Raw genomic sequence first — 72,089 nt, 5'->3', positions numbered from 1 at the left:
TGGTTGATTTCATTTTCATCATATATGTACAAAAAATATCGCGTAACTTTTTATTGCGTATAAATCACAAATATTGATATTGATAATACTACGAAATGGAATAACAAAATGCATCTTTCTTTGAACATATGTTTTCATGCAAATAGAAATAAGAACCAAATTTTTCTAAAAGATCACACCAGACAATGAATCAAGAACGAAGGGTTGAACCAAAACATAGCAAGAGAGTTATGACATAAAAATATTTTGGTCTAGATTTTATTATTTTTATTTTAGAAAATGAACCTCAAAGTTGTAAAGAGGACATGAATTCATCCGAGGAATCTCAATAGAAAGAGACAACTAATTCTGAAATTGAATCTATTTTGTAAAATCATACATGAGAATTAGTAGATCTTCCTTCGAGAAGCAGACCATTAAGTTATAAATGTATTTTCAAGCAGAAAATGAAATCAGATAGAACAATTGATAAAGCAAAACTGATAATCAAAGGTTACCGTAAATGCAAAGGGTTTTATTATTTTGACATACATTTTTATGTGACAATAATAACATCAATTCGAGTTATACTTGTGATTGTCTCTTTGCGGAATCTTAAAGTACAACACATGTATGTAGAAAAAACTTTTCTAAATCGAAATTTAGGAGAGGAAATTAAATGGAACTACCAAAGAGATGTTTTATGTCTGGACTAAAAAACAATGTTTGTAAATTGGTGAAGTCACTCTGTATGGCTTATAGCAAGCACCAAAACAGTGGCACGAAAGATTCGATAAAGCCATGATTAAGTGGATTCAAAGTCAATGAGTGTGATAAATGCATATACCATAAAGACAATAAAAATGACTATGTTATTTTACGTATTTACGTATATGACATGCTTATCATTGGGAGCAATGATAAAATGGTTAAGTCCACAAAAAGGTTATTGAATTCAAAATTTGACATGAATGACATATGCTTAACTGATGTTAGAATTAAAATCAATAGAACATTATAAGGGCTTGTTCTGAGTCAGAAACATTATCTTGACAAGATTCTTGAAAAATTCAACAAAGATGATTCTTCACTGGCTAAACCTTTAATACACTCAAATCAAAATCTATCGAAGAAGCGAGGTGATAGTGTGCCTAAATTGGAATATTATTAGATCATTAGAAGTCTGATATACTTAATGGTTTGTATAATACTACATAGCCTATGCAGTAAGCAAATTGAGTAGATAAATGAATAATCTCCGAGCTGATCACTAGAAAGCAATTGTGAAATTTATGAGGTATTTAAGATATACTCATGACTCTAGAGTGCACTATACCATATATCTCGTTGTTCTTAAGGATACAATGATACGAACTAGATATCTGATATGAAAGACTCAAAGTCTATTAGTGGTTTATATTCACATTAGGAGGTGCATCAATTGCATGAAATCTTTTAAACGGACTGTAATAGCCAAATCTCTGATGAAATTTGATTTTTTAGCCTTTGAAAAAATGTGGGCAAAAGGCTGAGTGACTGAGTTTATTTCTAAAAAATATTTCAGACCAAAACATGTGTTGGCTATTTGTATTCATTGGGACATATAGTATGTGAATTGAAGGGCAAAAAAAATTATAATTATAAGTCTAGACATATATGTCATAGACACAATACTATTAGAAAGTTGCTCTCAATTGGAGTTATCTGAGTTGACTATGTAAAGTTAAAGAATAATCTAGTGGATCGGTTAAACAAATAGATAAATAGAAAGTTAGTTTCAAAATCATCGAAATCACTAATGTGATAGAGAAGTGTGACCGTTTCCAAAAAAATGCACAACTCAATTCTAGATCCTCTTTGTAGAATTAGACACTTGTTTCTGACCAAAACGAACACATCTTGAGAATAGAAGTGTATCAAGAAGAATATTTTGTGAAGTATATTATAATTTACACAAATAATACAACAGTTCAAGAACATCTTGTCTACTAGTGAGAAAATAAAGTAATATACTTTCACAAGAAAAGGTTCGTATGTTGACTTCTTCTACCTATCCTATGTATGATTCAACAATTGGACGTAATCGCCTAGTTTTCTTATCTTGATCGATTTCATTCTCGTGGGGATTGTCGGAGTATATGACCATCGTGAATTGAAATTGATGTAATTGTGTAGATGAATTAATGAAGTTAATTCATGTAAATACTTCGTGAATTAAACTAAATACATTTAATTATTTAAATCTTGAAACCATATAAATAGGATGAAACATAAAAAGACATGAATGATCTCAAGTCCATTTATATTAATTCTATTTTCTCAAAAAATACACATTCTTCTTTATATAATCAAAATGCTTTTTTTCTTGAGCTTTGGTTTTCGTTTTGTTGTTTGTTCCAAGACAGATTATGATCAATAATATTTTTTGTTCGTCATAGTAGTATTTTGTGCTTATTTGCTATTGATATTTTCGTTATATCCCGAGAGTTTTTACACGATTTAAAAAATTTAAATTATAACGTTGTCATTTAATAAAAAAAAAATCCTTATATCTTAAGGAATTATACAAAAAAGGTAAATAAAATTCTTTTTACATTGGACATAGAGAAGTTGGTGGACATTAAATTCTTCAGCTTTAAAATTTCAAAACCTACCCCACACCTCCAAGAAGCAACACGTAATACGTGACCGTTTCGTCGTGGCTTGTTATTCTCGAAAGAGTTGGTCTCATGTGAGACCGTCTCACGGATACTAATCTGTGAGACGGGTCAACCCTACCCATATTCACAATAAAAACTAATACTCTAAGCAAAAAAAAATATATTTTTTCATGAATGACCCAAATAAGGGATCCGTCTCACAAATTCGACCCGTGAGACCGTCTCACACAAATTTTTACCTTTTCCGAAATACACTTGTGTGTTTCCTTACGCAAGCTGACTTTTCTCGTGATGCCTTTTCGTCTGGTGGGCCAAAAGGCCATCTTATAGGCCAGAATATATAATACTAATTATGTAGAGTTTTCTATACCAAACAACTTAATGTATAAATTTTATATTCAATTTTATTTTAAAATTTCAAATATTTAAAATAAAATTATCAAACAAAAAATCTATCATCACACATACCATAGTGTATGAAGTTGAAGTGATCATAAACCTATATTTTATGTTATAATAGATGATGATCACGGTAAATTTAGGACTTGATTCCAATAAGTGTCAATAGTCCAGACGCAGGTTCGAAATTATCCCGAGCCTGAAATCACGAATAAGACCGTTAGAAGGGGGTCATGAGAGTGTTCTGACGTAGCCTCAGTCTTTGTTGCTCTCTACTTATATCCTTAGTCTCTGACTTGAACGTCGGACAGGATACGTCAGAACATCCTCATGTCCCCCTTCTAATGGTCTTATTCGTTATTTCAGACTCGAAATAATTTCGAAAACTACGTCTGGACTAGTGACACTTGCTGGAATTAGACCCTAAATTTCTCGTGCATCAATAAATAAAAAAAATAAAATAATTACTTTTTTCTATTATAAAACAATCATATCACTTTTAGTCGAAAAAACACCATCAATTTCAAAATTTTAAAATTGTCGTACTTTAAATAATTGTTTTAATGATTTACAAAAACGGTAATACAATTCTTAGTTTTAATATAAATTTATATAAAAATAAATAAATGAAATGGAAAAACATTATATATAAAAACTAGTATTTTATTTTTGTGTGAATAAAAATTACTTTTTATGCACAAAATAAACGACGTGGTTTAATGTCGACGATTATATTCATCTGACACAAAAATTTTAAATTATTTTAAAATAAACGACGTGGTTTAATGTCGATGATTATATTCATCTGACACAAAAATTTTAAATTTAAAATAAAATATTAGATTCAAGACTCGATAATAAGCACGTAAAGTGCCGCACTAGTTATTAGCGCACAAACTTTTGCACAACATTAATAGCAGCATGTGTAATTGATTACGTAGGTATAATTTCTACCATACAAACCAAAGTTTGCCCTGAAATATAAAATTAATGGCGTAATCCACTTTTTATTTTTATATTATTACAATTTAGCAAAAAGTCGCAGCTCTAGTGGTAGTGGATGCTCTTTTTCTGAATTATTTTATCAATTCTTTTTAAAAATAATAATGCTTAATTAATGTACATGTTCAAGATATAATCAATCTAATCAAGATTATTATTCAAGAGCCATTTTTTTTTAAAAAAAATCTTATTTTCTACTTGTTTTTAACGATGAGTTAATTTCTAGGAGTGAAGATGTCTAAATCAATAAAATATACTGTTGCATTTAGATTGAATGATTTGTATTTGAAAAAAGAACTTGAAAAAATTATTTCAAATAAATTCGTTTTGTGGAAGTTTGAAATTCGTTAGATCAGAAAGGAACAAGTTAAAGTTGCAAAGGAACGTATCGAAACAAGTGAGATGAAATTAAATATTGAACTTGAGGTCTTTCGGGATTAGTCTATGTTATATCGAAAGTGCTTTTCTCCCTATTTCAATATCGTTAGATCATATGAGTCATTCACAAATATATACCGAGAACATTCTATGATACATCCGGGTGAAGTGAGCCCACACAAATATCATCCACAATGTGTAACATACCTGGTGGATGTTTGAATATCCCATATATGCTGATAATTTCAGGCTAATATTTGAACACTTGATCGGGAGGAAAATACTCTGGATGTTGTATAGAATAATCCAATCTTTCGACAGATAGAAAACATAAGGACTAAAATTGTTTAGGCACTTATCTATCTTGTAACAAAATTTTAATAAACAACCATGAAATTATTAAAGTAGATGCCCAACAAGCCAACGGTTGACAATGAAATTTATTAACTCAGATATAATAAACAATCTTTATTTTAATATAATTTAACTTTTTATGTTTTAATTTTGCTTTATATGTATACTCATGCAATCAGCATAGATAAAGTCATTGATTATACTTTAATACGAATGAATGGTAATTCGATCTTGAAACTCATTTGTAAACACTGTATATTCTAAATTCGTTCATAGTCGATTCAGCCGTCTAAAAATAAGGATAAAGGCCGCTTGAGGTTGAGACTAATATCTGTGATGTTGTGTACCATTTCATGGTAAGAGCATAGAGATGCTCAATCATGCAGATGGGTAATCATACGATGATTGTACCGAACACCCCTCACTCGGACTTTCCAAGTGGTTATCGTTCATCGAGAAGAAAAATGTGGTTGTGATTATACGTGATTAGTCCTTACGATCCGGGACAACACAGAAGCGGTACATACTAGGATTGTGCTTTGACTCGTTGATCGACTCCATGAGGATCACAAGATAGCGAGGTTGGGTGCAATTGTGAAATGTGTAGGAGCCGATTCATTGTAATCTGGAATTCACCGCTCACCTACGGGGGTGGATATCCCATGCGATCTAACAAAATAATTGTGCATGAAATATTTGGCCAGAGTATGAGATGTACAATAGAGAAAGAGTTCTCTAGTTGTGTATACGATGACACTATGAATATTTCATGATTGTATCACATAGCTATCGAATCTAATATGCAACCTTCGATAAACCAATGGTTGCATATTCGATCGGGATATATGAAATGAAGGACCGTACTGTACATTAATAATAACCGACTGGTTTTTACAGGCAATATCAGTGATACATAGTGAATCAAGGGGCGAGGTTACCAGACGCTCTTATAATGATTCGATGTGTTTAATCAGAAAAATGATTTTATGACATTCTCATGACCAGATGTTGGTGCATGAGAAGGGCAACTTGGGGTAACCCCAATAAAAGAATATGTTTTGAGTCACAAAGAGTTGTTAACTCACGGCTAGCTGTATCCCTGAACCATTGAGGGTCACACAAGCACTAATATCATTTTATTCCCGTTGAATAAATTTAAGGAGTTGAATTTATATAAAATTATGATATGGTAAATTCAAGGAGTTGAATTTATGATAATTACATTTTGAGTGAATAAATTCAAAGAGTAATTTATGAGATAATTAAATTCAAGAAGTTGAATTTATGATATTGAAAATTTAAAGAGAATAAATTCAAAGAGTTGAATTTATAAAATATGATAATTTAATTTTTTAAATTCAAAATTTGAGTATTAAATATTAAATTAAAATATAGTGGGAGGTATGTTTGATGGACTTGTAGTAGTACAAGTCCAACATATTAAATAATTAAAGTTGTTAATGGATTTGATTAATTAATTTAATTAGTTGGACTAGTCCAATTAATTAATCAAAGCCATTAAATTTAATTATAGAACCTAAATGTTATATTATGAAAATTAGGTCATGAAGGCATGGTTTAAGTAGGAGACTTGAAACCCTAGCCTCCATTCATTTCAAGAATTTCAGAATTCCCTCACCGTTCTCCTCCAAGAGATTTCGACCACTCCTAAAGAAAGTTTAGGGTTTGAGCCGCATCTCGAGTTTTTGATCTCAACGAAAATTTCTTCTAAATATTCTAGTGATATTTAGAAGAGAGACGACTCTTCTAGTCGTGGACTGGATTGGGTGAAGAACGTACGTAGGGATTTACAACAAAAGTTACATCCGTTTATATCGACTTAGTTGGAGTCAAGTGAAAATCACTAAATGTGTATTACTAAATATTCTATATATGTTTATTCTATTTAAATCATACGAGTGTCTAAATATTTTGATTGTAAAAATAAAATTTTAAAACTTCTGCTACGATTTTGACACAAGATAAACGATAACCCAACAGTACATAATATCTGGTAATATATGTGCACGAGAATTTCACTTATTTTAAATTTAAATAGAAAATAAAAGAGACAAGAGCGATGAAGTAGGAAAAAATTGCCAACAACAATGCGTCGTTGCATACGTGTTTGTTAGTGTGAAATTGGCATCGTGCAATTATTATTTCTGCTCCAATAGAGGATTCCAGAAATGGGTGGTGGCATTAATGTGTTTTTATTTTCAAATGGTTATATCTTTTTTGTTTGGAAATTTATTCCAAAATTTTATCTTATATTTTAGGATTTTGGGTGGCTGACCACAAGTTTTCATCATTAAAATGAAAACACTATAATTTATTCCGATCTGTAATTATTTTGTTAAGCGTAGTGCTCAAAAATAACGTTTGAGCTGCTATATGAATTAACATATTTAAGTTGCATAATTCCAAGTATTCGGTTCAATAATCAATATCATAATCAATATTATCTATTTGATTTATATAGGTTTCAAGCCAGTATAATTTTTCAGATGAGATTATGACGACTGATAATTGTTTATATCGAGAGAACGATCGAAAAAACCGAGAAGTACATCGATGTCACAATATTTTGTAATTAGATTTTAAAACTTATATTATTATTATTATTATTATTAAAAATTTTGATGAGGTAGTGTTAGTTAAAAGTCGGGGAAATGTTAGGGAAATGTTAATTTTATTTAGTTGAAATGTCGTCCAGCTGCTATGGATAGTTGAAAGTTAAAAAATGTGACTTCCTAGATTCCGTCACTTGAAGTTTGTGTAGGTGTGAAAACACAAATATTTTTTGAAATTGTAATTATTAATTGATCACTCACATATATAGAATTATTTTCGAATTAGGTCAAATAATAATAAATTTGAAAATATTAAATAGTACATGATATGTTGAAAATTTTCAAGTCAATAAATACATAAAATTCAAATTTCAGCGCAAGATTCACATTAAATTAGAAATTAAAGCTGTATATCAACCTATTTGAAATTAAATGTCGCATACAAAACAGTTTTCTCCACAAGAAAACTAGCAAATTTGCAGTACAATCCATATACATTATGAATATGTATAAGAAATCAGTCTACGCTTAGCCATCTAGTCAACGAGTAAATTCGAAATTAATATATGGTATACACGTTTTTGGCATGATATTATGTATGGAAGAAGCATATCGAATTATAGAATAATTATATCGAATTAGTGAAGAATGATCTCGAAATTAGTGAAGAATGATCTCGAAATTTTGGAAGGAATATCAACCGAATTATGGTAAGATTTTCATCATCTACCGATAAATATCACCATATACCATTCGAAATTTCACACCATTCAATCACTCCACATTTTCGAAATTGTGCTCTCCAAATTCTGTCGAGTAGGGAATCTCTGCTGCAATCCAGATCCAAGAAGAATTCGAAAATCCTAGTACAAGGAACTCCTCTACATTTTTTCATTCAGATCTGAGGTAAGTGAGTTTGTTTTAAAAGTATAATTTTCGTTTATGTATTTTCGTTTTTTTCGAAAATTCGGTTGAGTGGAATTCTCCTTCTACTCCCTTCTTGATACGTTTATCGTATATTTTATATGTTGACACTGTTAGGATTCGACTGGATATGGGTGGAATCCCAATATAAAATATGTTATGTCACTTACACGGTGGGATTGTAACTATTGTATGACATCACCCTTTGAGGAGTAAATATTAGCGATTAATATAAGTAAACCATAGAAAGTAGAAGAATCTCAGTGCTTATGTCAAAAATATGCCGATGATATGAATTGTGCATGGCATGTTGTGTTTAAAACTTATGTATGTTGTTATGTATGTGCTCGAACGACCTACACTTACTGAGTGACGACCATATCACTCACCCCTTACTTGACCATTCCCAGATAATTTCGAAGAACATATCGAAGAAGAGGAGTCAAACCAGTTTTTGGGCTAGTGATGTATACACGAGAACATTAGTTTAAGTTTATGTTTTATTTAAATTGTAAAACGCTTACGCATTATTTATATCGTTTACTTTATTCTGTTGTAAAGACAATGTTATTTCTATGAAATTTATGATATAAACTGGTTTTGGTTTATACTGTACTATGAGGCTTTTTGTTTTAGATTGTGTTACTGCTAAACAACTTCGGTGTCGCCTAACCCCGGTCTCGGGGTGTGAAAGTAAGACCAAATGATTGTCATTTTACCAAAGGCTATAGCTGCTGATAACGGTACAACTCTAATTTTTTAAACCATACAACAGCTCAAACACCACATTTTGAATTCTCTATCCATCAGATACAATTATTGCATCAAACAATCTCATTCCTAATAATTACACTCCTTTCAATCAATGAGAATAAAATCCGTGACATTGTCTCAAATACCAATTATAGGACCGAACGCTTGCCATTCAAAATTAAAGCAATATTTCCAACACCATAATTTGAGGAGCAACGATTTTCTTTTTCACATCTGCCAATTTGACAATATTTCAAAGTATAGAACGCATATCACATAGGTAAATGGTGATAACCTGAGAAATGCCCGAGTCATCTTTGGACTCGGGCGGGGCAAGAAAGACCAGAAACCCAGAACTAGTCCCGAGAAGCTAAGAGGAGACCGAGTGGAAGCCAGTCCGAGTAAAAAAAGAGCACCATGTTTAAACCATCCCAGAAACACTTCAACCCAAAGCTGGTCCTAGGAAGCCAAGAGGAGAGCAGGTAAAAGCCAGCCCGAGTAAAGCAAGAACAGCCTGTTTAAAGATTAAACTACCCTGGACACGCATCAACCTAGAAAACCTGTCAGACCACTATCAACTTGTACGAGCCCAGGCCCATGTCTTCAATCGGACAACACAAGAAGACTAAATCAATGTATCATGGACCAAGTCCATCGATAATGAAGTAGCATGTTCCCATCCACAATCTCAGATCATGCGGAAGCCAAGATGTGGGCCACGTCCTCACATCATGATGTGGTCACTGCATTTGCTACACTATAAATATTTCTAGCAGGACAAAATTTCATTATTACAAGCACTCACTCTATATTATCTTGAAAGCACTTTCTTTCATTTGTGTGGATACTTGACAGATTTGAGCATCAGAGTGGTCACACCGAAAACCCTTCTAGTATCCCACTAACGTTTCTTGTTATCAAGTATGCAAACCATCCAACTCGACTTCATTCTACTCGATCACCAGAACTCACAAGGATGGAATACATCTCTATCCGAAAAATTGTCCACCCAGCTCACCCAATGTTCTTGGGCAGCATCATACACACACACACACATATGGGTTTCACTCGAAAATTATGCAAAGGAATCTATCTGGAAAGGAGACCTCAGACTCAGGGGTCCCCTGGGGCAATCCGCCCCCTAACGGTCCTCAGCAAACCATCAGTGTTGCTCTTGAAGAGATACCCCACGAGCATGAAGAATTTGAGGACAAATCTCATTCTCGGGACAAGTCTAAAAAGAAGGATGATAGTTCTCAGGTGGGTTCAAAGATGACCAAGGAGTTGGAAAAAATAAGGAAGAAGATGAAGAGGCTTGAAAGAATGGTCGAGTCTTCTTGGAATTTCCAAACCCAGTCGAGTGGATGTCCTTTATCTTCCCAAATAGTGATTGGACCCTTACCCATTCGCTACAAGTCAACTAAGATCAGGGATTATGATGAAAATACCGATCCACAGGAACACCTGACCTCGTTCGAGAGTATGATCATGTTACACTTCTATGAAGACATGATCAAGTGCAAAGCTTTTCTAACAATACTAGTGGACTCTGCATAGCGTTGATTTGAGAAGCTCGAACCTCAAAGCGTCCATTCCTTCGAATACTTCAAGCACATCTTCTTGCATCACTTTAGCAGCAACAAGAAGTATAAAAAGATTATCTTTAGCCTATTCGAAGTGAAGCAAAACATGGAGGAATCATTGAGGGCATACATCCATTGGTTTAATAAAACGGCCTGGGAGGTATCATCCTGTGCCCTCGAGACTAAAATTACAGCTTTCACTCAGGGGGCTCGGGGAAGGATATTTATTCCGGTCCCTAGCCACAAAGTTGCACGGGACTTTGAAGATCTTTTTTCTTGGGTAGAAAAGTACATAAAATGGAGGAGATCCAAAGATAGAACAGAGAAACTATGAAAAAGAAAGAAGAGACCGGGTAGGAAGGGAGGAGCATCGAGAACAGAGAGGAAATCCTTCAAGGCGTTTCTCCCAATATATGCTTTGAAGGTTTTGAGAAATCGGGTAGTACACATCTGCGATGATGACAAGACTGCACCAAAGCCCTCACCACAACCCCATGACCAACAGATGACAGTGAAATTTTGTGCGCACCACCAGGAATGTGCTCATGATGCGTAGAAGTCATGAGGCCCCGGCATCTTTTTTAAGCCGGGGAGGCATGAGGCTCAGCATCTTATTTAAGCCCGAGAAATATGAGACCCCGATATATTATTTAAGCTCAGGAGGCATGAGGCCGCGATATATTATTTAAAACAAGAGCCTCATCTTGGTTATAAGTTCGAGTTCCCAGAGATCCCATATGTCCGGGTGAGGCACATTATTTTTGTGATCAATTGACATTAAATGTTCTACAATTTTTAAGATAATTTGGATTCTCAAGGGTGCACGGGTTATACTAGCCCATCTCAGAAGGCCTACAACAATTCGATTTTTTTTTACGATTTTTAAGGTTATTTGAATACTCAGTCATCAATGGGGTCGTAAAGAGGTTGGTGCGTTAGTTATACCATCCCAACCAAGAAGACTCGGTTAATTTGCAACACTTACAATTTTTTTTTTTTTTACAATATTTAAGGTTATTTGGATGCTCAGTCGTCAAAGAGGTTCGAATCAAGTTCAAGAACTGAAAATAAGAAAGTTGATATCCTTCTAAAGGGATTAATTTCACCGTCATTTTGTTCATCCATTAAAGTTTTGAACCCAAAATACTTATATTATAATAAACTACAAATTATAGTTTTCCCACAGAAGTGATTTAATTAACTGGATAAGTTTTTTTCATTCACAAACTCTTTCCCAACTAAATTAATGCCCCTCCTATGAAAAAAGTTTGAACAAGAGGTTCTCCAAGGCAAAATTTGTAAAAAAAAAATAAAAAAGGGGTTCAATATACTAACATCCTTCTCTTGATCAATGTGTAAGTTTCGACAACCGTCTACCTTAGTCCAGACTCCAGGAACGACGTTTAACCTCGTCCTTTTTCCTCAGGAACGAGCCAAAATTTTTTCGAGATTAATTTCCCAATTGAGATCGTGTCATGAAGCTTGAATATAGGGGAGAAATACAGCACTTGAAGTTACAGCACTTGAAGTATCAGAATATTTTGAGTTCTCACAGTTCTGCCCTTGATTCCTGATCTTCCAAAGAAGAAGCTTCATTTATGTTTTGTGTTTGTGTAGAAGGCGTAGACTGCTCTCGGGGTTCTATATTTTCATCTAAAATCTTGGCAGTGAAGCGTCGAGCTTCTAAATCAAGATCAGGCCATTCTGCAACTATTCTTTTAGCTCCCTGTAAGAAAACATAAGAGTTCAGAAAATGTAAGAAAAGGAGTAGAATGCTCATGGACTTGATTGTTACCTGAAGTTTAGGCTCCTTTGTCATGGGATTATTGCATAGATCTATGGTTTTTGCTCGTAATTTTGTTGCATTACCACACCATGACTCGCACCACAGCCATTCTTGAGGAAGGGAAAAGATGGGCACCATATGTTGGGCATAGTTTGGAAGATCCTGGAAAATGGACCAAACTTTTATTAGCGTGTTGAAAGAGAGTGGAGCACATATAATCTATAGTTTCACTTCTCATATTCATCGTTTGATTTTAATCTCAACGCAAAATATTCATCCCCTCGCCCATTCTTCCGCACCACCCCAAAACTCAGGGAAGAGCCATGGGCAAAGTTGGGAGATGCAATTGGTTTTGGGAGGCAAAAAAAGTTCTAAATTTTTTCACCAGATGGGGACAATACCATAAAAGCGATGTGGAAGGCACAGGCTTCAAGAAATAAGAAGAGCAACAAGATTGGCACTTATTTCAGATGCCTATAAAATAAACTAAGAACACCAAGAAAAACTGTCACCTGATCAAGATTAGAAAGACTATTTGGATCTTTGCTCAGGGTTTCGTAGACAACTCTCAGTTGATCTCCTGCTGCTGTTTCCCGGAATTTGACCAAGTCAACGACATACAGAGCGCTAAAAAAACATGTCACACTGTTAGGCAACTATCACTGAGGTAATCAGAAAAATATGAACCATTAAAAAGCTGAATATACCTAATATGATATGGTTTTCCCCTCAAATGATCTTTCCAGAAGCCCTGTTCAATAAGGTAAAATACAAACATATAATTTTAAAATTTATTATAAGAATGAAGAGAAATCGAAAATAGCAAGTAGTCGAGTCAAGTAATATCTACTTGTTTCCAAAATCGGTAGCCATCCATTTCTTTATTGTTGTCACAAAATGGTGTGTAGGCCAAGGGTAGGCCCCTTAAATACATGTCATAAAGTTCTCCCATATCAGCCCTGACAATTTGGTCGGCGTCGACAAATATAACCTGCGGGTAAAAAAAATATCACCTGGGATTTTTAACCGATAGTGGAAATATCTAAGGTGAAACATAAACTAAGAGGTTTATGCAAGGTTTGATTTTCCGAATGGAGTATTGGGGGAAAAGTTGGAGGAAATATTTTGGAGGAATGATTTGGGAAATAAACCTAAAATGTACAGAGTTTTATTCCGTGGCAATGGAGTTGTTATTGAAGATGACAAATCATGTAAAAATTGTAAATAAATTAAAAAACTTAAAACAATACATTTTTGGATTAGAATAAATAATGAAGTACATTTTACTCGGAATGATATGAGGGAATATGACATTTTACTATGATGATAATATTGAAGATGACAAACATTGTGACAAACTTTTACAATGGTAAAAGTCCAAATACCTTCTCTAATGCAAGAGGAAAAATGACATCAAGGAAAAGGATCTTGTACGCCCATATGATTCGCTGTTTTTCTTTTTGTTTATGTAACCATGAAGGCCACTTATAAGTGACCAATTCATACTCAAAACCATATTCACGAGCCATATGTGGGATTAAATCCTGCACAAAACTATCAATCAATGATGATGCCAGAAAATACATGGAGGGGCGGAATGAGGACTCAAAAACTGAAGGGGACGAAATCATGTTTTCGTAAAAGTAAAATATATAAATATCTATAAGCACGTAGAAAAAATTAACCAGAAGGGGGATGCAACCCTTTCCCAGCTAGCCCTCTCCCCCCCTCTGCGATTACTATCAATAATCAAGATGATGCTTATAGAAGGCAGAAACACTTTGGATACAATTGAACGGAAGAACTGAGATCGTTATATGAACAGAAGTAAGTGAATGCAGGATATGACCTTAAATTGAGGAGAGAGATAGTTCTTTATAAACCAAAACTTGACGGGCCGCCGCGTATTTTTCAGCACACTCAAAATCATAATTTTCAGAAATCGTTCGTACCTGCACAGCAGTAGTTTGTGAAGCATTTAAAACTGAGAGAAATGAAAAAAAATAAAGCAATATTACAACAAAAAGTGGGCTACAATATATACTACATCCTATTCCTGCAATAGGAACAGAAAATGATCTCTATAGCCAATCTATTACATTTATACACATAATACTTTCTAACTGTGAAAACAAATACTAAAAGTAAGCAGGAAAATAGTGACAGTAACAAGGATTCAAGAGTTTGACATGAATCACATGATGATGTTATTTATTTCCAGATACACCCTATCGGAGTTCTGATCATATTTTGTACTGGTACATGCAAAACTTGGCAAAGATACTCGTGTGGTTGGGGGATCCTTCAGGAGTCTTTTCAGTGTCATCTTTATATTCTTCGTTTTTTCCTACACAGAGTTTCCGAACTTTTTCACAACACACTAGCATTTGGCATGTACCGATACCACAAAAGGTTAAAGTGTTTTCTTGGATCGTGGCTTTGGGGAAGTTGCAGACTAACGATGAGATACAGAGAAGAAAGCCGGGAATAGTTCTATGTCCACAATGGTGCTGTTTATGCAAGAACAATATGGAGACTCAGGACCACCTACTACTTCATTGTGCTTTCACGAGGGTAACATGGATCAAGGTCATGAAGCATTTGGACTTTCAATGGTGTTTCCCAAGCAGCTCGAAAGACATGTTGCTAATGGATCAGTCATTCCTCAAGGGGAAAGCTCTTATGGATTTTTGGTATGTAGTGATTCATTGCGTTTTCTGGTCAGTATGGTTGGAACGCAACAACATAATTTTCAGTGAGAAAGAGGATTCAGAGGAAGAATTATGGGAGAAGATCAGGTTCAGAGTCGCGACTTGGACAGTCAACTTAAAGAAGTTTCAGCATATGCGAATTTCGGACCTAGTTAGGGATTGGAGATTTATTTGCTCATAGAGTTTGAGATGAACTAATCACTCTTTTGATTGGAGATTTATTTGCTCATCCACTTGTTTTGTAAACTCTAATTCTATTATAATAAATAAATGTTTCTTATCAAAAAAAAAGAAATTGAGGGAACCAATTCTTGGAGTTCATTAATAATGTCAAAGAAGATTTCGAAGGACTATCTGAAGAGTAAAAAAAACTTACTGAAAATGACTGATACACAAATAATTGACTTACAAGTGTCCAGATGCAACTGAAAATATATTTATTGTTTTCCCATGACGACCACCCTTCCCAGGTTCCTACAAGAAAAAGATAAGAACCTTGTCAATAATGCATAACCTCATTTTGACTTTCGGCTAAAATTTATGCATGAGCTAAGAGAACTTTGGCCAAAATAAACCGCTAAGTCCATCGGACTGTACCGCGCTTCTGTAATTATATTCAACAGAGAGAGAGGAAGGGGAAAAAGATTTACCGCGGAACTAATTTCACCCTTCTTTGAATGGTCCTTCCCACCAATAAATCCAGAAGCCCATTTAAGGATATTTGAATTCCAGCTGTTCTGATTTCCCTGGTCGATATGGGAATAAAAAATAACTTGAAAGTCCATAAATGAACTTTGCAGAATAATCAACAAAGAAAATGATGAAATCTAAATGTAATCCTCTTACTTTCTTCCCGGAAATATTACTATCATCATCAGAAGGGATCAACAGCTTCTCTCGTTCCATACCCTTCTTCTTTATCACTTCCATGTGTACTAATTTACCACGCATGTCATTTATTATCAAGCGTTTCAACAAAGTAGTCTCCTGACCTCCTTCACCATCTTCCTTCATTACATAGAGCTCCGAGCTTCGTCCTGGAGCAAGCTGCAAGTACCATACCCCAGGAGATACCTTCATTTGCCAGTAACCAAGATTGGCCATAACAAGGGTGTCCACCAAGTGGGGAGAATTTTTTGTTCCAAGGATCAATTGCAAACCCCGGGGCGGTTCATGATCTTTCTCAGAACAATGGCCTGATTATTATTGCTCTCAAATTAGTATGATTCATAGGTTACAATTTTAATAAAAACTGCGGTAAAAAGGATACCTGTGAGAACAAGAGCTTCGAGTTCAAACACAGCTTGCAGTGTTCTGGTGTCGGCTAAATTTTCAAGTAATATGTTGTCCAGATCATGGCTGCATTATCACACTCGGACATAAGAATTGACATATTGAACATGGAAAAATACATAAAATTTCTCTCCTTGGAATATTTGACAAATTACTATACAAAATTTTGCGCAAACACTTCTAAAATCGGATGCTGTCAGCAGAAACTTACATGGCAACAACCGGCTCAACGAGCCATGGTTCAGGAACATCCAGATTCATGGTGAGTGTCTTAGATAGTGGCATATTTGCAAAAAATGCTCTAGGACCATGGACTGTATGATCTGTACTGCTGAAATCATCCTGTAATAGCTAGAAAGAGTGAACAAAGTACACCAATTATTTTTCAAAAATTCATAAGCTAAAAGACGTTTGATACCGTTGTTGGCAACACATATCTGTAGTAGTTCTTCAGAGGAAGATCCGCCAGAGAACTCTATCAAAAACATCAACAAGATTACTCTTTTAAAACCAGCTATGGAGCTAAACTAGGCAAAAAATTCAGAATATAATGATCCAAAATATGAAAATGTAATAAATAGCAACAAACCAACAAGGTTTCAAAATTAATACTCATGCTGTGAATTAATTATCTCCTAAAAACTCAAGTTGATACCGCAATAAGGATTTCCTGCCGCAATCTGACATTTTACAACATAAATTACTAATCTATCACTCTATTTGACAATCAAAAAGTAACAGAATCAATAGGAATTGGGTCCAAGAAACTGTGCAAGGACAGTTCTCCACGTAAGATAATATCTTAAATTATGTATTGTCCTTGGTTCTTCAAACTATGGAATTATAAAAAGTAGATGAACATAACACGCCTCCGACCACCAATTCATCTCTCCCCGCTCTTCCCCCAAGCAGATCCACGTTCATCATACAATTGTCGGAAATTCAATTCCTACGGCCATTTCACAGATTCTCACGCACATCAGCAATAACATTATCATTCTCCACGTTGATTCCCAAGAATCTAGGGTTATGCTCGGGTAAATATACTGTTTACAAAGTCCCATGTATCATGTTCTGTAGTTTGATATATGAAAAATATATGCTGAAGAAGATGAATTCTTATTCATACCATTAACTGAGACATAAAACTTATACTTACACATAACAAATAAGAAGATAACAATGTAATCAAATCTAATCTAGTCCAAAGTTTAAAATATAAAACATTATATGAATGTTTATCAAACAATTCAAATGCATATCCACCCTCTAGTTGGGTGGTATATGCCGATCATGACCAACTTGGACATCATGTCTTCAAATGTAGGTTGAAATAAGGTCTTTGTTAGGATATCTGCAACTTCCGAATGGCTAGGAATGTAGGTGAGTTTCAAGATTCCGTTCTCAATCTTCACTTGTAAAATGACGGTCTACCTCAACATGTTTGGTACGATCATAATGAACTGGATTCTTGGCAATACTTATCGCATCTTGATTGTCAAATTTGAATTCCTGTTAGTGACCTTCCAATTTCAACTTAGTCAACAATCTTTGAAGCCATATTCACCCGCAAATCCCACTGGCCAAGGGCCGAAATTCTCCTTCTGCCTGCTTCTTGCCACCACAGTTTGCTTCTTCCTACGCCATGATACTAGGTTACCCGTTACCTCGTACAAATGATCCATACCCAGATGTTGATCGTCTATCAGTAGACTATCCTGCTTAGTCAGCATCACCGTATACCTGTACATTTCTTGTGGTGGTTCTTCGAAAACATAGTTCCTTTCCAGGAGACCACTTTAGGTACTTCAATACCCGAAGAACGGCATATTGTTCATTAACGGACTCACAACGCTTACAACAGATCCAATGTCAGGTCTTGTGTGAGACTGAAATATCTGCTTGCCCATTAACCTCTGATATCGGCTATCCTCCTCCCAATTTTGTATTTGGTTCCATAGGAGTATCAACAGGCTTGCATTCCAACATCCTTGTTTCTTTCAAGAGGTCCAAAACATATTTCTTTGATAAATCAGGATCCATGCTTTGATCTGGCCACTCCCGTTTCCAAGAATATTTCAAATGTCCTAAGTTCCTCATCTCGAATTCTTTTGAGAGCAACATCTTAATCAAAGTGAGCTCCTCCTCATGGTTTCCAGTGATAAAAATATCGTCAATGTATATGATGATAAAAGAGATCCTATCTTTGTTGGAGTGTTTGACAAACATTGTGTGATCTGATTGGCACTGTATGTAACCATTACCTTTCAAGACTTTGGTGAAGCTGTGAAACCAAGCTATCGAAGATTGCTTCGGACCATAGAGTGACTTCTTCAATCTAGATACATTGTTGACAGTAGTCTCTGACTCAACTCCTGGAGGTATACTCAAGTAAATTTCTTCTTCGTGATCCCCATTCAATAAAGTATTTTTGAAATCGAGTTGGTACAGAGGCCAGTCTAAATTTGTAGCAATGGATAGGAGTACACGGACCATATTTAGCATGGCTACCGTGTGCGAAGGTTTCTTGACAATCAATCTCATAAACTTGGGTATGCTTTTTTGCTACTAGCCGTGCTTTAAATTGTTCAATACTTCCATCAGCCTTGTGCTTAACTATGAAGATCTACTTGCAACCAACAGTCTATTTCCCGGGTGGAAGTTCTGCCAAGTGTTGTTCTTTTCAAGACCACGGTTTTATCAAAGGCAACCGTTCTCCATTTTGGATTTTGGAGAGCTTTAGTGATGTTTGATGGAACTTGTACTGGTCTAAATTCACAAGAAATGTTCGATACGCAGGAGACAAAAGATCAAGTGAGACAAAGTTACTTATAGGATGTTGGGTGCAAAATCTAACTGCTTATCTCGATGCAATGGGTCTATAAGGAAGTTCATCGATTTTAGTGAGTCAAAGCTCGGCGTACCTTTAGTGTGATTCAAACCATCTAGCGGTGAGGAAGTACCATTGGTTGGCTGATCGTGTGTGTGTTCCTGAAGATTCCCAAGGTGAAGTGGCCTTCTACGAGAATAAAATGGAAAAAAAGTAGAATAGTGTGTCCAGGATTATACTGGGAGTTATCTTGTGGGATTGAATAGATTGGGTCAACTTGGGAGTCATTTGGTATGTCGACGAGCTCTAGATTCTGAGGTTCGTTCATAACAATCTCCCCCTGAACCAAGGAAGGTGAAAAGTAGGGTTGGAGGAGTAGAATTTCACGATGATATGAGAATAACATTTGTATCATTTCTGATTAAGAGAATACCCAAGAAATATACATTTGAGAGAACGAGGACCAAGTATGCCCCTATGTTGGGAATGAACAAGGATGAAAGCTTTGGAAGTTAAGGACACGAGAAGGCATCCAATTTATTAGGTGAGTGGCAGTTAGAACGATGTTAGCCCCAGAAATGATGGACATTCCGAGTGAATAACAAGGAACAAGCAACCTCGAGGAGATGACGATTTTTGCTGAGGGGTGTTAGCGTAGAGTTTGATGATGATCCCCAAGACAGAGTTAAGAAATCTCTTGTCCGATCAGTGCGGAGAATTTGGATATTGGTGGAGCATTGTATTCGAATCATGGCATGGAAGTTTTTAAAAATCCTGGAAGTCTCATTTTTTTCTATCATGAGGATCACCAATGATAGACGAGTATGGTCATCCACACATAATAAGCACCAACGTGTACCCATGATGTTTTTCACATTGAAGGGCCCCAAATATCACTATGAATAAGTCCAATTGTTCTCAGCCTTCTATGCTTTGAACTTTGCATCGCTCGAATCAGGGCGGGACACCGTGCCTTTAAGGAAATCTCCCCCTGGCCACATATGAACAACAAGACAGATTGCGACCAAGGAAGAAAGTTACGGCTATCAAGCTTATGACAGATGATGCATAGTGGAGATGCATTGCCCACGCTTGGGGTCGTCGTCACTATAGGGAAGGGACTGTAGGAAGATGAGACCATGCCGTATTCGTCATAGGCGGAACCCGCCTTCTGATACCATGTAGTTTGATATACGAAAAAAATATGCTGAAGAAGATGAATTCTTATTCATACCATTAACCAAGAAATACAAATTATATACATAAATCATAAGATAACAACATAATATAATTTAATCCAAAGTTTAAATTATAAAACAGTAGATGAATATTTATCTAACAATTCAAATGCCTATCCTAATCTAAATTTTGATATTCAACATGTTCCAATGATGAAGGGACAAGGAGGCACAACCCTGGAACTTTAGGATATTTCAGGTTCAGCCATTCAATGAGGTGATTGCCTAGGCCATAACGCCCTGTGTAGGTGTGCCTTAAAGGTTCCAGGCACACTTTAAGCGAGTCTCAAATGACAGAATTGTTTATCCCAAACGATATTCAAATATCATTCTTAATTGCTTGTGCACTGGTGATGGTTTGTTTTCTGGTTATTCAGTACTTCGTAAAATTCAGATTAGTAAGTGATTATTTCCTGAATACATTTAAATTCTAAAATATAATTCGGTAGTCCGCCTCTTTCAATAAGATGCGAGTCCTGAGTTGCATTGAGTTTTGGACGCATCACACATGACATGTTCCCTTTATTTTGTCAAGTGCTTCCAATAATTATAGATGACTATGTGTCTCCTATATTTTACTCTAACAGAACGTTTGAATTCATGATTGAGCAATGACACCTCACAATTCAAAAGCCAATTTGGTCTCACAAGATTCTATGAAATTTCAGAATTTTAAGAATGCAAACCATACTTCATCAGGTAGTTCTGAGAAAACACAAACACCCCCCCCCCCCCCCCCCCAAAGAACAAGAAAATTAAAAATATGAGTGATTATAAAATTTTAAGAATAAATTTACCACTGGATTGAGCACAAGTCTCATGCTCGGCTGAACAAACTTTGATAGCATCCGTAGAAGAGCAGAGAGCTTTTGACCCGAAGGACTCAATGGATCAATAACGGCATCAATATGAATGCTTGAAATTTCGTTTTGCAGAATAACAGCACTGCATAATGTAAGAGCAACATAATTAAACGATTTGGAATAAAACATCTATAGGCCCTCATATGTTTGATAGGTAAGACTATAATAAGCCATAATTTGATTTCATGACAGCATTGGATTACACAAGAAATTGCATTTTAGGTTTTATAGTAAATGATCTGGAAAAAAGAAAAAACTTGACAATAAAATTCAGAAAGTCTGATATCAATTCTGAGACAAATGAAAAAGTGAAAGAAGCCAAATCAAAGATTGGCTTACATTGACTACAACAAACACTTAAATTGAGTTAGACTCAGGGAGTTCGAATACAGCGATTTCATATCTGGTAATCAATATCCTTTCTAACAACATCCACAGTATCTATAGCTGTTGATTAAAATAAAATGAGACTCGTTGCTCTGAGTAAACCCATGCTAATATGACATGAAAGCCAGTCATGAAGCATTTCAAAACTCAACATAAAACAAGCCCATACTTAAAACCAGTGCATCTGTCAAATCTGACATTTTGCAGGCTGCAGTTCAACGCTACCATAAAGTCAAACCTTTCGCACAATAGTCGTCTACCTGTGTTCTGCATTCAGTATATCAAATCGAGCACTTTCAGAACTTCGATCCCGCGTAGCAATTGAGGATGAGATAGCCATAACAATGTCACTGATAAATTTGCTACAAAGAGAAAAAGAATAAAACATTTTAGCACAGTACCCAAAACTGGTTAGAGTAACAGAGGGCAAAAATAACATAGACAAGCCAAGGACCAAAGCAGAAGTAACAGAACAAACAATTCTTTGAATCTCAATGGCGGCGAAATATCCTTTGAAAATTAATATCATATATAAATATGTATATGAATACAGACACACACACACACAAAACCTAATTAGTTACTTTCACACAAGTTAAGTGGCTGCTGTAAGCAAAACAGGTCGGTATAAGGGGAAATTGATTACTCGAAAATGCAAGTACATTGTCATTATGGAAAGAATTAATCAAAGTAATTGATTTTATAATCCTCAGTGGAAAAGTCAGAAGCATCCAGTGTTTTTCTTCTGTCTTGTTATTTTAATAAGTAATTACCGAGTCAATAAATTTACTCCGACCAGTTTACTACATTGAAACTCGAGTTTCTAAATAAATCGAGTAGATGGTGCAGATATTGCGGCCTTGACTTTGTTATAAGTCAAGCACCATGTTCACAAGTTACCAGTGCAAGCTGAGGTAAATGACCACTCCGTTGCTAGAAAAAATAAAAACACGTTCCAACATCAAGGATAAGATATTATTAGGCAGATGGGTATAGCAAATATTAATGCTACCAACCATGACAATTTCAATGTTACAATCAAACAAAGAGATCTTAAAAGCACCAGCAAAGGACCGGAACCCTGCAGTCCCATGAAAATGGGAGGTTTCATCATGTTGGAGCAAACATACATCAGCGATCTTTGAAAATTGAATTGAGGTAAATATTTCTATTTACCGTTTTATTTTCTTTGACATAAATTTCCTCACTGGCAAGGAAAATATAAATATGTCAATGGTGTAAATATAGTGACAAAGCAGAAGTGAATGAAGGTGCTTTTGTATCTAGCATGTAGTGCGCAGGACAAACAACGAACATAATCGAAATGATGATTAACCAACCAATTTAATAAAATACATTAAAATATGATATACAAATGGTATGTAAAACATCACAATAATGACTCCGTAAAATCTCATGAAAAAAATTCTGTCAGATTGGTGAAAGGGTATTACGACACGATCATACAAATACAGTAGCTAACGGCTAACCCCATTTTGAAATACCTTGTCAGCAAGTCAGGATCTATGTCCTCCCATTTTATGTCTTCAACGATTTCAGCGATGTGTCTTATCCGTTGCTTGAACTCTAAGGATTCAAGAAGTTGTAAATCATGACTCAAGAATGTACTACCATCAAAAAGCCGGATCACCTATTAAATACAATAATGGCATCTTAAAAGCAGTGGTAGGGCAGCATAATCTCCATCAGAACCAAATTCAACATAAGATTTCAGATAGAGAAAATTGAAGTTTTCAATCATTCTCGTCCAGCAACAAAAAAAAAAGATAAAGCCCGGAAACCATATTATAACAGTAATGCCAAAAATCAAATGCTAAATTCAAAGGGTGAACGTACTTACTTTCCCATTGGTAATAACTGCATTCATACCATGGTCAAGACCAATATGCCTATATAAAAACTGGGTCACCTGCACGTGCGTTGAATCATATCATCAATGAATCAGTTGCCATTTTAAGTGTCTCGTACAAATAACAAAAATTGTTATCACAAATGCATAAATCGGATAGGTAATTGTAAATACCAGTCTTCCTAGAATCTTATATATAACAAACCTAGAAAAGAAAATATTTGCTGGTATAGGGATACTGCTTTTATATATTTTTTACAATCTAGAACAAAGATGAAATACTGAGTCCCTAAGGGATTCCGCTAAGGCCTAACCTTAAAAAAATCCTACATCTGCTGCTGAAAACTAACACATGCAAAGCACTGGGAGCGCCAATGTAGATGGTTGAGACAGGAATATAAAAATATGTGAATTATATATGCTGCATTAGTTCAAACAAGAAAAGCATTCATCTGCTTTTATCTAACGACTAAGAATTGATTTCTATACAGTGATGAAAAAGGAAACTCGTGGTGAGTTCATAATGAACAGATATGATATGACATATCAACTAGTGACGTGCATGATCTCGAAAATATCAGAAAAAAACCTTATTCAATCGACTCCTAATTTCCTCAGCACAAAACCCAGTTCGAGCAGATTCATAGCCCTTAGAAGGCAACATATTTTCATCAGCTAGCTCAAAGATCTTATCGACGAGTGGTTGATAGCTTTCAGTAACCCCGGAAACCAAGATGTACTCTTGTTCATAGAACACACAAAGTCGATCTAGAAAGTTTAATACTCCTTTCTTATGACTGCAAAAAATTTAAAAAAACAAATAGATTAAGGAAAAAGAGAATTTAAACAGTATTCAATAAAGCACAGATAGATACCTAAAGAAACTTTGCAAAAAAATTCAAAGAAAGAAACTGCAATTAAGACCCCAACACACCTGTAAGATGATACAGTAACTTCAAAAACTTTGGCGAAAAAGAGGCTAGGTAAATTTGCATCTCCGTTAGAATTAAATAACACACCAACACGAGCTATTTTAGAAGCACCAAGCTGCAAAAAAAGTAAAATAATGACAAAACGAAAAAAAGAACAGTAAGAAAATTACACCCAATAAAACTTTATCATAAGGTGGAAAACTGCAAACTATTCTTGTTCAGCTTGCATTTAATTTAACTAAGCCAAACATCGTTGGGGGAGACAAAGAGAAAACATTAAAGGGTTTTCAAGGAGTCGAACATGCAGATGTCACAGGCCACAGCGTCTACCACCGCTTCATTTAATCTTGGAAACAGCAAAAGTTAAGGAATTTAACAGAACAAAAGTAACGATGCTACACACAAGCTATATACAAAGATAAGAATAGGAAAATCCCAGAGTACTGCCCAATGGCAGTCAGCAAATCAGATAAAAATTTGTGATGGCAGCAAAAGATATCAGACAAAAATTTGAGATGGCAGCAAAACAGAATAAGAGATCTGGTTACAAAAATACTGTCGATATCCACTTGTTCCAAAAGTTTGAGGTTATGGAGGCAGCACAAATAGTTTTAAATTTTTATATGTCACATACGTGTATGCCGGAGAAATGAAGATCGTGGAATATATACCCGAAATCAACATACAAGGCCCACACATGCAAGTAGGTCGAGAATTAGACAACAAAGACAACCCAAAAACAACTTGATAAATATACGCGATTTCGCATCTAGGAGTCTTAAGCCTTTGATACCATATTAAGACCACTTGTCACACAAATTTGAGCTCATGGAGGCTACATAATCAATAGTTTTATACTTAAACAAATAAAAAGAGCAATAAAATACCAGATAACGTATTCCCTCACGAAGTAACTTTATCCCTTTCCTAGATGTGATATCAACAGCAAGAAGATGAGTCACCGGCTTCAAGTCATCCATGGCTGGAAGAAAATGTAAGAAACTTATAAGCTATAAAGCGTTAGTATTCAATTGGATACAATGGACATTAACAATTCAGCATTACAAAAACTCACTTTCTGGTGAATGCAAGTAGCCGAGTTCAGAAAATAGAGACTCCTTTTCAAGAATCAAGGAAGACAGAGATACAAACTTTGGTTTCAACTTCCCATCTGATATGATCTACAAGTTCAAATATTGCAGAAGATTTAGCAAGGAAAAGCATACCATCAGAAGTGATTGTATGATATTTCAAATTAATTTAGCTAAAGAAATTTCACCATTAAACAAGTACCTTTGGATTGTAACGTTGGACACCACTTTCAGATAGGAATTTATCAAGAACATCAGTATGAGAGTTTATCTGCCCATAGTAGACTTGCTCCTGTATCTTCGGAAGCTCTTCGTTCATGGCGTTTAAAAGAGCCTCCTGGAAATAGCAGACGCACTTAATTATTTTCATCGACAACAAAATGAAAATATTCCAAAACCTGAGAAATTCCAAATCCACATTAAAGGGATACTGAAGATGCTAATATCAAATTTTTCCTCTCCAAAAGATTTATGTTTTAGATGTGATGGTCAATTAAAATATCACCAAGCCATGAAATAGACCGAAGCTCAGGCCACATTTTTTTGTGAAGAATACATAAAGCCTGCGGAGAAAAAAATCTGCCACTAGAAGCAGGGGCACTGTTTGGTGGCTGGAGTACTGGAATATACTGACAGGAATAGAAAGACACTCTACCAATCCCAGCTTTAAGCAAAAAACATCTCTGGATAATTGGTACTTCCGAGGTACTTCAGTGGGATAAATAATCTTTTGAGTTCCAGAAGTTAACAGGATTGTGAACTAACACCAGTGTGGAGCTGAAAGTTATACTTTTGGGGTTAAACTGGGAAAGGGAATTTACTAACATCCAGATCGAAGTTCATTCCCAAGCTGGCGATAATGGGATCCACGTGGAGAATGCTACTACAATGGAGCTTAAAGTAGTTTCTTCAATAGATCCACGGTTTACTGGCTCAATTGATGCTATATCACTCTCACTTGGGAGGAAGGAATACGTGGCAGACTTATTAGCTAACACAGCCTTGCAGTGGCCAATTCTCTCATAATATGAAGCAAAAAGGTAAATCAGCTAACAGGTTACTCAAAGGCACAGTTGAAACAAATAGAATATGTCTGCTCTTAATTTTCAGCTATAATGTATGTCCACTACCAAATATTTCACAATTTAAATTTAAAAGTTAATAAACAGGTGGGTCCCACCTCGGTGAGAACAATGTTAAGTAAAAGGTCCTCCAAAAAAAATCCTGTCATCATTAAAAGTTAATAAACATGTGAGTCCCATCTAGGTGAGCACAATGTTAAGTAAAAGGTCATCCAAAAAAATCCCTGTCATCATCATATTATAGCATGGTGATTACGCAGATTAAGCAAACAATATTAGGTATTGGAGACAGTGAATCACCTCCATAAAGAAGTTCAGTCTAAACTAACCAACTAACACGGATTACATCACCATGGGAAATAAGAAAGCGAGATGCAACAATTGTTTAAAATGTACCTCATTTGGTTCGTGGACAAGTCCATTCATTAAGAGACAGCACTCCAACTTAGCCAAACCCAGATTAAATACAAACATGGAACTTTGCTGAGACAGTTCACTCAAAGTTTGTTCCTTTTCCAGTCTTAGTAGAGTGTCTTGTGGGGGAGATTTTGCTTTCGGCCTACAGGTGGAAACTATGTGTCAGATATCTGGAAAAATTATGGGAAAAATTCAGAGATGGATCAATAGAAATTCCTGTAGGACAAGAATCACCAAAAGCGTCATAAAATGAGTAAATAATATGATGCTTCTATAAGAGGGATGCTTACAGTGTTGTTTCCACAAATGCTCCTTCTACATGATGCATTTCAAGATTGTCTTCTGCAGCAGATTCAACTCTCCATTTGTTAACCTACAAAAGTGAAAACAGACACATCAACTTTCTAGCACAAATACTCCATGATAACAGCATATGCATCAATAGTATGTGTCTACAAGGGAACACGTGCATCTTGTTAGACCAAAACACATGGGAATGAAAAGTTGTTAGGATCTCAAGTCTGTTGGACCTAATCATTCGAGAGAAAGGTATTACAATGGCCTAAATATATTGGGCCAAAAAAAAAAAACTCAACGTGCAGATGTAAAGAGAACTTTAGAGAGATTGGCTTGGGGAAGGGGCAAGGAAAGAATATAATAGGATGGAGTTGGTTAGAGATAGGCATTCGGTTATTATTTGTCTTGTGACTAGCTTTGACTAGGGAAATACTAGCATTTCTGCTAGGGTTTTGTAACAGAGTTTATCTCTGGATTTCATTTTTGTTGCAATATAATTTCAGTTTGTAAATTATGTTCCTAACAATAGTCCAGATATCACATCACTGTCACTATACATGGGAAAGATCATCTCACTTCCTACAAGGGGAATGAGCTTTCCACCTAAGAGGGAATGCCTGAGTGTGTGTGTGAGTGACGTTAATTTTGCATATATTAATAACTTTTTGTACGCACAAGAATAACGTGTGCAATAATTAATATAATCTACATGGAAAAGACCATTGCTCCTTCCTTTTAAAGGGTAAACTAAAGAGATCATAGTCTTACATTGCTCAAAAACTGGAAAGCCGTCAGAGTTCCATGATTTTCCTTGATGTAAAAGAAAAGGCGTATAATCTGACAAGAGGAACAAAATCACCAAAATAGTCAAGAGTGGGTTGCACAAAGCTATTGAAAACAGAAATGATTATGTATATCTATTTTGCCTCATCCATGTGATTTGTAGTTTTTCAATTCCATATCATTGCTAGTTCTCAAGTGTCCCTCAATACAACTAGTCTCATCACATATTAAGTGTTTCTTAGATATAGATGAGAGACCACAAGAATCAGATTTTATTCAAACATTAAATCAGAAACGTGATACCAATAGAAAAAGCTAACATGGCTAGATTGCTAAAAATTAATCATCGATCTTTATCCATGGACACAACATTCCTACCATCACCGTCAGTGCCACATAACTTTGCTATTTTTTTAGATGGAAGACCGCATTACTTTGCTAATAGCGTGAAGGCATAAAATTAATCAAGGACTTGGGGCATAAAGAGTCTCGACATCTTTATATAGTCCTTTAAAACGTTAACTCACTGTTACAAAATATAATGACTTGTGTAGCCATCTTTATACTGAAAACATGTGATGTGCATCAAATTAATAAAATGAGAAAAAAGAATAAGAGAAGGTAACCACAAAATCACAAGCAACCAAGATTCCATGAAAGAGAACGCCTCAGAAAATAAGTTGACAAAACCGCAGCTTTCTTTGATCAAGATAAAGAAAATCCTAACAATATGTTCCTCCAATATCAACCACCAGAAGATTGCAACTGCAACTATTTCAGTAAAGTGAAAATTAAATTGCAGAAAAATTGTAAAAAAAATTACCAAGCTAGAAATGTCTTCTCCAGGATTATCCTTCAAGTAACTAACTGGAAGTTCACCATCACCTGCTTCAATTTTCTCCACTAATTTTGCAGAGTATAATATCACGCCAAACCTCACAGGAAGATTGTTTTCAAACAAGGAAATGATTGTGTCAATTGTCTGCAATGCACCAATTTATCAATTAGGTATTAGAATACCAACAGGAAACACATGTTAAAAACTCAAGCAGTTGGAAGACGAGAAAAGCTTGCCTCCAGCCCACAAAAAGATGCTGGATCCAAAACATAAACTGCATGGAACAAGTTTTTCCGGATGTAGCGTAATTGTCCAGGGAAGACTGGCATTAAAATCTATGACAAAAGATTGAAAAATAACATATATGTCCCTTCTAAAAAAATAATGAGAAATCTAATCAAAGAACTATCAGCAATTAAAGGAATGACTATACTTCATTTAGATTGCTTCTCCACCGCTTGTACATGGAATCCTCTTCCAAGTTATTGATATAGTGAACATGGGAAGAACGGAAATCAACACGAAATGCAACCGATTCTGACGGAGGTAAAACTGAAAGGAATTTCCTCACAGAACTTGGAGGAATCTAGCATTTCCAAAACATTAAGAATCAGCATTGGGATTCAAAAAAATATCGAATGAAATCAAATACAGTCTACAGGGAAGAACACAAATGAAAAGGAATACTATTGAAAACAAACAGATATTGGATGTGTACTGTAATGAATTCCACATCCTCGGCCAAATAAAGCAGCTGTTGATTGTCAGAAATAACCTAGATAAAATATATTTACATAGGATGTATGTCCATGCTTTTTTTCATGCATGTAACTAACCCATTTGTCTTTAAGAGGACCATTCTCATTCCAATATGGGTATCAAACACAATCAATTATCTTCCACGAGTAGATCACAAGCTGTTTTTAACCCCGATCAGGTTGGTTGAATTGTGAATTCTTGAAATTCTAAAACCCAGGATTGGCATAATAACAAATGAAGCCTTCAGAACCTAGAGTGGCCATATCCCACTTCCCTACAGTTAAAACCATGTGCGCTTTTTACCTAAGATTAGGCTTTTCAGAGGAAGTTCCGGAATTTTATACCTTTAGTTGTGTATACTGATCAGCCAATGACAAATCCTGATGAACCATGTCAACCAGCCTAGGAAATGTCAAACATATGAATACCGTAAGTTAACAACGAGCTTTGTCAGGTTAAAACCATGATGACAATACACATATCATTTTGAACAATTTGAATTTCAGATAGGTTGCACAAAAACCACAAATGTGAAAATGAACCAGATATTGTAATTAACTAAAGAAGTGCACCATTCTCTCCATATTATGTAAGATTTTGTGCGCCAACTAGTTTGAGAGTAACACTCACACAGTGGTAAAGATGGGGATGAAATGACGTCTTCGACCTACAGGCTAAAACAAAATGTATAGATTCTAGGTAAAAGGAATATATTTTTGCTTCTCTTGCCTTCAACAGATTCTTTATGGTTAGGATGGGTTCATAGATGTAGGAAAAGAGCATATAGAGATGAGATAGAGAAGATTAGAAAAGGAATCTATAGAAGAAGTGAATAATGGTATTGGAAAACAATAGAAAGGGCTATGTCGTGCATACTCATCCAGCAAGAAATTTATGTCTCTACCTAATCATACACAAGGAAATCCAGGATGATGTTTAACGATGAAAACTGAAAACAGCTGTAAATAACAAACAAGAAGGGACCAAGTTAAGATGTATGCTAACTAATACTGCTATTGCACAGTAAACAAGATGGATTAAAATTTGCATGAATTAGAAAGTAAACCAAGCATATAACAATCAACCGATGAGTCATAGAAAACGCAAAATATTAGGAATCTAAACACTAGAGAAAAATTCTTAGGAAGTATTACATACAAACAGGACATCAAGTGTTCCTAGGTCCATGAAGAAGTCCCGATAAGTGATCTCTGTAGATTGGTTATGGAATAAACAACCAGTGCACGCATTTAAGCTATCTTCATCCAAAAGTTGAGAATTGCATGAATATATCAAGTCTACTGGACATGTTATAAGACGCATATTTCCCACAGTATGGAAGTGAAAGTTTTCCACACAAAATAACTGACAACAGGTAATAAATAGAAGGCATGGTTGGAAAGGAAATATTACAGATAAAGGTCGATATCTTCAATATTGATTAAGGCACCATTCAGAGCCATCAAGGACTTGCCAGGGGGAATCATTCGCTGGTTTGCGATAATTTCATCTTTGATGGAATCATTCATCTGCAAAGTGTAATATTAGATCACAACCCAATATCTTATCTACTATGGATTGTGTTTATTAATTAAACAAAAACCATAGACAATACATTTCATGACTACGCACAACAAAATATCTTACATTCATTCGAGATAATGAAGAAACGACACTAGGGAAATTTTGATTAATTTCTTGCATTGCCTGCAAAGGATCAGAGGCATGCACTATTCTCTGAGAAGTTTGATGTCCCAAATCTGCACAATGATGTATTTAGCAATTTATGTACTTTTTTCAATTTAAATGTGAATCCAGAAGCTACAAACAATAACAGTACCTTTCAATTCCCAAATTTCTAAGGTATCAGAAATTGTAGATGACAATAGATAATCCCTGAATGCCATTACCTCAGATGTGAGCTTTGATTTGCGCTCCTGCATTAGTATGTTCACACGTTAACTTTGAATTGTTAGTTTAGCATCTACAATACTCGCATACCACGACCTAATTTGATCATTAAGTTAAGGAAACATAACACCACAGGAAATTTCATCGCCTTCCATTTGTAAGTGCAAAGATATAGGATTATGTTTGAAACTCAAAAAATAGGATCAAAATCGTAAACCCCCTATAACTAACGGGAACATTGCAAAATTGCCATTAAATATTAGCTTTTCTATAAAAACTCGAAACTTTCAAACTTTGCTTCTAGGTTAATGTTACTTATAGGGGTCCTTAGACATAAAAGAGAAATTACAAACCAGAATCTTGGAGAATATGAATCCTCTCACTTCTTGGCTAAGATCTTCAGTATGTGGATCTTCAAGAGTTACACCTGCAAGAAGTATTGAAATCTTCAACTATCAATCTCTCAATAACAGCAGTTTCGAGTGAACACGACTATATTCCTTACAGGGAAGGAGAGAAGAAGAAAGAATGCGAAGAAAAAAAAGCAAGAGACAAGGTCAGGTCAACTAAAATATCAGGATGATTCGACTTGCTATGCACCCAAGTAAACTGTAATTGGAAATACATCTTAAATTGTTACCACAAGAGAATGACATTATATTAGGATTCGACCTTGCAAATTTGCAATTGATTGTTAAGGGTGTTCAGAAGGTGGAATTTAAAGATTTAGATGAGTGTGGATTGATGATGGCAAGGGAAGATGGCAGTTGCAGTAAGAGTAGGAGGGATGCGGCGGTGATTCAATGAAAATTCTTTCATGGAATATACGGGGTAGTGGGTCAGCCACAAAAAGGGGCTTGATTCGAGCAGTAATTGCTAAAGAAAAACCGGATTTAATAATACTGCAGGAGTCAAAAAGGGTGTTGGTGGACAGGACACTAATTTCAACTCTATGGAAGTCCAGATTTGTGGATTGGATAACATTACCTGCTTGTGGTAGGTCTGGGGGGATTATCTTGATGTGGGATCCAAGAATTATAAGCGTTAAGGATAATTTGATAGGTGATTTCTCTGTTTCTGTTCACATTCAAAAGGATGCACTACATGACTGGTGGTTCACAGCTGTTTATGGGCCTTGCCACCCAAGTTTGAGAAATAATTTTTGGGATGAACTCGCAGGTTTGAGGGTATTATGTGGTGATAGATGGTGTTTGGGTGGAGATTTTAATGTAGTAAGATCAATTCACGAGAAATTCAATAGTGTCTCATTGACTTCGAGTATGCAATGTTTTGACAGCTTGATTCAGGAACTTCATTTGTGTGATCCACCTTTACTGAACGGTAAATATACTTGGTCGAATCTAAGGTCATCTCCAATATGTTGTAGACTAGACAGATTTCTGTTCACGGTGGGTTGGTCTGATATTTTCCCATTCTATAGGCAAACGATCTTACCGCGAGTCACATCGGACCATTTCCCATTGATTCTTAACTTGGAAAAAAATAAGTGGGGTCCTAGTCCTTTCATATTCGAGAACGTTTGGTTAGGAGACTCAAACTTCAAGAAAATGACTCAATCATGGTGGAACAACTCGAACCCCCGTGGCTGGGCGGGATATAGGTTGATGATGAAACTAAAGACAATTAAGTGTGACATCAAAAAATGGAATGAAGATGTTTATGGAATGACGGAAATGAAAGCAGCAGAATTGTCTAACAAAATCAGTAGAATAGACAGATTGGAGGGTGTGGGGCTGGTCTCGGAAAGTTTATTGATCGAGAGAAAAGAAGCGAAATTAATGCTAGAGGAAACGATAAGACGAAAGAACCAAATCAACTTTCAAAAAGGCAAGATAAAGTGGCTCAAAGAAGGGGATCAAAATTCAAAATTCTTCCACTCAATACTCAACCATAGAAAGAGCAAGTCAACAATCGACAAAATAGAAAGAATTGATGGTTCCATCACAACTAGTGAGGACGAGATTGTTTCTATAATTTCAGATTATTTCATGGGACTGTACTCGAAGGGGGAGTCAAGAAGTTGGAGGATTGAAGGTGTGGATTGGTGCCCAATTGAATTGGAGATGAGCCGTCAGTTAGAAAAGAGTTTTACCGAAGAGGAGGTAAAGGAAGCAGTCTTCAGTTGCGATGGAGGTAAAAGCCCAGGCCCGGATGGATTTACTATGGGTTTTTTTCAAGAATGTTGGGAAATAGTCAAATCAGATATTATGTTGGTTTTTCATGAGTTTTTTAACAGTGGAATCGTAAATGGAATCACCAACGAGACTTACATATGCTTGATAAGAAAGAAAGTTGATTCTTTCAAAGTAAAGGACTTTAGACCGATTAGTCTAATAACGAGCTTATATAAAATTCTATCAAAAGTCCTAACACATAGGATGAAAAGTGTGATGGCTTCAACAATTTCAGAATCTCAAAATGCATTTGTTGAAGGAAGACAAATTTTGGATTGTGGTCTTATAGCGAATGAGTTGCTCGAAGAGACTAGGATTAAGAAAAAAAAAAGTTGGGTATTCAAAGTGGATTTCGAGAAGGCATATGATAACGTGAGTTGGGAGTTCTTGGATTTCGTTTTATTGAAGAAAGGGTTTGGAAAAAAATGGAGATCGTGGATGAGAGGATGTGTATCTAATGTTGCTTTTTCGGTGATGATCAATGGAAAGCCGAGAGGAAAATTCAAGGCTTACAAAGGGCTTCGTCAAGGAGATCCTTTGTCTCCTTTTCTATTTAACTTGACTGTTGATGCACTCGCAAGATTATTAGACAAAGCTAAGGAAGCGAATCTTATTAAGGGGATCGAGGTTGGAAGACAAAAGATTGATTTTTCACATATCCAATTTGCGGATGACACACTTTTTTTCGCTCAAGATGAGGATCACATTAAATTCATGGTTCAAGTGGTGAGTTCTTTTTGTGATATGTCCGGTTTGAAAATCAATTGGGAAAAGAGTGCGTTGTTGGGTATTAATCGCGAGAATGAAGAAGTCGAAAGGTTAGCAAGAAGAGTGGGTTGTCGTATAGAGTCATGGCCTATTACATATTTGGGAGTACCTTTGGGAGGTAATCCTTTGCGAGCAGATTTTTGGCAGCCGGTGGTAGATAAAATTTCCAGAAAATTGGCTTCATGGAAGAAAGCTTTTTTGTCAAAAGGGGGAAGACTAACTTTGATTCTTTCGGTATTGAATGATATCCCGATTTATTACATGTCATTGTTTAAGGTTCCAAAAAGTGTGGAAGAAAAAATGGATAAGATTTCAAGGAATTTTTTATGGGATGGATTGGATGGAGATAGCCACTTACATTTGGCCGCATGGGACAAAGTTTGTAAACCAAAGGAAAGAGGCGGATTGGGTATTGCGAAAATCAGTTTCAAAAATACGGCCTTGCTTGGGAAGTGGTGGTGGAGATTTATCCAAGAAGAAGGATCATTATGGAAAAAAGTTATTGTTAGTAAATATGAGTTTCAAGAAAATGGGTGGGATGCGGGGTTGGCAAGAAATGTGACATATAGGTGCCCTTGGAAGTTTATTTCCCGGATATACCCAACTTTTAGGAACAAGATTGCAGTGTTGGTGAGAGGAGGGAATATGGTAAGATTCTGGGAGGATATTTGGGTAGGGGACTGTTCTTTCAAGGTTTGTTTTCCAGCTTTATTTCAGCTATCATCTTCCCACAATTTACCTATTTCTTTCTTTGCTCAAATTGATAGTGCAACTCGGGTTCATTCTTGGGATTTCCACTTCAGAAGGGGGGTGAGAGATGTAGAGTTACAGGAGCTGTCAAGGTTATTAGTAGTTTTAGAGCCAGTTAGATTAGTCGAGGGGGTTGATGATTTTGTTCGGTGGAGTGGGGATTCGTCGGGTTTGTTTTCTGTGAGTTCTTTCTACGAGTCTTTTTTCTCAGATAATCTTTATCCAAAATTTATTCTTTATGATTCTGTCTGGAAAGTTCCCGTACCTAGCAAAATTCAGATTTTCTCTTGGACAGCCACTCAGGGTAAGATACCAACCTCGGAGATGATTCAAAGAAGATGCCCAGGGATAGCCATTTGCCCACATTGGTGTGTTTTATGCAGAAATGATTTAGAGACTCAGGATCATCTTCTAATCCATTGTCCGTTCACTTTATCATTGTGGATTAAAGCGTTGAGAGAGATGCGATTGGTTTGGGTCATACCCAAATCAACAAAAGATTTATTCAGCATGGATTTGGGACTACTCACAGGAAAGAGAGGAAGAATCTTTTGGCAAGTTGTTGTTCAATGTATTTGCTGAACGGTTTGGCTTGAAAGAAATCAAAGGATCTTCGAAGGCAAAGATTCAAATATTGACAAATGTTGGGAGAAGATCAAGATAAATGTCGCCACTTGGATAGGAATTCACAAAGATTTCAAGAATGTCTCTGCTTTTGATCTGTTAAGACAGTGGGAATATGTGTACCACTAAGATTTTATTATTTTAGGAGCTAGTTTTAGGACGGTGGTCTTCAAAACTATGACAGTGAACTTCTAGTCCACTGATGTAAACCTTATTACTTTAAATTTTATAATATTGTTTCTTATCAAAAAAAAAAGCCTGTTCATAAAGCATATTCTGGAATATAGGATAAAAAATTAGTAAACAAGGTTACTTTCAAACATGATGCCAAATATACCATCAATTTCTAAACAAAATACTTTTGACACGGTGCAAAGAATTCACGAACAATCAACCAGATTAGCAAGACTAGGAAAATACGACCTTTCTTTATCGTACTATCATCCATGGCTTTGTATTCCATATTTTTCAGAGCTAGCTCAACACCATAGCCACCAAGGTTAGGAGGTTCTCCCGTACCAATGGCTCCACAGGTGCCACTTTTTGATTCACAACCAGAAGGCATCACAGATCTGACAACATATTTGATTTTTCCCTGAAGAGGTGCACATAACTCATCAAAACACAAATAATAGCCTTGCATAATTACATATCATTATAAGTAACAAAGTAAGATTAATGATGAATTACAAATGAACAATAAGAATAAATTTAAAGTTTGTCAAAGTTCGGATGGAGTATATCATGCCCATAATTAAACCAAGGCCCTATTGAACTCATTGGTTCAAGACAGAGGACATATTAAACAATATGTGATTTGCACATCCAAGCATGCTCCAGAAACCAATAATACAACGTGATTGCTTTTGGAGAATAAAGAATCCAAATGACACTTTGGTATAAATTATTATAACACTAAATCATTTCCCTGATAACTGAATCTAGAAGTGCTGAAATAAATTTCCAGGGAAAAAGAAAAGTAAACATCACTCCAGTCCATCACTAGCTAACTAAATAACCATGCACTTAGTTGAACTTAACAATTTCCATTTCCAAACTTCCAAAAACAGTTATCCACTTCGGAGAATCCTCCATAGATGGATTCCATGTAGAGCAAAAACAGATTAGACAAAGAATCATAAATATTGGACCTTTCTGGCAGCTTCCACCAAGGTCAAATGAAATTCTTTAAAGCAATCTGTTCCAAGAGCTCCATAAAGAATTGCCGTAGGACTTCCAATAGTTGAATCCGGGTGGATATGATCAAAGTCAAAAATCTCAGGCTGCTGAAACCTCTCCTCTCTTCTGGAAAGAAGAATAGCATCTTTAGATCAGAAAATCAAGAAACGCCTTTTGCAAGTGTGAAACCCGTTCTATACTTATTGTGCCATAGCAGTTAGCAACCAGCATAGAGGACTTACGCATCAATAGGATTTTGTAGCCACAAAAGCAACTCCTTCGGATAAAAAAATAGTGATCCACCAGTATCAACCCAACAACACATGTTCCCATAACTTCTGAAGTCCGTACCTGAAACAATGGCTTCAGATTTTTTTAATTCCATGGTTTCTTTGGACCCAACAACCGCTTCATGAACGGCATTTAAGCCAATATCATCAGCCAGAGGAAACGAAGAGAGGGATTCCTCCGCTAGCTGGCGATACAGCACCAATCTAGGAGATGCTGACCTAAGAGTGAGAGAGAATTCAAAAATCGATGCCAAGGGTTCGTTTAATAAGGACTTCCCACATGTTGCGATTTTCTTCAAGCAATCGTTTGCCGTATTAAAATCAGAATCTTCTTTGACAGAGTGAAGCCATGATTCTATGAAGTCCCAAAAATAGTCTTTCCATTCCTTTGATAGCAATTCCCTAAAAAGGAGAAACAAAACAAGGAAAATAAGGAAGAAAATTTAGATTATAATCAACTGATATATAGTCACAACAAACAGTTCCAAAACAATGTCAAGAAACAAAATGATGGTATAAGAAGTGAATATAGAAATGTTTGAGACAAGCCAGGATGGTCAAAGATTCTAGTATATCACTTCCTTTATCTCTCCAGATTTCTCCCATGGCATTTTGATCTCAAAATTGTTTGTCTTTGATATTACTTTCTTTTTAATTGATCCTCACAATCTATCTCCCACCTTGAAACGCAACTAAAAGGCCTTATTTCTCTCACAGCTCAGCCCCTCTCATTAGGCCAGCAAGAGGAGGTTTAAAGGAAACTATCAAACACATTCTTCCACCACATCAAAAATTGTTAATCCATGGTGCACACAAAACTACAATTTTCACCCGTGCTGATTTGACTGCCTATTTCTAAGATATAGTATATGCTTGTTATATTAATCATTTATCAGCTATATTTAAATAAAAAACTAGTGACGGAAGTAGGCAATATTATTTAGTCAACAATACATGCAACCAAGGATGGCTAACTAAACAAAAAATACTTGTGAGAATTTGTATGTCACACAATGCGAATTACTTGAATCTAGACAGACTCAGTTATTCATTCCAAGCTGCTGGCATGAATCAAGAAAACTGCAAACAAAGAATTCCATAGCGCCAAAACCACTAATTCTTGCTCTTTACCTATTTTCCAAATATCATCCACTTCAACAAAACCAAAAAGAACTCAACCCAAGATTCAATTAAATAAGTTTATAAGGAAATGGCTTCGCTTTGAGAGCATTTACAATGAAAAAGGGTTATGTTGAACAAATTACAGCAAGCTGCGAAACAAGCACTCCATATCATTAAAAGAAAACCTTATCTAAAGTAATTAACTAATACAAGGATTTCGAATTTCTAAGGAAGGCGGAAATTGCATATCTGAACGTTCTTGGTTTGAAAGCATTCCATGAGGTATTGACATATAGAGTGGAGAAAATTATTGGTAACTAAGTTTAAGTATGAAAAAAGTATATCGAATGCAATCTCAGAAACAGCCACAAATTTAACTTTATTTGAAATTGGCATTTTGGAGATTCATTCTTCAACCAAAAATAAGGCCAACTTTGCATGTAAATCTTGAATCAGAAACAAGTTTTCGTGAAATAGAAATATATCCAATGTCGAAAAGATGACAACTTTGTCAAAGTAACCAAGAGTAACACTTTGAAATTATTCTTATAAAAAGATCAAATGGACCCGACCAAAATGAAACAACGGAATCTGGTTCTAATTTCAATAATGCAACGGAATAAGCAGCCAATTAAATTTGTCAGTAAAATAATTATTGAGAAACTACGACAATGATCTCCTAAAAGCTACAAATTTAACATTTTACACCTCATTTCCTGTACCAAGAAAGTCAATACAGAAATAACCACAATTGCCTATGCATAACCAAAAAACCTGTTCAAGATGTGCACACCAGCAAACTAAGACAGACAACTGCAAATGAACATTCCTATACTACAATAATCCAGGGGCAGACACAGAGTCAAATATCACGATTAATTTTTCTAAAACGGTAACCTCCAACACTTCCCAATACACTAAATCATTGAATTTTCTGAGTCCGCAGCAGCATAAAAATGGCGAGGAAGAAAAAAGAAGAGCATACCCGGCTTCTAAAAGAAGTGGTGTGCCAGACCACTTGGCTCTAAGAGCCACCTGCACATTTTTTGGCCCGCGGCTCTGGGCAGAGACCGAATGCCCAGAAAGTAAAACACCTACTATTACAAGGATCAGAAAGAAAAACCCAGATCTAACAACGCATCCCATTCTTGAAAATGGATCAAGCCCGGCCACCCTTTTCCACATTGAATGTTATCAAAGTGCTTCCATTGAACAAAATCACGATTAAAGACTGAATCTTTATTGGGTTATTTGGGCGTTTCTTGGGGGCCAGTGATTTGCCGAGGACTTTGCAAAGCTGGGTCTTGGTCCCGAGTCAGAGATACCTAAATCGCAGTGCAAGCGCTGAGACTGCGGTATAGTCAATAGTGGCACGGTAGGGGTAAGTTGGTAAAGTCAACGAATTGTTTTGATGGCATTTTTGTATTTTCAAGTTGGAAGTAGTGGTATAAAGGTAAATCCACCAAGTTTCCAACTAAATGACTGAGTATTCTGACATGGCATTTTCTTATTGGTATTTATCAGTCACTTTTCCGACATGGCAGTTTTGTGTCACTTGTTTCGTTATTTTTTCTAATTATATTTATGAACAAAAAATTGTAGTTTTTTTTATATAAATTTGCATAATATTGGTACAAAATATCCAATTTATTTACTATATTATTTTTAATACAACCAAGTATAAAAAATGGATTTTAAAATATACAAATAATAATATTAGTTGATATTGTAAGGATTGAGTTAGAGTTTAGATGATGGTGAATAAACTCTTTTAAAAATTTCTTTAAATGTTTTAGCTACAACAACTTGTTTCTTGAAATATTGAATTGAGAAATTAATTCGAGTTTTGTTCTAAATCAAGAGGAACAAACTCAAAATAATATATCTAAAAATCGATTAAATATTTTGAAAAGCATTTAAAAAGTATGCAAGTTGAAATAATAAGAATGGTTTGGTTCAAACATTTTATCAAACAATTTGTACGTAATATTTTGATATTTAAAAAACACATAAAATACTTGAACTATGCCTACCAAAAAATGTAGCAAAAGTAAGTAAATATGATAAATAAATATGTACGAATTTGTTTATGGATGTTCGTAGATTAACAACGGACACGTCACCCTTCTTTCACTTGAAATGATCCAGTAGAAGATTTTGATTTATACAACCCTTTATAAAACTCATTTCGACTTAGCACTTCCCTTGTCTAATCGAAACTCCTAGCAAACTCTTGATTGTAGGCCGCAACAACACAATCTGCATAATGTTTAACGTCTTTTATGTCAAGATCACAAAAGTATTAATGTCTCTGTGCTAAGACTATCACTCAACTAAAATTTTAAGATCATCTCTTTTGTATATATGAGTTATTGTACATGTGAGAAATTAATTCATTACAATATATATCCACTCAAAAAGGGAAAGAGATCTCGGTAAGCTAATATATCCATTTAGACTCTTGTTCCTGAGATTATTTACATTTTAGCTAATTTCTTCATGCAGGTTGTTTATGCTTTAAATCCCCATCAAAAGCTTATATTTGATCTTTTAGATGTTGTATATATAGCCTCCAAGATATATACGTTAGACATGAGAATATGACTATTGGAAAAAAGTTTGTATTGTTTCTAACATTGCAATGATCATATTTGAATTTCTAGGAGGTTGCTGGTGCGGTCCTATTCCAAGAGCAAAATGATTGAATGAATGAACTAAAACGGCTGCATGAGCAAAACGGTTGAATGCGTGTAGTTTGGTCTGATAATTCTAACTCTTGATTCTTTGATTTCTGGGAAATGTGATAAACAAGAAAGTTGTACATTTCTCTTAGATTTCCATAGAATCCAAAACCACTCAATTTCGACTTAATATGAAACAAATAGCTCGAAATACATGCACTGCTCCTGTCCAGCTCGAAGCTGTATCCGTGTTGCATACCATTAATTTCATTGTGATTTATCAGCTTCTTAAGCTTCGATTAAGAATTCGACCTTCGTAGAAAATTTGTAGATAATTTTCTTATCTTTTTAACACATGTTGAATCGTTCCATTATGATAATTGAGCTAATAAATATGACCAAAATACCATAGTTGGTATATCGAGCTGTCTGGCTCGAGTATATTCACTCAACCAGCATGAAATATGATTTCTATATAATTGAGTTGGCTTTCCAACCGTTTTAGCCTTTAACCATTTGAATAAACGGTTTGTAAGATATCGTCTAAATACTTGACCTCGCCAGATTTTTAGTTTGACTTCATTTAAGTTCCAGCTTATCAAATCTTTCTATTTGATATCTTGCAACTACACACTTGATTAAATATGTTATAAACACAACAACAAGTTTTGTTATCACTAAAATCAATATTGCTAGTGTGAGACCCAATTATTATAATTACAATTATTTATCAAATAATATTGATTAGATTTAAATCTGCAGCGGAAAAATGTTTAAAATACTTAAAAATTGACCTCAAGACCTTGGAATTTTTTGGCATTATTTTCCTGTAAATAGGACATACCAAAAATTTAAAATATATGTAAGAGAAATTACTCAAGAATGGAACTGATGTATTCGTAAACAATTACACACAAGCGTTGGCCATGCATAAATTAACAATTCACAAAGAGCAGATCAAAATATAGCTAGCAAGGCTCACAACAACAAAACTAAATTCAAACTTACCATAACAACTTCAAATAATCATACAAATACATGGGGTTTCTTGGTGAAAGTAGGGTGTTGGAACATTTCATGTTCGCAATCTTGATTTTGATATTAACAAAACTTGTTATTTTGTTTCTAATAAATTTACCTAAGTGCACAGAAAGCTGAAACTGATAAGGCTTCGAACTAATCAGTTACCGAGCCAAAATTGAAGCTATCGAGACGCAAACTGAAAGTGTCAACCGATTGCCCAAACTGAACCAGTCCAACTGAAATATCAAAGACCAGTTCAGTTGATAGATGGTTCAGCAGAAGACCTTCAAAAGACCAGCCATCTGATAAAGATTTCAACTGATGAAGAGCCCAACTTACCAGTTCAATTGAATCAATGAAACCAGTTCAGCTGACGAGCCAACTGATTTCACTAAACCAGTCGAGACCAGTTCAACTGACCAGCTCAGAGCATCAGCTAGGAGCTGATCAGTTTGCAGAACACGACAAGCTTATTTAAGTGGAATCCAGCTGTGCACAACGGTATAAAAACAATTGTCCGATCAAATGACAATAATAAACGTTGCAGGAGAGCTTAAAGTCAAAACGTTAGAAAAGACAAGACACAAATTTCGAGGAACATATTCAAACTGCAACGAACACATTTGATGAGTCACGATATACGGTCATAATGTCTCTATAAATACAATATCAAGACAATCAACAAAGTAGCGTGTGAAGAAAGTGTGTGGAAAAATAAGTGTGCATATCAGCTTACAAGAAGCAACCAACCTAGATTTGAAGGAACACTTCAACGTGTTATCAGCTTAGATTAGAAGCACAATTCCTTCAGTGTATGAGAACACTTTGGTGTTGTATTCATAGATTAGTTCTCACAGACGCACACACCATCACTCACATATATACACAGAGAATCTAGCATATTGAAAAGCTGAGTGAGTCTTGCACAAAGACATTAAACTTGTGTATGTAGTCTTTGACATATAGACGTTAAACAAGTGTTGGCTGGAAGGTGCTGCCTTCAGTTGAGTGCTAGGAGTTCAGTAGGCGATAGTGTAAGTCTTAAGCTGAGTGAGCTTATACAAGGTGTTGTATAAATCAAAGTCTTCTGGTGGAACCTACTCGAGGTGGTAGAAGATGTGACGTAGGAGCAGTTGAAGTCTCTGAATATCCATAAACATATCTTGTGTATTTAACTGTTTAACTATTGTTTTAAACTGATTTGAGCAGTTCAAGTTGATATCAGTTCAGTTCTCACCATAACTGAACGGATATAAGCAAGAACCAATCCCCCTTATTTCAGTTAATTAGTTGACACAAGCTAGCTTTAAACTGATCAATTTTCTTAACGAATGATTAATTCGAGTATTTTTCGATTGGTTTAAAACCAAACTTAATTTAATTCATCGGTATTTATATTATTAGAACATGAGCTATTGCAGCTCATTGAGAATATTGTGTTTGAAGCACCTTCTTAGGTGCCTAGAACCGATCTCATCATAGGGTACCACTCCGTGTCACAAGTCAACTCTGTGGGAGAGAAGTATTTTTTCCAGTCCTTCACATGACTAGGAGCCCCATCAAAAAGCTTATGGCTGGACCGAGATGTTACGTAGAAGGGTCCTCCTTCGATTTGGCCAAGACCAAAAAGTATGAGAAAGTGCTGGAATCTAAAGGAAGGTCTAGGGCCCTAAGTATTATGAAAAAGCTGCATATCGAGCAGAAGGCATTGGGGGTGAGCTGACCTAGATGCGCCTTATAGTAACTACTCGGCTCGTTGAGGAAATTGCATAGGGGAAAGCAGAGGCCCGCATCTAACTGATGTTGGAAAAAAGTATAACAACCCTTAGGAACCAGATAAGGTCGGTCTTCGGGGATGGGAATGATGATCTTGTGAGAAGAGTGAATATGCCACGAAGTCCTAAGGCTTGACTCGCTAACAGAAGGGAGGTGGGATGATAGGTGACCGTACCATAGATTATCGGCTTTGGATATATTCATCTGTGGGTTCACATGGCGAGTTTCCTTATAGGACGACTATGGGTTACGACCCCCTCCTCATAGGAATCTAGGGTAAATTCAGGATCTTCAAAGGAAGTCCTACTCTCATCAGACTCGATAAACCTCTCGGAATCGCTTGAGGAAGTGAACTCAAAATCAGGTGAATACATGAGTGTTAAGGATAGCTAAACAAACAGAAGAGAAAACTTATTCAAAAAAAGCATGAGAAAAAATTCGAGGAATAAAATCAAGGGAACGAGTGGGCAGTGGGCCGAGCGATCTGGCGCTCAAAGTTGCTGGGAAAAAGGACGGGGTAGGACTCGCGGACGGATGAGGGGCACAGTGTGCGGGAGTGCTGGGCGAGCACTCGAAGGGCGAGCAGGGGTGTTGGGCGAGGAGGAGAGCAATCGAGCGAGGACGTGCGGGCGTGACGAGGGGCTGCTGGGAGAGACTAGGCGAAACTAGGGGAGCGCTCGAGCAAGGACATGCGAGCGTGGCGAGGGGCTGCTAAGCGAGGATGGACGAAGCTGAAGGGGGAGACGAGGTGGGAAGGGTGATGGCGAGCCTATGGTGCGGTGAGGGCGAGGATGAGTGAAGGGCTGTGGGCGAGGTGCGGTGGGCAGGAGGAGCCATAGGCAAGGTGAGCGAAGGGAGAGGGTGAGGCTATGGCCACGACAAGGGAAGCTGAGACTGCTGGCGGAGGTACCCCGACATGGGCAAGGAGAGGTGATTGGCGAGGGAGAAGGACGAGCAAGCAGAGGAGGCGCTGAGGCGAGGCGCAAACGAGAGGCTATGGGCGAGGGCTAGTGAGGCGAGACAGGAGAGGGGAGAAGGACATATGGGCAAGGAGTGGGCAAGGTGTTGTTCGGAAGGAGGCGAGGCGAGGGGCTGGAGAGGTTGCGGGCGAGGATGTAGGTGAAGGAGAAGGCAGGGCTAGTGAGACGAGGTGAGGGGTTGGCTGTGCGAGGCTAGGGTCGTCGTGGGTGTGGGGAGGGGCAAACACTTTGGGGAGACAAGCGAAAGGAAAAGCTGGTGAGTGACAGGTGGAGGAAATACTGTGTGGGAAAATGAGAATGAAGTGAGGATGTGACATCTATTTATAGAAGAACGAAAAAAATGAAGGGTTATGGATGGAAGAAGTGTCTAGGCATGTGGGAAGCAAAATTAATCTAATTTCGAGCCTGCGATTCATTTCGATTCGGGAGGGGGAGACTGGTGATATCCCATGAATGGGCCCATCAAGATCAGGCCCAAACCGGACTTTAGGTCCCCGATCCATTCCTATCCAAGGTAGGTGACACATGACAAGCCCACGTATTCTCCTATAAATACCAAGTTTGAGTATCTTATTCACTATATTGACTTCCAGCAACACTCTTAGCTGCTATATCATATTACTCTCAGTACCTGATTTAAGCGTCGGAGGAGCTGCGTCAGGACAACCTTCCAGCCCCCTTCTAATGGGCTCTTTTGTGATTTCAGGCCTAAGATGAATTTGAGGTCTGCATTCGAGCTAGTCTCACCTACTGGACCCGAACCCTATATTTCTAATGAGTATCATGATTCATGAGTATTTTTTCCAAGTACGAAAATAAAATTATCACGTCCTCTTACCCAAAAAAAAAAAAATACCACAAAAATAGATGCATAAAATTTTAGCTTCCAATTTATTCCCTTCCCTATGAAAACTAAAATGCATCACATGGATAAATATATATTTAATTGAATCATTTTACTACCACAACTTTCGATTTATAATTATGTTTAATAGTAACGTTGGCAATAACTCTAATTTATGATTCACAAGGAAGTCTAATAATAAAATATAAAATAAAAATAAAAATCTAACCATATAAAACCAAAAAAAAAAATATCACTACACTTACAATATGAAATATTTATTATATTATAATGATAATACTTTAAAAATACTAATAAATTATCAATATATTTTATATTTATTATAATGTTAAAGTCAAGAGTTTACTCCATGCGCAATGAAAGACAACGATTACAGGTTCCTCCATCACAATCACAAAAAATAAACAAATAAATATTTTTTATACCAACAAAAGCTTGTCAAATACAAAAATACACCCTATGAAAAATGAACAACGATGACAACAATTGCAAACAGATCCAAACAAACTCCATTGCCACTGCACTCCCAAAGAAACCATAAAATGCAACCTAAATGATGAAATGATATGTGCATACACCATATAATATAAATATAAATAATAAAGTGAGAGACATTGATGAATACATACAACATATAAATAATTATGCATGCACATCCTTTCGACACCCGTCCACATACAATTAATTAACGGTATACTCAAATATTTATCATCTCTTTCAATAAATGTATGAATGAATTTATAATAATAATAATAATTAATTAATGAATCAAAATTATCCGAAACACCAAAAGGTAGAATAACAATGTTTAATAGACAATATCTGAATCTAAAAATATCAAAAGATACAATCATACGTACATATTTGATATTATTATTCATACTTATATATATATCGGGAAATTGGGGAAAAATACCTAAAGTTCAAACTTTTTTTAAGTTCAGTCCCTACTTTATATTTTTTAACTCTGTACTCCCTAGTGAGATAATAAAGTACTTTCACCTCCCTTATCCATTTGAAACACCCAAATCTTATTATCATCGTAACCAACCAGTAAGGCAAATATTATCATCAATTTTTTTCCCAAGGAGAACAAGAGAAGTTGTGTATAAATTAATTTGAACTTTTTTTTTAATATGAGTGTCATGTTATCGTACTCTTGAGATGATATTTCCGTTATATATGTTAGGCTGTACAACAAGTTCATGTTCATTGTACCACAATATAGCTTCCAAAGTACCACGTTTTTTGTCAAAGTGTATCATATTGTCGAAGATCTAGTACCACAAATTAAGGTACATTTAATTAATATCATTAATCTATCAAATAACAGTAACTATATCATATCATATATTATATGCAAATATAATGTAATGATATGAAATAAGATATCAAACTAAGTTTTAGTTTCACCACCTATCGTAAATTAACAAAAAAATCCGTACCTATTTTATCACCTTGTGATGTGTTGTTGCCACAATTCAAATATTTTTATCATCAACTTATTTTCCCAAGGAGAACAAGAGAAGTTGTGTACAAATTAATTTGAACCTTTTTTTAATATGAGTGTCGTGTTATCGTACTCTTGAGATGATATTTCTGTTGTATATGTTCAGCTGTACAACAAGTTCATGTTCATTGTATCACAATATAGCTTTCAAAATACCACGTTTTTTGTCAAAGTATACCACATTGTCGAAGATCTAGTACCACAAATTAAGGTAGATTTAATTAATATCATTAATCTATCAAATAACAGTAACTATATCATATTGGGGGAAGAGAAGAAAACTATTGTAATTGTGGAAATACAATTGAATTAAAGGGGAAATGAGATAAATATGAAGTAGGGAGTGAATTAAAAAAAAAAAATTGTGTATTAGGAAGTGAAAAATATAATTTTATGACATAGGGACTGAATGTAAAATTGATTTTATGATTACGGATTTATCCAAAAGTGTCTATATGGGTAAATTATAAATAAATCCCTAAACCCAACTCAAATTTATTCCAACTCCCTATACATATATTTGTTTAAACTCCCTATAAGTTTAAAAAGACAAAAATACCCCTTATTATCTAGTGATTTTAATTGATCTTCCGCGCTTTTAAAATGGTATAAGAGCATGGTTAATTTATTTAAACACAAGATTTATTATTATAAAGTAACTAAATGTTTGAGGAGGAGAATTTCGAAAAAATTATGAATCCGAACGTCGGTTCGATTCATTTAATTCAATTTTGAATTTAATTAAATTTTATATTAATTCAAATATAATTTATGTATTATATGTTTTTTATTTTTTTTTACTCAAGTTAAAACTAAACTCCATTGAAAACATAAACTATATTAAAAATTCTGCATTGATTACATCAATCATTTTAATTAAAAATGTATAAATAAATTTAAAATACAAATGATTGCAAATGTTCAGTATCACTCATGAGGTAAAATCATTCAAAAATAATTTTTTCTATTTTAATTAATTTACTACCCAAATTACTTACTAAAAAAGAAATACAATATTTAATTAGTTTAATTAATTTTTCTAAAAATAAAATTGGTTGAGTGTTAAAAATTATCACTACAAGAAGGTTTTCCAATGAACATTAATTTAATTACCATTTAATAATCAAATTTTTTTTTATGTCAATTACATATTATTTCGAAATTACCTTAATTTGAAAGAATTAATGCGTTGTAGTTTTCTTCCAAAACCATATGTATATTGTATATCTTGAATTGTCTTCTTAAAAATTTAAATAAGACAAAAAATTAAAAGAGTTAATGTATGATATAATTATGTCAAAAGCATTCAATGTATAATTTTTGTCCCTTGAAATATCTTATTTGAATTTAAATTATAAATAATGCAATATTGCATATTATATTAGAAATCAATTTTATTCTATTTATCTTATTAAATTTATCTACTTCAAGATTGAATTTTGAAATTACTCCTCTTTTCAGCATCATATATGAGTTGAATCCTTCCAAAATATAATGTTCATTTAAATTTAGATTTGTTCGTTGTTATGAACTACCTACATATGAAAACAACGAGAATGATAAGACACTTTGAAATATGTCTTTAATGATCGAGAAGTAAAAAATATTATTCATCTATTTGTACAAAATTTTAATTATTACGTATTACTAATGTGATAATTTTCTTCTATATTAAAAAGTTCACAGATACATGATGGTATAAAATTTCATGTAATAGAAATGATTAAATCAATTCTAAAGAAAGTAAGCATCTTAATTATTAGAAGACACCTTATAAAATTTATTAAAATTGTTTTGGAATACACATAATAAATGTTAATTAAATAAATTTTTTGATTTATACATAATTTAATTATGACCACATGTTTCATTTTTCTTTCGAAATAATAGGCTGTTGTGTATATTATGAAAAGATTTTGTAAATAAAATCACAACTCATTTGGATAAAGATATTGATTAAATAATTATTGTTATCATTCAAATGTGTCAAATACGTGCCATGTCACACAATTTTTTGTGAATGTGGATTTAGATGAAATTACTGAATTTTTAAAAAAGTATTTCTCATTAATTTTACTGAATGTGATTTAATTTTTTTTATCACATGTTAAAAAATAATAATATATAGCTTCTCGAAAATTAAAGAATTAAATATATATTAAGGTTGGTGGCCGACATCAATACACTAAGCACGATAAGCATCATGTCATTGCTTTAGACTAACACAATCTAAAATTTTGAGATATGACAGTGATTATTAGCCAAAAAATTTAATCTACATGCGTTGTACTTAAGAATTTTTTTTTAAAATTAGTGAAAAATAGTTTTTATTTTTATTTTTTATAATTATATTATTTTTTTCAATTTAAATATCTATTTATTTTCACTAATTTTTAATAATATCATCCCGTATATCGCACGGGTTAAATACTAGTAAATATAAATAATAAAGTGGGAGACATTGTTGAATGCATACAACATATAAATAATTATGCATGCACATCCTTTCGACACCCGTCCACATGCAATTAATTAACAGTATACTCAAATATTTATCATCTCTTTCAATAAATGTATGAATGAATTTATAATAATAATAATAATAATTAATTAATGAATCAAATTATCCGAAACACCAAAAAGTAGAGAGTGGGTCTCATGTGAGACCGTCTCACGGATCAAAATCTGTGAGACGGGTCAACCCTACCCATATTCACAATAAAAAGTAATACTCTTAGCATAAAAAGTAATACTTTTTAATAAGTGACCCAAATAAGAGATCTGTCTCACAGATACGACCCGTGAGACCATCTCACACAAGTTTTTGCCAAAAGTAGAATAACAATGTTTAATGGACAATATCTGAATCTAAAAATGTCAAAGGATACAATCATACGTACATAATTGATATTAATATTCATACTTATATATAATATATATATATATATAGGTAAATTATAAATAAATCCCTAAACCCAACTCAAATTTATTCCAACTCCCTATACATATATTTCTTTAAACTCCCTATAAGTTTAAAAAGACAAAAATGCCCCTTATTATCTAGTGATTTTAATTGATCCTCCGCGCTTTCAAAATGGTATAAGAGCATGGTTAATTTATTTAAACACAAGATTTATTATTATAAAGTAACTAAATGTTTGAGGAGGAGAATTTCGAAAAAATTATGAATCCGAACGTCGGTTCGAGAAAAATAATTTACAAGGAATATTCCAATATTTTGGAATATAAACAAGTGCATCTAACTATGGTTAGATATCAGAAGCAGAAAGGGAAGCTACTGCACCCTCAGGTAAACTTATGATTCAAACAAATAAGTTTCTGGAGATAATTCTAGATTCCTCTAAGCTCTCTTCAGACCTTAGGGAAATTTAGAAGACAGTACAAAATTATGGTAATATGCTTATTTTGTACCACAACGAGTTGAGAAAATCCTTGAAACCCAGGAAGAAATTCTTGGAATATTAAAGGATATTGAAACAAGAATTCAGAAACTAGAACAACAATCAAGTTCTAGTAAAAGAACTTTAGGAGGATGGTTACCACCATCATTTGATACCGAACCTTTGTTGCATCAACAAGGGAAGGCCAGAGTGGTGTCAAAACCTTTGACTGAAGAAGAAAATATAATTAATCTAATTAAGTCTGTCTCAGAAAAGAAATTAATCTGATGAAAACTTTAGAAATGATTGGTTTGGAGGATCTACAAGAGCTTGCGTAATCTTTCGCAAATCTCAAGGTAGTAGATCTAAAGATGAACACAGCAGTAGGTGAAACACCACCTGCTATAACCTGGTCATCTTCTCAAGAACCACCAAAGGAAAGTGTGGGATCTCAGAATGTAAACATGAGAGAATCTTAAACTGATTTCCATACTGGTGGAGGATCACACCCAGCAGGGACAAGGACAAGGAGAAATCAAATTCCCTTGCACCAAACACCCTATGGAAAAATTGTTTTAGAACCTATACATCCTTACGGGGTTATGCTCAACCTTGATGTATTAGATTTCAAAAACAGAGAAGATTTCATAGATGACTGGACATCTGCTATGAGAATTGCAGCAGGAACACTTGATCTCAACAAAGAAGGATTCATTAAAATTTTAGAAATGAGTCTTATGGGATCAGTAAAAATTGCTTGGGAAATGACTTCTTTAGACATGAAGAGTCAGTCCTAGCTGGTGAATATCTTAGTGAGATCGCTGGAAAAATGGCTACCCTATTTAAAGCATATTTTATAGGGGTAGATTATTTCAATAGTTAAGATACAGAGAAGAAGAAGAAATACACTCAAGCTCTGTATAGTCTTGAATTATATGACATATGTTTGGTGGATGAATACATTATGTTATTCACTACATATAGATGGAATTCAGGAGACGAATAAGATATAGCTATTGTGGGGACCCGGACGCTAATCATATTCTTAATCATCATTGGAACAATTTAATCAATTATAATAAACAGGGTCTAAATTTTTTTTATACAGTATTAAATGTGGAACGTAATGGAATTCAATCTAATATACATATCAGTATAAAAGTAAATGTCTTGTACAACATACATTAAACTTAAACTAAGGTTCAACAACTAAATGTTCAGTGTTGAATCATATCTACAGCAACGTCAAAGTCCGTAGTCTCCACTCTAATCACGAACTCTCATCATCTCCTTGACCTTGATCATGTCCCCCCAGTTGTCATGTACACATACAAACAGGACAACAGCCGGATAACTCCGGTGAGAAATACATCCCAGTATAAATCAACGAAACATGCAATCATATAAACAATGTAAAAGTATGTAACAAATATCAGGAACATGTATCAAAATTTGAAACATAATCAATATAAAATCATTAATCAGACTCGTGACTCCACGTCTCAGACTTGACTCAATCCTAGTCTAGGGATCCTGGTTTCCAGACGTTGGCATTCCTATATCGAATTCAGTAATAGAAGAAACTACAATTCTATTCAATCGATATAACCAAACATCCGGTGTCTTGACCTATCCGTCACAGACCGTGGCACTATCGCCAATTCATTATCTTGTGACAATGTTCAATGTGCCAGTGATGATTCCATCACTATCGGCACTTATGTCATAAGATCACTCGTCTAATACTCGTCTAATACATGCTTTCTATAAATCAATAGAACAAGCATACCAATTCAAATCAATGCACACAATAACAATAAGTATGTGATTTATGGAAACTCAAGTATATCATACTCGAGTCGTTCTCCAGGTTTGACATTGACTTATACCTTTCTTTTATTGCAGTTATGATGCCGTTTCTGTCTGGAATTCAAAGTTTGTCAACACTCAATCTGACAATGACAATATCAATAATATCATATCAATATACTGCTCAAATCAATACCAATCTGATCAATCTGGATTTAACTTAAAATCAATGACATAACGGCATAATCCCGATATCCCGGTCAATACAATCTCAACAGATATTAATTACAATCCATAACCAATATCCAATACAATCTGTAATAAAATCAACAATCCAAATCTGTCCAATATCAATCGATATACTCTGAAAAATCATAACAATTCCATAATCAATCTGTTTCTCAATTTGACTTCGATGTCTAACATGCCTAGAACATCATATATGAATCATATTCGATTCCAGCAATATCATAATTTCAAAACATATCAAAACGTAACAAAACTTACGTCCAGTTGAAACCTGCGTCGATAGGAACACAGTACTGAAGTCGGATTCTAAATCGAACGGACGGATTTCTCGTAAATGAAATTCTAAAGTTAAGAACTCAAATTCTCTTCTGGATCTTCCCGTTCCTTTCCTCTGAATGTTTGAGGAAATAAAAGTTTAGTTTTATATATATATATATATATATATATATATATATATATATATATATATATATATATATATATATTGCATGCTCCGGGGCAAGTGGCTTATTCCTTTACACAACACGTCTCGCTCATATGCGCGACATCACTTGGCGCATATGCGCGAGACATTATGTCTCGGCGCGTAACTACACGGCAACTCGCGCATATGCGCGCCTACATTCGGCGCATATGCGCGAGGTCCATCACCATTCTTCACAACTCTCAGGTACCCTCGTGCACATGCGCGGATACACGTCGCGCATATGCACGAGGTTCTCTGCCTACTTCGCGCATATGTGCTCGGCAGGAACGTGCACATGCGCGAGGCTCAATCCTCACACATAATTCAAATCTCCTTTCCGCCTATCCCGGTCTAATCCGTTCCATCTATAATCACATTAATTAATCAACAAATCATATCAAAGTATAGTAATCAAAATCTCGGGCATTACATTTCTCCCCCTAAGATCTGATTTCGTCCCCGAAATCACAGGTAATCAAATCATATCAGAAAGAAATGTATAACAAAAGCTGAATAGAAAACTCACATCAGTGAAACAAATCTGGGAACCTCCGTCTCATGTCTGACTCAATCTCCTAGGTAGCTTCTTCGGCACCGTGACGACTCCACTGAACTTTCACAAGAGGAATTGTCTTCGTTCTGGGCTGATTTTCCTTTCGATTAAGAATCTGAATCGGTTTTTCGAATTAGCTCAATGTCTAGTCAAGGTCGGCCTCGTCTGGTTGCATAATATGTGAAGAATCAGGCAGGTATTTCCTCAACAACGATACAGGAAAGACATCATGTATCCCAGCTAAAGAAGGCGGCAATGGGAGTCGATAGGCACGATCTCCTATCTTCTCGAGAATCCAATAAGGTATAATTGGAAGCTGTCAAGAAAAGAATCAAAGAAAACTACAATTAAGATCCCTTGGCATGGTGGGACAGAAATCAATTCAAAGCTTGCCTTAAGATTAAGGAAGGCAAAGAGTATGAATTTGTCCGTTGCAAGCCTATCCCAATGAATATCATTGATTTAAGAGATATGCAGATTATAATCAATGAACATTTGGACCTTGGTTTGATCAAAGCAGGTATGTCACCATATAGCAGTCCAGGTTTTCTGGTAAGAAATCATGGTGAGATAAAAAGAGGAAAACCCAGCATGATTATTAATTATCAGGAAATTAATAATATTCTGGAGTTTGATGGGTATTTTATACCTAGTAGAGAACACTTGATTAGTTGCATTCGCAATGCCAAGATATTCTCTAAATTTGACTGTTAGTCCGAATTCTATATATTTCGGATGCAGGAATAAAGCAAGAAATTCACAGCTTTCTCCACACCACAAGGACATTATATTTGGGAGGTATTACCAATGGGGCTGGCTAATTCACCTCAGATATTTCAAAGAAAGATGAATAATCTTTTTAAAGATTATTTTAAATTTATGTTTGTCTATATTGATGATGTTTTAATAGCATCCAAAAATATGGAAGAACATGTCAAGCATTTAGAAATTTTCTCTAATGTTTGCAAACAAGAAGGACTGGTTCTATAAGAAAAGAAAGCAGTCATTGCCACAAGAAAGATCGAATTTCTAGGGATAGAAATCGATGAATCTGGAATAATTTTGCAAGATCATATAGTTGAGAAAGTGCAAAATTTTCCAAACGAATTAAAACAAAATAAACAACTTCAAAGTTTTCTAGGAGTTGTTAATTTTGCTGGAATGTTTATTAAAAACTCAGCAAAACATAGAAAGGTTTTCAGTCCATTATTGAAAAATGAAGCAAGATTTATATGGACAAAAGAACACACAGAAGGAGTTATTCATTTAAAGGAAATTTGTAAAAAACTTCCGGAAATGACTATTCCTCAAGATGAAGATGATCTGGTATCGTATACCGATGCTAATGATCATTGGTGGGCTGCAGTATTAACAAAGCTCATACCAGATGATCAATAGCATCGGTATACCATACCAGACCATCTTCATCTTGAGGAATAGCCATTTTCGGAAGATTTTTACAAATTTCTTTTAAATGGATAAGTCCTTCAGTATTAACAAATCTCACACCAGATGAAGAACAACCATGCATGTATTGTAGCGGTTTATTCTCCGATGCAGAAACCATAAGATGGCATATCAACGAGAAAGAATTCTATGCAGTTAAAAGAGCTTTTGAAAAATGACTATTGTTTTTACTTGCAAAGAAATTCACTTTGAAAGTGGATAACACACAGATGAAAGCTTTCTTAAGGAATATAATTGAATCTAAACCTGAGAAGGCTAGATTATTAAGATGGCAAGCACTCTGTCAAAATTATATTTTTGATATTACGATAATAAAATCTCATGAAAATTTTCTTGCAGATTTTTTAACATGAGATGGACAGCGGTGATATCGATGTCATCATCGAGATGTAGAGGCACTTGAGGAAACACCTTGAAATGCTTCAAAATGAGTTTAACAAGCTGGTCTTAAACGCAGAAGTTGCGGGAAGACTACAACAAGCTGATAAGAGAGTTGTCTCTGATCGAATTACAGGATGTTTACAGGCTTATACTCAGTTATGGTCTGTAACACAAAGGCCTATCCTCCAAGGCATTGAGAAGTCACTGGTTTCCCAAATAGAGAGTTTTCGAGTACAGGACTCTATACCTAGAGCAGGGATTCAAATACCCCTAGCACAAATGTTAAGTCGGGATCATCTCCAGATGAGTCGGCTAAAACAAAAATTGAGACTCCTGATCCTTATCTTGAGTCCTCAAGTCAACCCTTCACCGGGGATTGAAGAGAGAGAGATCAACCTTAGGCCTCGTACTGACAAAGGCAAAACTAAGGTTGGTACTAATGAAGTTACAATTTCTCCATTTCAGGTTTACCAACAGAATTGAGAGAAATTAAAAACAAGAGTAGGCATTAACCCAGCTACCAATAGGGTTGATGTTTCAGGAAAATATCCTAGGGTATGGATGAAGCCTAATTCATATCACAAGGAGGTCAAAGTCTGGTATGAATTCGGGGCTCTTGCCTCAGTATATACCACATCACCCAGCTTTCTAGAGATTTCAGGACTACCTAAATGGATTCATGAAGCTCTTCATGAAACTTGGGCGAATAACGATTATTTGTCCAGAGGTGATGTTTTGGAGTTATACTTTTTCAGTGCAGCACCAGAACAAGCAGGGAAAGGCTCACACGAAGCTTTTCATTTCATCAAGTTAAGGAAGCCAGATACAAATATTCAGAAATTTATCAAGGACCATCCGACTGAAAAAACACCCCTGATTGCTTCAATTATGAAGATGACATTTCTACCAGAAGAGCTTGGGGTCTATGGGTCTGTCTTACTGAGATGGACAAAGTCAAGTTTCCGTTCAAATTTTATAATCATTCAGTGAACGGATCATTTCTGTTAAATACCATGACAAGAAAAACAACAAGTTTTGCAGAAGATTTATTCGAGAAAAAGAGAAATCTCATGTGGAACAACAAGCTGCCGGCAAGTAAAGAAACTCGTCGGAAATTCTGTAATATGGCACATATTGGAAGATGGTCTGAAAACATCTGTCCAGAATGCCAAAACCAAAAAGAAGCTGAATTCGGTAAATGATTCAAACCGAGATCTGATCGGAAACACTTTACCGACACAAGCATACGTGGAGATGGACCACAATCACGTTTTCCTCGAGGAAAACGTAAGTCAAAGATTCCTCGGCAAAGTTAATTGTGGACATGTGACTAGCCCACTAACCAAAAGAAAACCCATCATGTGAGTGGAAGAAAAAGGCCACCAATAATCGGTGGAAAAGGACACAAGAACCACTAATAATGAGTGGTAAAAGACGAAAGAACATTGAATACTTTATTTAAGAAAGGAATCCAATAAAGAAAACAAGAAAACTGGACCCAAATTTTACACTATAAATAAGGGTAAATGGAACCAGTTATACACATCAAAATCAAAACTTGAAGATGTACCGTGTATATCTGAAAGTCTTGAAAAGAAGAATCAAGTATAAAAGAAGTGAGGTGGAAGCTCTCAGATCAATAATTCAGATGTACAAAGAAAAAGAAGATGAGATTACAGCTGATATATTCCAGACTCATCTCTACTGGTACTCGGAGAGATAAAAGAAGATGAAAAGTTAATTTCTAGATTAATAATCTAGAAAATGACATTTCAAGAAAGTATGACCACTCAACCACTAGAGGGTCCATATGCAAGCTGTAAAGGGTTATCAAGATTTGAAATCCGAGTTTTAAATCCGAAGAAGCCTTCTATAAATAAGAAGATGAAGACATCGATCAACCTCTTCATTTTTCTTCAAACCATTTGTAATAATTTTCTTTCAAGTGTATGTGTGTAGTGAGTTCAGCTACTATTAGTAGCTAAACAAATTTCTCCTCCTCTACAGGAGGTTACTATGTATTAATAAAATGTTGGTGTTTGAATAAAGAGATATTTGCTCTTAGCCCCTCTCATGTATTATTTTCAAAATTTTATCTTTTATTGAACACTCTAAGGTAGGAAACGAATTAGAGTTGTGCCAAATGCTGCTGAAGGAATCTGCGTCGGTAACCATCGATTGAGATCGTGTGGTTGGACTGTGAGGAGCAGTTCGTAAAATACGGTGGATAAAACCCGGTGGCACTCCGGTCAAAAAAATATAAGATTTAACTTATTTTACGGAAGCACGATGAGCCACTAATTCTAAAGAAAAATCAATTACTAAAATAAAAGAGGGTATTCTTGGAAATGTTAAAATATTGGGGAACTAAAACAAAGAATCGAAGGGATAGAGAGTAAAAATAAAGTTAAGAAGAGATGTGAGGAGTTATTGAAAGTTTGCCATATATATATATTAGAATATTAGATTGAAAGCCTATAAAAACATCGTGCTTTATAAGATAAAAATACATTTGTTAGCTATAGTCTATAGAGAGAGTGTAATAATTACTTCAAGAGTGAGTCTTACGTGAGACCGTGTGACGGATTCTAATCTGTGAGATGGATCAACTCTACAGATAATTACTATAAAAAAATAATACTCTTAGCATAAAAAGTAATGTTTTTTCATGAATGACCCAAATAAGAGATCCGTTTCACAAATACGACCGTAAGACCGTCTCACACAAATTTCTGCATTACTTCAATTCGGAATCTTTGCTGCTAAATTAATCAATATCTTCTTATTTGATTATTTTAAGCTTCATGGACAGTCGGTCATTCATTGTCACGTAGCTGAATCAATTATTGTCTCTCTTCCTAGTTTATTTGAAACATTTGAACTCTCTATCTCCTATTAAAATTGTATTTTTATTTACTAGCTTAATTTAATTAAAAAGTAATGATAATAAAATCAAATCTCTTGTTTTATTTATTTTATAACTTTAGGTTTTAAAAAATAAAACTCTAGTACTAAAAAAATAAATTATATGAGAACAAATTTGGGGTCAAACCCAATTATAATTTGTATTAGCTCTATCCAATCAGTCAATCGATTTGGATTACAAATAAAATATGTACACAAAAAAAAAGTGTTCTTTTGTTCTTCACCTATGCATGTCTCCGGAATACAATTGCAGCACACTCAATGCAGGAGAAATGCTAAAATTTTTAACACCATGCCCAGAAAACGAAGGATGGCCTAATGGCATCGGCCTATCTGGAATCGCAGGAACATCGACGTCGCCCTCCAACATTTTCAATGCATCCAAGATGGTCGGCCTCAGAGCCACCATAACGTGAGCGCAGAGAATACCAACCTGCACAAATCTTGCCATCATGCTCATTGGATTGGAGTTGGATGAATCTTCTTCTTTCAAAAGTGTCGCGTCGAGTACCTTTTCTACGTTCCCAGCTTTAACGAGTGACCAAGCCCAGTCCGTGATTAAAAAAGCACGGGGCGTTTCTGATGAAAGATCAAGAGCCTTCCTCCCACACATTATCTCCAAAACGACGACCCCAAAGCTATAGACATCACTTTTCTCGGTTAACTGGCCGTAAAGGGCGTATTCAGGCGCCAAATATCCATGTGTTCCGGCCACTCTTGTTGTAAGATGTGACTCCCCTTCTCTACTCTGTTTCGCTAATCCAAAATCGGCGACTCTTGCCCTCATATCAGCATCTAGCAATATATTAGTAGCCTTGATGTCTCGATGAAAAATGGCGGGCTTCACTCCATAATGGAGATAAGCCAATCCTTTTGCCACATCCATGATTATGCTTTTTCTTTGAGGCCATGTCAATGGCAGCCTCAGATTTCCATCGTCTATTGCCGGAAACAAACGGTATTCCAGATTTCCATTCGGCATAAAATCATAAACAAGGTACCTCTCACTATCTCCAGGGCCATTTTCAGTAACACAACAGCCTCTAAGAGGCACAAGATTCCGATGCTTCAAATTACTAATGATCTCAACTTCATTGCAAAACTCAATGTTCCCCTGAATATCCGACTCAATTATTTTCTTCACCGCGACAACCGTCCCATCATCCAATGTCCCTTTATAAACCATCCCGAATCCTCCTCTTCCAATGAAATTTTTAGCTGAAAAATTATCAGTAGCCCTCTCTAGTTCTTGCATTTTGTACCATATAGAAACTGTTGTAGGCCTCCTCCTCAGCCTAGACCCCGATTCCTCTTCCCCCACATCATTCCTCTTTCTATATATCCTACTCCACCAAACATACAAACCTAACAAACTAGACATCAATAGGGTGCCAACAACAGCTCCAATCACACCAAAAACAACAGCCGAATGGCTTCCACCCGAAGAACCCGTATTCGAAATAAGAGGAAGGCCAAAGATACATGAAACAGCCCCATTACTTTCAGGCCCTAACTGATTAACAATACCAGCGGCATATAAAACAGCGAGGTAAAAGCAATTTCTGGAACGAGAAACATTACCATCAATGGCAGTCAGTTCTTTCTGAACCTGGAAACCGGCAGCTACACAGGCATCACAAGAAGTAAGATCAGTAAGATCAGGCTTGCAAGCAGAATCCAATACGGTGGAAGGGCCAAGTTTCTTGAGCCAATCTTGAGTAGACTCAATGGAAGCACAAAAATTCCCGGAAGTCACAAATTCCGTAGGATCAAGACAAAGGGATGCCAAGTTTGAGGGAAGAGACATAGAGGTGAGCTGTGACTGAAAATTCTCAACGCAAGAAATGGAAGTTGACGAATTGGGAAGATGGAAAAAAGATGTGCCTTTGAGATAGTTGGAGATTCCTATTCCATAAAGGGAAAGAAGGGTTTGGCAGCAATTACCTGTGCCTGTGGTTGGATTACTGGAATTTGTAGGAGGCAAAGGGGTAGGATTTGGATTTGGGTTTTGATAATTTCTACAATCAGAAACACTCCATGGGATTCTCAGCACATAACCAAAATCCATGGGACAATCTGCGGATGAATTTGTGATGAGGGTGCTTGGAGTTTCAGCTGACGAAACTGTAGTAAAGGACACAAAAAGCATCGGAACCAAAGAAAAGATCAAGAAACTCGACTTCATGTCAAAAAATAAAATATTCTTTGAACTTCAATAATCATCCTGAAAATGTGCATCAAGAAACCACATCAAAAGACTCTATTTCTTCTCCACTGAATGGTTTGAAGAAATGAGGAAGAAAACTGGAGTTAACAAAATGGGATTTTTTCAAGGATTCGACGCGAAAGATCTTGGAAGTCGGATTGGTACAAGGTAATTGAATTTGAACCCAAAAAGCATGAAAGAACCAAGAAAAAAACAGCGATGTGACAACAAACCAAACAGGTCAAAGTTGCTTTCTTTGCGCAGGCTTCAAAGATTTGAAGGCATACAATCTATCCAACGTTGACAAATATCCTTAATTATAATTAAAATCGAAATGTCGTGGCTTTAATCTCACGCATAATCATATTTAAAAAAACAAATAATATTCCATGTTGATATTTAAAATTAATTAACAAAATTATCACTATTTAAATTTTTTATATGAATTTTAACTGATTTTTAAAAGCACATGATTAAATTATTTTGTATATTAGCTACTATAACGATCCTATTTTAAAAAATAAAAAATAATATTTACATATAATGATGACTGAAAATTTGCAGTTAATCTATATTAAAGTAAGTATTTGTAAGAAGAGTAAGTCTCTTGTGAGACGGTATCTGTGAGACGCGTAAATCCTACCGATAGCATAAAGAGTAATAGTTTTTCATGGATGATCCAAATAAGATATCCGTATCACAAAATACGTCTTTTGAGATCGTCTCACACATATTTTTGCATTGTAGGAATATTAATTTCACTTAAGCAAATTAATCGATTGAACCAATTCAACTTCATATATAATTTGGTTTGTTTGCTTTGACAAATAGACTACACAATTTTATCATTATTCATTAATTAATTTCGATTACTTCTTTTTTATGTCGATTGAGCATGCTAACATGGACCATATAATCCACCAATCCCGGCCAAGTGGGAGATTCTTCGGTTTTATTTTACAAGATCAAGATCTTCCATATTTATCTGTACTTCTCAACACCTGCTTAGTTTTATGTATTAATTAGTATTTTATTCATAACGAAATTTTTATTTTATGTAATTAATTGTTACAATTAGTAAATATTAGCGTTTGAAAATTTATTTTATAAAAATATTTATATAATTTGAGATAACTTTTAAATGAGGATTTGGTTGTGTGAAAATGTTACTAATAAAAAAATAAAAAATATAAAAATCATATATCATTTTGTATATCAAAAATTTAAACAAAAATAAATATTTTTGAAAAAGTCAAATTTTTTTCATTTGTTGGATGAATAAATTTTGATTATAATTTTAAATATTTTTAGAACATGTTAAAAATATTTGAGTCGAAATTATAATTAAGATATTTAATAATAATATTTACGGATAATCAAAATACCAAAATTCATGAAAAACTCTTTTAAAAATTTGAAAAATCTAATATTATGTAAAAATTATCTTTTATTTAATATGATAGAGATTAGTGAGAACTAAATAAATAAAAGTAACACAAAACTCAAAATCATATTGAAATTAAATGAAATGATATAATCAACGTAGACACTTAAATATAGTTTATGTTTATAAGAACATCAACTTTAAATTTGAATTTTTAAAAAGAAATTTTAAAAACTTCACATTTAGTTACGCATTTATTTCTTATTTTTTTCAAAAATTTAATATGGTAGATGAGTACATTAATGTTAATAAATACTATCTTTTGTAGTGATTTTTTGACAAAAAAACTTTTCAAATCCAAAATAATAAAATCCATTGATTTGTTTTAGCAAATTCAGTGGACAATTGATTTCAAATCTCAAATAATTATTATTTAAGTTAGTGGTTAATTTCAAATTTACCCAAAATATAGTCATTTCAAATCTTCTACTCAAATTCAAATCTCAGAATCCAAACACAACCTTAGTGAATAGATGGATGCAACTTTCAATTTCTACCATTTTAAATGCTGGTTCCGAAATTAGAAAATTTTGTAGTCGTCTTAATACTAACCCATTTAATTACACTTGATTCAAGAAACTTAACGCTCGATGTGTTAGGGTTATATTTTAATTAGACCCAAAATTTGTCAAGCCCAAATCCCAAAAGAAATAGGCTACAAGAGTGGATAAGAGCCCAACAATAATTTGAATTGATGTGGATAAATCAAAGTGCGTACAAACATGAAGAGATCATGGAGATATAATGGGCTAGATCATGGAGTAGTGGGGTAGTAGAAAAAACCGCACAATGTGGTGAATAAAATGAGGACATCGACAGAGAGATACATTCAAGTTATCTTCTTTCATCTTTCAGCAACATTTGCTGTTTTTTGTTAATATTTTGTAAATTTCTATAATTTATTGAAAAGATAAATCTTGTTAGGAGTTTATCTCTCAATTTTAAATAGTTTTTCTTTATTTATGACATTGTATTTGTTTAAGAGATCATTTTAACAAAATTGGTGCATCTTTGCACCTGGTACGCCCATATCACAAAAATATTGTGCAAGAAACTTTTGGCACCCCGGTGGGACCTGAATATGCTGCCAAGAAAAAAAGGAAACATCAATCAAGGGGATGTGGAGTCTCTACCAAACCCGGAAGAGATACAAGCTGCAGTGACATAACAACCTTATGCTAAATAGCCGATCAGGGAGTTGTATTTACATCAAAGTCGTATTCTAGAGGTTATATTTCAACCGTTTGATTGAAGATTTGGCTACAATGAAAATTGAAGAGATATCACAAGCATTTTCCAAGGCTATGTGTGATTGCTTGAAGACAGTATTGGGTAAACCATATCAGATAACCAATAAAGGGCATAACACAAGTGAAAAAGAAGGGAATTGTGGAAGCAACCAATTCAATTAATTTGACTAAGGAGTATGAAACTCAAGGACCGGCGCTCCTTGCCGCCAAGAGTTCACTCTCTCGACTAAGAAAGAGAGGAGGTGTACACCACCACACAAGAGAGAAGAGATGCTCATGGAATGGGGAGCTAAAAACAACATGTTAATCAAGTGTACATCGTAACAACCCCTCTGTAACAACCAGAAGCTTATGATGACATGTCACACATTGATTATCAAGGAGTGGACGAAGGCTTCCCATCAGGTAATGTTGGTTTCAATGCAGATTTCCAAGTTCGCGAGGCACGTTATTATCATCACCAAATCCCAGCTCAGAATATCCGTGTAATTGATCTAGAAATAGTTAGGGAAACTGTTCAAGACTATATAGGCCGACCTTGAGGGAGATAGGTCGACCAAAATTTTACAAGCCCTATCCAGATTATGTGGATGTGAATAACCCATATCGTAGGGGTTATAGGGTTCATTACTTTAGCTTATTCTCTGGGGAGGATGGCCAATCCAACATATAATACATAGTCAGATTGACTTTATAATGTGGGGAGCTATCCAACTTGGATAACTTCAACAACTTAAGTTTGTGGTTATTCCAAAATTCCCTCACAAGGACCTCATTTGTTTAATATGTCTCACTCGCCATAAATTCAATGATGAATCGGAAATATATGGAAATACAATTTCACACTCAGTTCTATAGAACATAACCAGATGTATGTATTTCCGATTTATCCAGGATCACTCAAAAGAAAGGTGAATATATGAATTCTTTTATGTGTAGGTTCAAAAAGATGAAGAATATGTGCAAGGTGTTCTTACCTGAGCCAGAGTTCGTGAAAATGACACAAAAATGTATGGATTTTGAATTGAGGAAGCAATTTCAAGGCATGGAATTTTTGGATTTCACCGAGTTGGTTGCGAAAGTTACTTTTCCCCCAGCAGCTTTTATCAATGTGAACATGACAGATTTGAGGGATCTTATTGATTAGAAAAAAACCTTAATTATGCAGTGATAGATAAAAATATTAAGAAATTCTGGATCCCAATGGGCCAAATGTTTGAAGCTACTAGAAAATATAGTGTTGATCGGTCAAGACTAGTCCAACAACGATTCTCCAGAAATGTTAGTGGATCTGCGGCCTCTAGGCCAATGAAACCAACATTTCCTCGAAAACCAGTGCATAGGAATCACTGATTCAGAGGGGAGTCATCTCACCATCAAGCCCAAAGATACTTGGATGAGAGAAATATATATGGATTTGAATCACGAAAGATGGAAATCAGGAGAAAATGAGTCGATCGTGATAGAAATCGACATATTCCGGAAAAAAAATTGTTGAGGATAACGGATCAAATACTAATTTTGTTCTTCCTACCTGAACAAATTTATTAAGTCTTGGAGAGTGTCCCAACATAAAAAATTTCCTAGGCCACTCACTTGGACCCATAAAAAAAGGTCGTTGAAAGAAGGAATTGCTGCAAAAAAAGAGGAGTCGGCTAAGTTGGAAAATGGACCCATACTTGATATTCCAGCCATTGAGGATCATGTGAGGAGTAGGTCCAAGTTTGGTATCAGCTACTGAAGATAAGTTAGTGGAAAACGATGATGATTTATTAAGTGAATATGATGATTAGAGAAAAAAAACAATCAAATTTTTTGTAGGAAAGTATCACATCATTGTGGATAGTGCCATAGACGTGGAGATACTTCTAGAGAAGTTTAAAATGATGGAAGAAGAGAGTGTGGAGTTGATGCCCAAAGAAGCATTGCAAAAATGAGGTCATGTAAATAAACTCCCCGAAGAAAGTTGAAGAGTGATTGTCAAATAAGATCACCCAAATTGGCAGAAACAAGTGATATCTGGGAAGGCTATACCAACTATGACCAAGAACATAAGGTCGTTGTATATCAAAGCGCATGTGAATGAGAAGTCAGTAGTGAATGTTTTGTCGGAGAGGATGTTATGAAGTTTGAGAAAAACTGAAGTATACTTAATTCCCACAAAAATTTTTGTTTCTGCATTTACAAAGAAAACCACCAAGATCATTGGGTATTCCCTAATAATGTTACTGTGGGGAATATGTCATCTTCGTGTGCGTTTTTTGTGATAAACTCATTGGCCAACTTCGGAGATTGTTAGTTAGATATTGAATCCACGTAAACCAATTCATCCCATCCTCGATGCACCAGCTGCTATTATTTTGGAAAAGGGATGGTGGGAAAAATTTAGAAGCCGATAGATAGCCGTTTCAAGTCAGCGTAAATACAGTTGAAGCCATATACTACAATGGAGATTTTGAGCCCATCAAAATTCGTAGCAAGATTAAGAGAGAGAGTCCAGTGTACATGCAAACACTAACTCCAAGCTTGGTGTTGGAAATAATCCTCAAACCTATTATTATTGTGTCGTCTAGGCCGATAATTCACCCATTGGTCAAGGAACTTGATGATTGAGTTCAATCCAAAAAAAAAAAGAGGTAGTTGCAGTCTCTATGCGGAATGTACATGTGCATAAAGTATCGAACAAACTAGAAGGTGAAGAAGCATGGGAAGCCCATGGAACCGAGGTTGTCCAATAAGAAGAATATGAAGAGGATGAACTCCAAGTTGATGAATTGTTGATGGAGCCATCTCAAATGGAAGATGACCAATATGAAGTACACGATCCTTTAGAATAAATAAACTTGGGGAGCTTGAGGATCCTAAAGTTGTATGTACAAGTGCATTACTAAAAATGGATCAAGTAGGATCTGATTAGTTTGTTAAAAGAGTAAGTAAAGAAAGCTAGGAGACCACATGATTTGTGGAGAGAGAGAGAGTGCTTAGGCCACTTTGCATATATTTTTATGTTGATGTTATCATTACTTTTGTTGAGCTTTATGAAATACTGTTAAAAAATTAGGCTCTATATGTGGGGACCCGGGTTCTAACTCCGTTCCTTTCGGGATTAATCGGATCGTTGTTAGAAAACGTGGGTCAAATTTTTGCTTTTAACTTTAAATCAAATGTATATAAACCAAGCATAAGAACTCTCTTTATTTAATTACACAAACGTAAATACATGGTTTGTTCTAATACATCCATACCAAACTAAAGTTCCATACCATACAACATCCAAATCATAAGTAGTACAAGTCTAGTACAATAACCACTAGCAGTCCTCTGTGCCCGAAGTCACCACTCTATCTCGATCTCATCTCGGTCGTGACCCTGATCCTGCCCCACCTGTTGTTATGCACACATACAGACATAACAACAGCCGGAAACTCCGGTGAGAACAAATCCCAGTATAAAACATGATGTGCATGCATAAACAAAATATAAATCATGAAACAACACTATCATGAATAATATTAAAGCAATAGGTTCCATAATCTATGAAACCAAATAAATATAAGCATGCAATATCAATCAAATCATGTCTTGACTCAATTCGACTCTACTCTAGGGATCCCGGTTTGAATAAGACGTCGATGTCTGCCACCCACCCTCCCAATCGGGGTAACTGTACGTCTTATTCCTAGATTTCGGTCATTTCTGTATCGAGTGTCTACACATGGAGTCGATCTGCTTCAATGCGACGATACTACCGAACATCTAGTTTGACAAATCTGTCAATGACTCCTATCTCAAGGCTTGAATATAAATCTATAGACAAGGCATAAACATTCAAAATATAAACATAATCTAGTATGTGATTTTGTTGGGAAACTCAAATTGAATCTCATTTGAGTTGTGTCTTCCCCAAACAAAACATGAATTTTACCTTTCTTGTTGAACCTTTATCGACGTCGAGGTCTCGAAGTCGAAGTAAAGCACAATGAATCTGAAATGGTAATGTTCAATGTTCAATATCAATTCATAACTCCATTCAACACATGTATACATCAACAATCAATTTCGATACCAATCGACGGTACAACGGCATAATCTTGTGACACCGATAACTCAATAGCAACATAATCGATATCCACAACTCATAATCTTCATCAAAAGCCTACATCATTTCTGAAATCTGCATAATCTCATATACAATATATGCTGAAATTCATAACAAATGCATGCGGTACCATTTCTTCGATCCGGTTTCAAATATACACTCTCCGATATCACAAGAACATATAATAACAATCAATATCTGATTTCTTCAATATCTCAGCTTCAAAACATGTTGAAAGTTAACAATACTTACTTCCTTTTGTAGCTAATATCAAGAGGAGTACGAATATCACCCCGGATCGAAAATCGGATAACTAAATGTGAGACAATCACAATTCTAAGCTAGAGAGAACTTGGAGCTTTTTCTGAAATTTCTATCGGTGGTTGCTGATGGAAATGAAGAATTTGTACATTATATAGGTCCAAGCCATGTGTCAACTTAATGTGCATGCTGGACTTCTCGCACATATACGCGTCTTGTCTCGGCATCAACACCTCGCGCATGTGCGCCAATGTCTCTGGACGTGTCGCGCATATGCGCGCCTTATCTCGCGCATGTGCGCCGATGCTTCTGGAATTGTTGCGCATATGCGCGCATGTCTTCGCGCATATGCGCCATCTGTTCTGTCCTATTTTGAATATTTTCTCATCTCATCTCATGTCTTTCCTACTCCCATCTCACTTAGTACTTCTCATGAGGTGTCATGCATAGTCATATCTTCGAATCTCACGTCAATGAAGACTAATAACTCTAGTACTTCTCATTACCTGTCATGCATACTCATATCTTCCGAGTCTCACATCAATGAAGACTAATAATTTCAAGCCTTACATTTCTCCCCCTCTAAGAAATGATTTCGTCCTCGAAATCGCAGGCAATCTATCAATGCAAATATAAGAGGCAATATAATCAAAACTGAAAAAATACTCACATCACATAAATAACTCGGGATGTTTCTGTCTCATATCTGCTTCTGTCTCCCAAGTCGCTTCTTCGATGCCATGACGACTCCACTGGACTTTCACGAGCGGAATAGTCTTCATTCTGAGCTGTTTTTCTTTCCGATCCAGAATCTGTATCGGTTGTTCAACATAACTCAAAGTCTGATCAAGCTCAGCTTCGTCAGGCTGAATGACATGAGATGCATCAGGCATATATCTACGCAGCATCGATACATGAAAAACGTCGTGTATCCCATGTAAAGAAGGAGGAAGAGCAAGTCGATAAGCTCGATCGCCAATCTTTTCAAGAATCTCGTAAGGACCAATGTATCTCGGAGACAACTTTCCGTGTTTGCCAAATCTGACAATGCCTCTGAAAGGGGAGATCTTCAAGAATAATCTGTCTCCTGCTTCAAATACCAACGGTCTACGTCTGATATTGGCATATTTCGCTTGTCTATCCTGTGCCGTCTTCATTCTCTTCTGAATTACCTTCACCTTCTCAGTCATTTCTCGAATCATATCAGGTCCAAGTTCTGGTACCTCAGATATATCATCCCAGTACAACGGAGATCTGCACTTCTTGCCATACAAAGCTTCAAAGGTGCCATCTCGATACTTGTCTGATAGCTGTTGTTGTACGAGAATTCACACAAAGATAGTGAATCTTGCCAACTAGTACCAAAGTCTAGTACTACAGCTCTCAGCATATCCTCTAAAGTCTGGATAGTCCGCTCTGACTGTCCGTCTGTCTGAGGATGATCAGAAGTACTTAGGTGTAATGTCGTACCTAAAGCCTGCTGTAAACCGTGCCAGAAGTGTGTCGTGAATCGCGGATCACGATATGATACAATAGACTTCGGCACACCATGTAATCTGACTACCTCTCGGACATATATCTCGGCCATCTGATCATGTCTGTACGTCATTCTGTACGGTATAAAACAAGCTGATTTGGTTAATCTATCTATCACAACCCAAATCGCATCACAACCCCAGGATGATCGAGGTAACTTCGTCACGATATCCATGGAAATGTGATCCCATTTCCATTTAGGAATAGACAAACTCTGAAGTAAACCTCCGGGCTTCTTTCTCTCGGCCTTCACCTGTTGGCAATTCAAGCACTTAGACACATATTCGGCAATATCTGACTTCATCTGTTTCCACCAGAACTGTGTCTTCAAATCGTTGTACATTTTTCAGCCTCGAGGATGAATGTTGAATCGACTACAGTGCGCTTCTGATAAAATCTGTTGTTTCAAATCTGAAACATCTCGCACTACAAGACGGTTATTCACGTACAAAACAAAATCATGTACCTGATATTCTGACCGATGTCCCGATCTGACCATCTGAATCGACTTCTGAACATTCTGATCAGTTCTCTGCGCTTCTTTGATTCGCATAATCAAATCTGGTTCAACTTGAATCGAAGCAAATCGTAGAGGTCTACTAGCTGTATCAAATGCTAAACCCGACAAGCAACAATCTTCAACCATATTTGAAACACATATCGTCGATAAGGATAAGGAACATACCTTTCGACTCAAGGCGTCCGCTGCTGCATTTGACTTTCCTGGATAGTACTTGATCTCGCAATCAAAATCTTTCAGTAGATCAAGCCATCTACGCTGCCTCATGTTCAACTCTGACTGAGAAAACAGATACTTCAGGCTTTTATGGTCAGAGTAAATCTCAAACTTCTCGCCATAGAGATAATGACGCCAGATCTTCAATGCAAATACGATAGCCGCCAATTCAAGATCATGAATTGGGTATCGGGTCTCATGTGGCTTTAGCTATCTAGAGGCATACGCGATTACATGACCCCGCTGCATAAGAACACATCCTAACCCTCTGTGGGATGCATCACAATATAAAACGAAATCGCCAGTACCTGAAGGAATCATCAAGACAGGTGCACTGGTCAGCCTCTTCTTCAACTCTAGGGAGCTAGACTCACAATCCTCAGACCATACAAATGGCGCATTCTTCTGTGTCAACTGGGTAATCGGTTTCGCAATGCTGGAGAAATATTTGATGAATCGTTTATAGTACCCTGCTAGACCCATGAAACTACGTATCTCTGGCACGGAAGTCGGTCTCGGCCAACTGATCACTGCTTCAACTTTACTCGGATCCTCATAAATACCATCTCCAGATATAATATGACCCAAGAAGACAACCTGTCTCAACCAGAATTCACACTTGGACAGTTTGGCATACAATCTCTCTTTTCTCAATGTCTGCAATACAATCCTCAAATGATCGGCATGCTCAGTCATACTCTTAGAATACACCAGAATGTCATCAATAAAAACAATCACAAATTCATCTAAATATCTCTGAAAGACACGGTTCATCAATCCCATAAACACCGCTGGAGCGTTCGTTAAACCAAAAGGCATGACAATAAATTCATAATGTCCATACCTGGTTCGAAATGCTGTCTTTGGTATATCAATATCTCGTACTCGCAGCTGGTGATATCCAGATCTCAGATCGATCTTGGAATAAACAGAGGATCCCTGCAACTGATCAAATAAATCATCAATGCGAGGTAATGGGTACTTGTTCTTTACCGTCGCCTTGTTCAGTTGCCGGTAGTCAATACATAATCGCATAGAACCGTCTTTCTTTCGTACAAATAGCACTGGTGCGCCCTAAGGAGATACACTAGGTCTGATATATCCCTTGGCTAGAAGATCTTCTAATTGTGCTTTCAATTCTTTCAACTCAATAGGTGCCATTCTATACGGAGCTCTAGATATAGGGACGGTACCTGTCATAAAGTCAATGCTAAAATCTACCTCTCGAACTGGAGGTAACCCTGGAATCTCCTCTGGGAATACATCAGCAAATTCGCAAACCACTAGCAAATCTGCCAATGTCGAGCTCGGCTTCAGTAAATCTTCTGAATAAATAAGGAACCCTTCTGCTCCTTGTTGCAACAATCTCTTCATAGTCAAAACAGATACTAAGGGAATCTGGAACCCTTCCCATAGAATTTCCACTCTTCTGCCGTTTCAGGTCTGAATTTGACGATCCTGTGGAAACAGTCTACGGTAGCTCTGTACTTGGTTAGCATATCAATCCCAACAATACAATCAAAATCAGCCAACCCAAGAACAATGCAATCTAAGTCAATCTCATGACCCTCGAATTGTAATATACAATTTCTAACTGTAGTCACAGATACAAGACCACTTCCCAACAGAGAGGAAATAGATACTACGGTCGACAATGACTCAACAGGTAATGAATACAATAATGCAAAACGTTCAGAGATGAATGTATGCGATGCACCGGAATCTATCAACACATATGCAGGATAACCGCAAAGAAAACAGTTACCTGCAATAACATCATCTGGCGCATCCTGGGCTTGCTCCTCGGTCAGTGCAAACACCCTAGCTTGCTGTCTAGGAGGTTGACTCAC

The 72,089-nt window shown here is 35.6% G+C and overlaps 2 protein-coding genes across 3 annotated transcripts; both read right to left on the bottom strand.

The window, feature by feature from the left end:
• Positions 1-11,746: 11,746 nt before the first annotated feature.
• Positions 11,747-39,971, bottom strand: LOC140809210 (UDP-glucose:glycoprotein glucosyltransferase). Of its 2 annotated transcripts, none has more exons than XM_073166727.1 (37): positions 39,607-39,971; positions 37,452-37,901; positions 37,182-37,335; positions 36,454-36,625; positions 32,047-32,120; positions 31,623-31,719; positions 31,430-31,542; positions 31,196-31,311; positions 30,127-30,184; positions 29,457-29,609; positions 29,260-29,358; positions 29,009-29,167; positions 28,171-28,239; positions 27,396-27,478; positions 27,085-27,247; positions 25,809-25,943; positions 25,591-25,696; positions 25,403-25,497; positions 24,518-24,630; positions 24,173-24,380; positions 23,575-23,643; positions 23,219-23,364; positions 21,974-22,075; positions 21,261-21,408; positions 16,814-16,870; positions 16,607-16,737; positions 16,373-16,461; positions 15,949-16,298; positions 15,753-15,848; positions 15,512-15,576; positions 14,241-14,343; positions 13,777-13,935; positions 13,242-13,382; positions 13,099-13,142; positions 12,904-13,018; positions 12,401-12,553; positions 11,747-12,331 (listed from the first exon to the last, which is right to left on the bottom strand). In XM_073166727.1, exons 1-37 carry the CDS (start codon positions 39,804-39,806, stop codon positions 12,155-12,157), a joined length of 4,962 nt encoding a protein of 1,653 aa, XP_073022828.1. In that variant the 5' UTR covers positions 39,807-39,971; the 3' UTR covers positions 11,747-12,154. The 2 variants fall into 2 exon arrangements, with proteins under 2 accessions (XP_073022828.1, XP_073022829.1); XM_073166728.1 differs by having other exon boundaries at positions 37,182-37,332.
• An 18,856-nt stretch (positions 39,972-58,827) lies between these two features.
• LOC140809924 (probable receptor-like protein kinase At1g11050) lies at positions 58,828-61,170 on the bottom strand. Its single transcript, XM_073167704.1, has one exon. The coding sequence runs from the start codon at positions 60,890-60,892 to the stop codon at positions 58,928-58,930; it is 1,965 nt and encodes a 654-aa protein (XP_073023805.1). The 5' UTR covers positions 60,893-61,170; the 3' UTR covers positions 58,828-58,927.
• Between the last annotated feature and the right edge of the window lie 10,919 nt (positions 61,171-72,089).

This window comes from Primulina eburnea, chromosome 13 (genome assembly GCF_022965805.1).
Source record: "Primulina eburnea isolate SZY01 chromosome 13, ASM2296580v1, whole genome shotgun sequence".
NCBI classification, from domain to species: domain Eukaryota; kingdom Viridiplantae; phylum Streptophyta; class Magnoliopsida; order Lamiales; family Gesneriaceae; genus Primulina; species Primulina eburnea.
This window is presented reverse-complemented; position numbering and strand designations above follow the sequence as displayed.

Bases quoted from the DNA above. Each gene is read 5' to 3' on its own strand.
- LOC140809210 (XM_073166727.1), bottom strand. From the start codon at position 39,806: ATGTGGAAAAGGGTGGCCGGGCTTGATCCATTTTCAAGAATGGGATGC. The intron at 27,479-28,170 runs GTAAGACTATGA...TCACTTTTGTAG, and splicing joins CTTTCCAGTTTTTGAGCAAT to GTTAACAAATGGAGAGTTGA. The intron at 22,076-23,218 runs GTATTTCAAAAT...TTCTCTTTGTAG, and splicing joins GATCCTGACTTGCTGACAAG to CAAATTTATCAGTGACATTG.
- LOC140809924 (XM_073167704.1), bottom strand. From the start codon at position 60,892: ATGAAGTCGAGTTTCTTGATCTTTTCTTTGGTTCCGATGCTTTTTGTG.